The 72089-nt window shown below is 41.1% G+C and overlaps 2 long non-coding RNA genes across 3 annotated transcripts; both read right to left on the minus strand.

Annotated features, from left to right (window-relative positions):
• Positions 1–2746: 2746 nt before the first annotated feature.
• Positions 2747–11570, minus strand: LOC123353619. Its single transcript, XR_006574538.1, has 3 exons — positions 11437–11570; positions 8399–8467; positions 2747–4554 (listed from the first exon to the last, which is right to left on the minus strand). It is a non-coding gene; the product is annotated as an uncharacterized LOC123353619 (long non-coding RNA).
• A 6369-nt stretch (positions 11571–17939) lies between these two features.
• LOC123353624 lies at positions 17940–58898 on the minus strand. 2 transcript variants are annotated; one of them, XR_006574540.1, is made up of 6 exons: positions 58770–58898; positions 49944–50028; positions 49327–49438; positions 41506–41641; positions 18881–18960; positions 17940–18049 (listed from the first exon to the last, which is right to left on the minus strand). It is a non-coding gene; the product is annotated as an uncharacterized LOC123353624 (long non-coding RNA). The 2 variants fall into 2 exon arrangements; XR_006574542.1 differs by lacking the exons at positions 17940–18049; positions 18881–18960 and adding an exon at positions 34033–34167.
• Positions 58899–72089: the final 13191 nt, after the last annotated feature.

A 72089-nucleotide genomic window follows, 5' to 3' on the forward strand; every position in this document is an offset into this window, starting at 1 on the left:
AATATTGCCAGTCCCAAGTGTTCGGATATCATGAGTCAGGCCCTCCAAATATCATGAGATGGGCTTAAAAATCATAAATAAAAAAAACAATAAAGTGTGTTCTTTTTATTTGCCTTCTGGTATGGCTGCCTTTATGAATCATATTTTCAAGATTTTCTCCACAATCATAAGGGTTAGAAACTTTTGTTGTTGTTTTTAAAAAATAGCTGAGATTCTCACATAATTATATAACTCCAGGAGTTGGAGCTTTAAGAAGAACATGAAATATCATGAGATTCATGATAAAATCTGGCAATACTGATCATTTTAGTTCCATGTCAGGTAAATAATGCAGATGTCCAGCATTAAAATAAACCCCCAAACCTAATGTTCTATGAAGTGAAATGTAAGTAAAAGTGCCAAAGCATAGCTCCCACAATCACCTCTATATAAAACTAACAGACAGGGCTGGCGCAACCCATTAGGCAACTTAGGCGGTCGGCTAAGGTGCTAACATTTGGGGGGGTGGCGTCTGCGGCAGCCGGATCTTCAGCCGCTGTGGTCGTCGGTGGTATTTTGGGAGTGCGACCTTCCACCGCCTCTGTCGGGGGCGCCATTTTGGGGGCGGGACCTTCCGCCACCTAGGGTGCCAAAAAAGCTGGCAGCGCTCCTGCTAACAGAAGTTGAGATCTATAGACTTAACTTATTGACATAAAATGAAAAGTGGGTTTTGTGCACCCTATGATGGTAGCTTACCACCACAGGAAGCTACATGTTTAATTATTCTAATCCTTGGTAGTGTGGTCCCCAGGTGCATGGAATTGCTCAGCCTCAACAAATTTTAAAGCATGGTAGAATTTGCCCTAGTGAGTTGCTACAGCTGAAAATAGTGTTCAGATTAGCATACCATGTTTTGTTGTTTTCTTGTGCAAAGCTATGATTTCTGCATTCTTATCAAACTTCACGTAGGACATCACATTTGCATTTAGCGTTACATGTTTTTAATTTGCTTTTCATTCTCTTAGCGAACTTCTCAACTAATACATGTCTAATTGAGCTGTTCCATGCTATCAGTTTCTGAGGCACTATTCAAGCTTCTGCCACATGCCAAAGCACCGGTCACTTGCAAAGCCATGGCTGGTCCAGCCCTGGGAATTTCCTCAGCAGAAAATTTTAACTGTGATTTTCTGTTTTAAATAATGCAGTTATGTGGTGTCTACAATAATATGTCTCTTGTTACATGTGTAGAATTTGAACCCAAGCTCACTCATTTTAATGTTTAACACATCAATGCATTATTTTAGAAGTTATTTGTTATAGCTGCAGCTCTGTTGTTTCCATTTCAGGAATAGAACATTATTCAAAATGTAGATGGCTAGTTTCTATTCTGCATCTCCTGCTTATGGGTGATCACTATAATGGCCCCGGTCAGAGCCAGCTCTGCTGTTTTTGCTGCCCCAAGCAGCGCGCCAAATTGCCGCCGCTGACTGTAGGGGCAGTCCGTGTGCCGTTAGGGCAGCATGCGCATTTCCACAGTGGCGGCAATTGGGTGGCAACGTCTGTCTTCAGCTGGAAGACAGAAGCTGCGCCGCCGCAGACAGCTGAACATAGAAGCTGCTGCCGAATTGCCGCCGCCGCGGAAACGCGCGTGCCGCCCTAATGGCACATGGACTGCCCCCACCATCCACGCTGCTTGGGGGCAAAAACACACGGACTGCCGCCCCTTGCAGATTGCCGCCCCAAGCACCTGCTTGGAATGCTGGTGCCTGGAGCCGGCCCTGCCCCTGGTGCAACCTGGAGCAGTCTCCAGCTGCCAATGCACTGCTCTGCAGCCAAGAATCCCTGAAAAGCTGAATACTATGAGAACACCCATTTCCTACCCTGATTCACCTGCTCAGGTTGGGGCCTGGAGTTCAGGGCAGTGTAAAGCCCCTTATATCAACCACATAATTCTTCTTTGTCAAGAATTCTCCCCTAGACAACTGTGGCCATTATTTATCCCATACATTGCTGGGGTGTTGTGTCATTGCTAGAGTGTGGGCTACAATCTAGCTCAGATTCTGTAGACAATTTCACATTAGGTACAAATATTAAATAAACATTCTTTTTACATTGGTTCTGCACCAAACTCTATTGGCTTCAATGGAATTATTCCTGATTTTATTTACACCAGTGTGAGGGGGAAAATCAGGCTTCCTATACTTATATGTAGTTACTGTGGAAGCACTTAGATCAAGAAAACAATGGACCAGATTCTGCCCTTAGATACATTGATATAAAGCTGTAATAATTCCATTGACTTCAGAGGAGTAACTCTGTGTTAACACCAATAAAGGGAAGATCAGAATTTGGCCAAATAGTCTCAGAAGTGCATCCTGTACATTGGTGTCATCTTTAATTCCAAATTTTACCTGGTAACTGAAAAAATAAATGCTAAATTAAGTTGATCAAAATTGCTGGCAAATCATTCAGAAAGAGAAGCAGTAAGGTTTAGATGAGTTCGGTTTTGACTCTCATGCCCTCTTGTACCAATTTATGGCCAGACAAGGGAACAGACATGATGCATTAGTAGAATCCTCTACCAGGTACCTGGACTTACTAAGGATCCAATCCAATACCCATTAAAGTCAATGGAAAAACTGCCATTGATTTCAGTGGGTGTTGTATTATGCATGAAGACCCAACCCTAGAACTCCCTCAGATGAACTTTAAATTACTTCAGTGGGAATTCAGTCGGCGCAAGGGAAGGCTGCAAGATGGTGTTCTATGTATGATTATGGTATGCCATCAAAATCAAGATTAAAATGAGGATGCTCCTGGTCCATATACGAAAGAGTTCTATTTTCAATTAGGGTCAATCCAGGAGTTTTGACTATATAACCACAAAATTGGGAGGAATTCGACAGTATTTGGATCAGAAGTAGCTATTTCTTTGCTGGTTTTATTTTAAGAATTATGTGATCTCAGATAAAATACTGTTGACAAGGTCTAATCAATAAACAAAGGAAATAAACATTTAAAGAAACGGATAGCTTCAGTCTACAACATGTAATGGAATAGACTTGCTATATAAAAACACAGACTCTCATAAAATATTGTTTATTACTTCCTGATTTTGGTGGGGTTTGAAATGTCACCAGAATAGCTCCTCTTGATGCATTTCCACTTCTGTTCCCAACTGAAATCACTAAGGAGGAGCACCAAATAAAATACATAGTGCTGTAAAAGTTTCCTAAATTGTCCAGACCATAGGAAAGGATTGAGCCTGTTACACACACAAAAAATCCTGGACCAGTAATAATTTATGTGCTCCTCATTTTATCTGGAGTTTTACATCTCTGTTCATTTAATCTACTGTTCATGAAAAAACCAAACTTATGCTATGTATGAAAACACTGAGAAGACAGATAGGATTTTAGCGTAAGGTTTTTTGAGCTACTTTAAGAGAAAAGTTTGATGTAACAATCATGTTTTTCCAAAATTTAATCACAAATGGATTTGTGAAGTTCTAAGAAGTTTTTAGAATTTTAAAATATTATTTAAAACACTTTTTTAAAAGAAAAAGTAAAAAAAAATACTATTGTGTCTGTGGAGGGGACCTCATGCAGCAGGTGTCTGATGGACTATTTTTTAATCTTTGCTTTGGGAAAGAGCAATCAAATGGTAGCTGTTGGTATTTGTTTAATAAAAACTCCAGATGTTGACAATGTTTCCCTATGGCTATTGCTAGCTAGATAATAATTTGCACACAGCTGCTGAACCCCACCAACATGATTCATATTTGCAGTACACAATAGGATTCTCTTTTTGTGAACAAGACTCAAAGATTTTTCAAGTATTAAACTGAGCCAGCCGCATACTATTTGTTCAAGAGCCACTGGCTGCATAATCCTTTTAAAGAGCTCTAATGTGTTAATGGGCGTATTTTCAGCTAAAAGTGCAGTGCCATTATTTCAAATCTTCAGTTAACCTGAAAATGGAGCCTTATGTAAAATTTCATTTGTGAATTTGTGGTATCAAGATTGCTTGTATCAAAGTTGATAAAAAATATGAACTTAAAAATACAGTGAGGTAGGAAGTATAGCTGTGCTAATTCAATTTCTGATTCATTTTTGCTTTCTATTTTAGCTGATTTTCTGTGCAGTATGATGGTTGCTGGCTCTGGGGAGGTCAGCATAAAGAACATCTTTGGGTCATGTCTCAGTGAAAATTCTTATTAGTAACAAAAAGCCTCTTTTATTGATCATCTCATGTATCTATGCAAGTCCTAACACAGAAGGCACATTTTGTTTTATACTCCATGTACTGATGTTTTGGCAAGTAAGTATTAAAGCATTTCTGATTCCTGAAGTTCTTCTATATCCTTATCCTCTCCTGTCACTTCTTCTGTATACTCTTGGGTGACAAGCAGACTCTTCCGGGGCAGATCAAATCAAGATAATTGGGCTTTGTGCCACATAGTCACAGGGGGCCCAGATGGAGTAGTGAGTCTGTGGTAGAGTAGCAGGTGGTTGCATGAGGTACAGCTGATTGATGTTGGCCAGCTGCCTGCTTGGGTGAGCCAAGCTGTCTAACCTGGAAGAAAAATCAAGAACTTGAGAGCAGAAGGCAGACAAGAGTCTTCCTGGGAGTCATGGGAAAGAGTTTATCGTAGGGAAGGTGACGTGGACAGGGGAGAGATTCTGTTTGGGGGAAATGTTTTTGGCACAGCCTGACATTTTGATGGATCCAAGCACCATTAACCATAATCACCGACCAGTTTCAGTATGGATGCGTTTTGTCAAACCTTTCCAACAGATTCAGTTTGCACAGTACTGCATTTCCTTTTCCACCAGTTTCACTTTCAGTTCTGGGATTTATGGAAAACTAAGACAAAAATCAGCAATTTTTGTCATACAAATCAGTGAATTTCATTAGTTTTATATTTAAACCCTTTGACTGAAATTCATAGGTTTGGAGCAAATCTTTTTTACTATGTCTGGAAAATAATGACAGCAAATATGATGAAAACATTTTGTCACTTTAATTGGTGGACCCACAATCAGGCAACTTTCTGTTATTTGGAGGGTTCATCAGAAATATTTTGCAGAGGTCCACTGACAAGATATACAGTAAATATCATGACATGCTGTCAGTCTGCATGTGCAATAACACCAATTGATATCAATGGGTGTTGAGTATGCAGATTGAGGGAGCAGTACTATATATTGGCAAAAAAACTGAACCCATTTATCCAACCCTCCTCACATTTTGGGAGTACACATAATGGAGTGCAGATCTGCACCACTGGCTCTCATTTTGATTTGGCTATCACTGGAAAATGGAGACAGAAAAACCTGGATTTGGATTTGATTTTGCAAACCAAGAAACAAAACCACTCCTTCTTTGGCTTTTTCTCCTGCCTATTTCTTCTCGATAGAGGGATGGATTTTAAGATGACAAGAAAAGGAAACCCAATCTTGGTGCCTCAAAGGTTACTAATGAGTGCAATATCTTCTATAAGTGAGAAGTCTGAAGGAGAACCTTATTAAAAGACCTAAATAAGTTTATATTGTAATTTACATTAGGAAATATTGAGTGACTATACAGTAAGATAGATGGAAAAGATGCATTGTAAATTGTGCCAAGTTTGGTTTCATTTGGAATATAAATCCCTTCCTAATATGTAGATTAATTTTAAATTAGTTAATATGCAATTACAGTCTAATTTCCAGGCAAATCAAAAGTCAAAGACGACCAGATGAGTCTCATAAGAATGACCATACTAGGTCAAACCAATGGTCCATCTAGTCCAGTATCCTGTCTAACAGTGGCCAGAACCAGATACTTCAGAAGGAATGAACAGAACTAAGCAAGTATTGAGTAATCCATCCTCTGTTGTCCAGTCCAAGCTTCTGGCAGACAGAGGTTTAGGGACACACAGAAAATATAGTTGTATCCCTAACCAGCTTGGCTACTAGCCATTGAGAGACCTATCTTCCATTATAGCTTTTTTGATCAATACTAGGGCTTGCACTTCAAAGTAGAGCTTCAAATGAAAAAAAAATCCCTGCAATTAAACAATTCTGTGGATCCTAAAATATCAAAATATTCCTGAATAACACTTGAAGTATTTTAAAATAATCTTTACATATAAGACATCTATATTTGGCTAATTAAACTATAATAGCTGCTACTAATTACCTCATTAGAATATGAACATTAGAATGTCAATACAATTCAATTAAACTGCTTTGAGCTTAATTATTGTGGGTCTTCATTATATATTTTCATATACTTCACATAGCACAGATTTTATGTGATTTTTTTTTCCTTCAAAGACACACTAAAAGGACAAATTCAACAGTCATGTCAATGATGGAGTAAATTCCACCTTGGATGGAAAGGAGCTAGAAAATAGGTGCAAGGTGAAACTTGCATCAATTTGGCATTCTGTAGATATAGCAGGAATGTAATTTACATGCTGCTGCTGTATTGGGAAAAGCAGCCAAAAGAAGGTATAGGGTAAAACATCTTCCCCTATTTGTTTTCACTCCTCACTGCTTTTCCTTTTACAACACCTCTTCTCTTGTAAGTTACACTTGTTTGCATACATTAAATGCCAAATCAATGTAAGCTACACTACTTTAGCTCTAACACCAATGTACCCCTTTTTACCTGATTTGTTTTTATCCAAGGTGCAATTCTATTTATTTCCTTAACCATTTGTACCTGATGTTAGACAATTGTTGCCTGAAATGTTCTTAGATATGGGGGATATTATTACTATTTTATATTACAGTAACACTTGGAAGCCTCATTGTGCTACATGCTCGTAACAAGAAACTGTTTATTCCCTGAAGGATAAATAACACAAGTTAGACAAAGTAATTGTTATTATGCCCATTTTACAGTTGAGCTTAAGACACTCACCAAAGTTCACACACAAAGTCTGTCTGAATCCAGAGTGCCTGAATACTAGTCCAGCATCTGAACACAAGACCATTTTTCCTTTCTGAGAGAACAATCACAGGTATTGAAGTAAGCAGCAAGTAAAGGCAGATCGGCTGGCAAAATACTCTAAGTTAAGTGAAAGAGGAATGCTAGCTTTGTGGGAAAAGTAAGATAGACTCCTTCATAAATTATAGTTTATGTCTTTCAGACAAAGCATACACAGTCAGAAGTTTTTCCAAGGGAAGAAACTAAATAGCACCAGTTCACTCTCCATAGTGATTGGCAAGAGGTGTCGATTGTACAGCTGGAAAGAGCCAGACTGGCAGCAGTGATGGGAAGGTCCAACAAATGCTTTCAAAAAAACTAAATATCCTTGGCAATAAAAATATGACTAACTATACCAGTTTTGATATGAAACTGGCAAGCAGTCTCAATATTTTTTTTAAAAGGCTTTATCAATTGAAAGCCTTCCAAATGGCAATAAGCAAGAGGAAAGCACCTGTTTCTCACTGATATCTCCATGCCACTGAAGATATGAGTCCCTGGGTAAAGATACACGTCTTGTCCTTCTGTAATAACTGCTGTTCAAGAAATGCATGGGAAAAGAATGCAAAGAGCCAGTGAGATCAACAGTGCCACATTAAAAAGAGGCTTTCACACTGGGGAGTATACTCAAATATATCAAGTTTAAGATAATAATTTCCCTTGCCATTTTTTGCTAATTATCGAAGATTGTTGTTTAAATACAAATTTCTCTCTCAACCCAACTGTTCCTCCTCCTTGATCATGCATAAAAATCAAAACGCTGGATTTGTAACATCACAATAATTTCCATGAAAACGACCTGTGATAATGCAAATACTAAAGAGGTTTGGTGTTTAGGAAACTGAGAACTGGAACCATATCCCCCATGCCTAGTGAAATCTTGCAGACACACACCAGGTGAGATTATGTGTATGCCTCTAAAAGCCTATGGGAGGAAGGCTAAGGTGGCTTTAAGTCACTTTTTCATTCTCTAGATCTTGGGCTAGTCCTGGGGCTGGAGAAGCCCCTGGCCTAACTTAGCACTGGGTTCCTGTCTAAATATTAACTCTTAGTGTTGACCTATAGGTCACAGTCCCGCTGAAATAATTACAGGTCTGACATTGCCGCCCCCCCATCTCAGACACACCCCTCCAGCCTCCCCCAGCATGCCCCCTCTAACTGTCTTCCTCAGATCCTGTGTCTGGAGAATCATTCTGCTTCTAAGGCCCCTTTACACCACTCTGGCCCTTCTGTCTAATGTAAAGGGACAGGAGTGGGTGGGGGGAGAGAGTGCTACGTTTCACAGCATGCAAACAAAGGAGTTAGCATAAATACTCTTGCAGGAAGGTTGCAGCGTAACACCACTGTATGTTATAATTCAGAACACCACCACAATAAGAACCCCATAACACAGAGACAGAGCTGTTGGCTTCCTAAAACAGAGAGATTCAACTCACCCTACCTTACTCTAAGCTGGCTTGCTGCTGAACTGATTGCTGGTAGGCCCAGATTGCATTCTTTCCTACAGAGCCTGCAAACAGGACCAGGACATTTTAACTGACAGTTTACAATTTCAATACATTCAAAACACCACAGTGAATGTCTCAATTATTGGGTACATCTTGGTAGAGATCTTCAGTGCCTGACTTTGAGAAGGCAGGAAGTCACTGGCTCTTGAAAGAGCATTCGTTAGTCCCAGCTCAAGAAGCCATCTCTTGATTTTGCTCACCATTTACCACCTATGTTGAATCTCTATTAGATTATAAGAAAAGTGTGGTCCTTTAGCACTCACAATATCCAGAGTCCTCAGATTTCCTTGATGATTATTTTGTTTTTAACCAGATTTTGTTTTTAACCTGACATGATTTGGAGCCTGCATAGGTCTCAATAGCCAATGACAACTTCTGGGATATTTACAAAGCTGAGGAGTCCATATTGATTTTGTTAGAGGTAAGCATTCATTGATATTGATGACAATGAGGTGTGGTTGACACGTTAATAGACCCTAACAGAGGTCAGTGGAGTCATCCTTGATTGGCTTCACTTTTCTTCTCTCAGACAGGATCTAGAGAACATGAGAACATAAGAACGGCCATACTGGGTCAGACCAAAGGTCCATCTAGCCCAGTATCCTGCCTTCCAACAGTGGCCAGTGCCAGGTGCCCAGAGGGAGTGAACAGAACAGGTAATCAACTGATACATCCCCTATCACTCATTCCCAGCTTCTGGCAAACAGAGGCTAGGGACACCATCCCTGCCAATCCTGGCTAATAGCCTTTTATGGACCTATCCTCCATGAATTTATCTAGGGTTTTTTTGGAACTGTTATAGTCTTGGCCTTCACAACATCCTCTGGCAAGGAGTTCCACAGGTTGACTGTGCATTGTGTGAAAAAATAGTTCCTTTTGTTTATTTTAAACCTGCTACCTATTAATTTAATTTGGTGGCCCCTAGTTCTTGTGTCATGAGAAGGAGTAAATAACACTTCCTTATTTACTTTCTCAACACCAGTCATGATTTTATAGACTTGTATCATATCCCCCCTTAGTCATCTTTTTTCCAAACTGAAGAGTCAGAGTTTTATTAATCTCTTCTCATATGGTGGCCATTCCATACCCCTAATAATTTTTGTTGCCTTTTTCCAACCTTTTCACAGAATTCAAGTTGTGGGTATACCATGGATTTATATAGAGACAATATGATATTTTGTGTCTTATTATTTATCCCCTTCTTAAGGATTCCCAACATCTGTTAGCTTTTTTGACTGCCGCTGCACATTGAGTGGATGTTTTCAGAAAACTATCCACAATGACTCCAAGATCTCTATCTTGAGTGTTAACAGCTAATTTAGACCCCATCATTTTATATGCATAGTTGGTTATGTTTTCCAATGTGCATTATTTTGCATTTATCAAGATTGAATTTCATCTGCCATTTTGTTGCCCAGTCACCCAGTTTTGAGAGATCCTTTTGTAGCTCTTCTCAGTCTGACTGGGACTTAACTATCTTGAGAAGTTTTGTATCATCTTCAAATTTTGCCACCTCACTGTTTACCCTTTTTCCAGATCATTTATGAATATATTGAATAGGACTGGGCCCAGTACAGACCCCAGGGGAACACCACTATTTACTTCTCTCCATTCTGAAAACTGACTATTCATTCCTACCCTTTGTTTCCTATCTTTTAACCAGTTACTGATCCATGAGAGGACTTTCCCTCTTATCCCATGACTGCTTACTTTGCTTAAGAGCCTTTGATGAGGGACCTTGTCAAAGACTTTCTGAAAATCTAAGTACAGTATATCCACTGTATCCTCCTTGTCCACACCCTCAAATAATTCTAGTAGATTGGCAAGGCATGATTTCCTTTTACAAAAACCATGTTGACTATTCCCCAACAAATTATGTTAATCTATGTGTCTGACAATTTTGTTCTTTGCTATAGTTTCAACCAGTTTGCCTGGTACTGAAGTCAGGCTTATCAGTCTGTAATTGCTGAGCTCTCCTCTGGAGAGTAGTATGTGGCAATGGGCTCATCTGCCAAAGGTTTCTCTTATGTGGAGGGAGGTCTGCAAACATCTATTCTGTCACCCCTTCAGTCCAAGATATTTGTGAGGCCATTGGAAAAGACAGTTTAGACTGCTTTGTCATTAGCAGAGCTGAATAAATAATTTGCATCTAATTATTTATGCAATTAATTGTGTGTCTTTTTTTTCTGTTTTGTGAGTTGTTCATGAACAGATCACAGTTTCCCCTCATTTATTCATCATTCAGATTATTTGCTGAACAACATCTGTAAATAATTCTTGATCTGAAGACTGCATTTGTCAATATTTCATATGCAAAATTTGAGAATGAACTCATACAGCACATGTAAATTTTTCTGTTCCCTGCCTGATTGGAAACCTGAATCTAAAGATTACACTCAGAGAGTATGCTCCTGGTTGCAAATTTGAAACACACATTTCATGAATTTTCTTCAATATTTACTTACATTTCACTCTCTAGTGATAAATCCTTTGTTAGAATATACAAGGAAAGTGATTGAGAAGATGCCATGACTGCACTTAAAATTGAAATTGACATTGAAATTTGCAGAAGTTTGTTTTTAATATTCACCCAGTTCCAGTATTAACTGTGAAACCAGTATAATAATTCTTAGTGCAGATAAAGAGTAAGCTATTCAGAGGAAATTTCCTCTGAGCAAACAAAGAAAAACATCACAGTCATACAGATGTCTGTTCATTAGGCTTCCAGTGACTTTGAAGATTATGACAGGTTTCAGAGTTGCAGCCGTGTTAGTCTGTATCCGCAAAAAGAACAGGAGTACTATTCTATTCTAGGCATCCGAAGAAGTGAGCTGTAACCCGTGAAAGCTTATGCTGAAATAAATTTGTTAGTCTAAGGTGCCACAAGTACTCCTGTTCTTTTTGAAGATTATGTCACATAGATGCCAAGCTGCCAGAATTTTTAAATGCCTTTAGCGAGGCAACAACTCACCAGTGGCGCCTCCTGCTGGTTATCCTGAGAATTACCTCTGTTTCCAGCTCTGGAGCACCCTCTGCAGGCCAGTGTCTCGCCTTTCACAGGCCCCATGTCACTCCCAGACCCTGGTGCCCTTTGCCCTGGGGTTCTGCCCCAGCAGTACCCCCACAGATGTCTGGGTCCCCCTTCCCCAGGGAACCCCCAACTCTCTACCCCCACCTCACCTCAGTCTATGGCCACTGCCAGTCATCAACTAGCCCTCATTCTCTGGGGCAGACTGCAGCGTAAACACCACTCATCATAGGCAAGAGGGGTTTGAACCTGCAGCCTTTGCCTACCCTAGGGCTGCCCCTTTGCAACCCAAGTACCTGCTTGGCCTTTGGCAAGGCCACAGCCTGGGGCTTTTCCAGGTGGGAGCTCCCCAACTCCCTTGCCCTATTCCCCAGCACTGCTCCACTCAGGAACCTTGCTCAGTTCCCCAGCAGTCAGGCCCTTCTCCCTCTATAGCTAGAGAGAGACTCTCTCACCTAGCTCCTGCCTAGCAATCCCTTTATAGGGCCAGCTGTGGCCTGATTGGGGCATGGCCCCAGCTGAGGCTGCTTCCCCAATCAGCCTAGCAACTGGCTCCCTGAGGCAGCCTTTTCCCCGAGCTCCTTTAAGCCATTTCAGGGCTGGAGCGGGGTAACCACACTGCCCCATAGAAATGAGAACACAAGTAATTTAAACCATCACATAACAGTTATCATAAGACGGGAGTATCAAGATTACAGATGTGTGAAATATTTGTTGCAAAAGTTGTGGGGCTGGAGAGTTTTTTGACAAAATTTGCCAATGGCCTTGTTTGTGAAACCTCTGCAAAAGTAGAGCAATTTTGAAAAAATATATATATATATATATTTCCAATATCTAGAGTTTTCCAAAACATATGGGAATTTGATTTTTGGATAAAAAAAATCTCTTGATAACTTTGAAAACAGTGTGAGACCCATAATGTCTAAAAAAATTAGTAAAGAGCTGGGAGCAAACAGAGTTGGGAATTTTATTTTCATTTATGCTAATGGCTGCCTTTAATAACACTTATTTATACAGTATTTTAAAAATATTATTTAATTGGTCTTCAAAATAAGCCTATGAGCTAGGTAACTATTCATTATCTCTAATTTACAGCTGAGAAAGGAGACAGGGCATAAGGTGATGCCTTGTCTCCAGCCCACAAAGATACTACTGCCACACCCCCAAGTCTCTTTCCAGGCACAATTTTATTCTACAAAGCTAGGCAAAAAACTCAGAAACAGTTCCTTAGACGACCCTGGGCTACAGCTCCCAGGAGATTTTCCCCTTTACCTCTTTTAGTCCCTTCTGCTTCAGGCCTACTGAAGGGTTGTTGTTTTTTTCTATTTCTTTTAGCTGAGCATCACTTCTCAAAGCTTCTCCTTGGAAGTTATTTTTCCCCAGTAGGTTGCATCACCTCGCCTTCCAGGAGATTCCAGCAGTCTCCCAAAGGGAACTACCTCCTCCCCTTCCTTACTCCCACACTCTTACTTGGCTAAACTGGGAGCACCTGTCCTAGCACAGAAGAGTTGGACCTGCTTCATTTCAAGGGGCCAACCACTCTGTGACACAGGGGCAGAGAGAGAAGTGAAAAGCTCATGGTCACATAGTTAGCTGGTGTCAGAACCAAGGATAGAAGTCATGTTTCTTGATTTGAATTACTAACATACACGTAATCCACTAGACCACAGCCTCCTTTGTGGTCCCAGACCCTGACCTGAGCAAGGACCAAATGGCTTGTCCTGAGGATGTAGCCCAATATATCTTTCAATTATAAATATATTGTGCACATATATTATATTGGAAAAGTCATACTAGATGGTCCAGTATTCTGTCCCTGGATTCTAGATCAGTGTTGAGACATTTTGCTGACATTGACCGTCCGCAGCCACGGCCCCCTGCAGCTCCCAGTGGCTGTGGTTCTCTGTTCCCGGCCACTGGGAGCTGCCGGAGGCTGTGCCTGCAGATGGTCAACATCAGCAAAATGTCTCGCAGCCCACAATCAGATTACCCCGAGGGGCCGCTTGCAGCCTGTGAACCGCAGGTTGCCCACCACTGTTCTAGATGATCCAGTATTCTGTCCCTGGATTGTAACCAGTATTAATATTGTTTAGGAAGGTGGCAACAAACAAACAAACAAACACCCTTTATAGTCAAGTATGGACTAACCAGTCCACAGTGAAATTTTTTATTCCTCACTCTCTTAGTTTGGCATATGTTCTGGAACTAGGGGTGCTGATGCACCCAGGGCCGGCTCCAGACCCCAGCGCACCAAGCGCGTGCTTGGGGCGGCATGCCGCGGGGGGCGCTCTGCCTGTCACCGGGAGGGCGGCAGGTGGCTCCGGTGGACCTCCCGCAGGCATGCCTGCGGAGGGTCTGCTGGTCCCACGGCTCCGGTGGACCTCCCGCAGGCATGCCTGCAGATGCTCCACCGGAGCCGCGGGACCAGCAGACCCTCTGCAGGCACGTCTGCAGGAGGTCCACTGGAGCCACGGGACTGGCGACCGCCAGAGCGCCCCCCGCAGCGTGCCGCCGTGCTTGGGGCAACGAAATTGCTAGAGCCACCTCTGGCTGCACCCCCTGGCTTGAAGTGGTTTCTATTATATTCAGGGTTTACAGCTTGATTCACTGGGTCTCAGCACCCGCACTATACACATTGTTCCAGCACCCCTGCACCCCTGCACTTTCACCCCGTGCCGCTTCCCACAGCCCCGTTGGCCTGGAGCGGCAAACCGCGGCCAGTGGGAGCCGCGATCAGCCAAAGCTGCAGACGTGGCAGGTAAACAAACTGGCCGGCCCACCATGGTCAGGGCCAGCTCCAGGCACCAACTCAGCAAGCAGGTGCTTGGGGCGGCCAAGGGGAAGGGGCAGCACATCGGGCTCTTCAGCGGCAATTCGGCGGCGGGTCCCCCGGTCCCTCTCGGAGGGAAGGATCTGCCACAGAATTGACGCCGAAGAAGAAAGTGGTGCGGTGGAGCTGCTGCCGAAATGCCACCGATTGCAATTGAGGCTTTTTTTTTTTTTGGCCCCTTGTAGCGGCAAAAACCCTGGAGCTGGCCCTGGCCAGAGTGCTTACCCTGGCAAGCTGCGTGCCAGAGGTTGCCGACCCCTGGTGTATATCTAGGAACAAAGACTCTAGGCCATACTTACAGGATGGGGAACTCTATCCTGGGAAGCAGTGACTGATAAAGGTGTGTGTGTGTGTGTGTGTGTGTGTGTGTGCACGCACGCAAATAATCAGCTCAACACGAGCTCCCAGTGTGACGCTGTGCCCAAAAGGACTAATCCAATCCTTGGATCCATAAACAGGGGACTTCCGAGAAGGAGTATAGAGTTTATCCCACTTGATGTAATTGTGAATGTTCTCATATGTTTGTCTGTCTTCCTGTATTTACCTGTTACTAATCTCTTGGGCTCAAAGATCTTGAGTGAATGAGTTCTGCATGTTAATTAAGTATTCTGTCAAACATTATATCCTCTTATCAGTTATAATTGTTTACCTTTCAATACCAATGACTTTCCATTAGTTTCTATATTATAAGAAAAGGTAAGAAGGAGATACTGATTTACCTTCTCTAAATCCTATGCCCTTCACTATTTTGTATATCTCTTTCATGTCCCCTCTTATTACTCTCCTCTCCAAAGTAATACTAGTGTTTTCAATCTCTCCTTGTATTGAAGTTTTCCTTTGCCTCTATCTTTTTTGTCATCTCTCTCTGAACTGCTAATTTTGTGAGATCTGTTTTGAAATAGGGCAATCAGAACTGAACTCACTATTCAAATTAAGGGCATATTATTGATGTATATAATGGTATTATAATATTTTCATTATTCTGTTCTTTTACATTCTTGATGCATCCTAATTTTGTTTGATTGTGGGGTTTTTTTGTTTTGTTTTTTCCCCTGAGAGTTAGTCACAATGATGCTTGAGTCTTTTTCTGGCTGGTCACAGTTAATTTAAACCTAGCAATGTGCATGAATAGGTCACACTGTCAGCATTAAACTTCATCTGTATGGTGCAGTTCAATCACATAATTTATTTAAGTCCTTCCAAGGCTCCTCCCAGTCTTCTCTAATCCTAACTAACCTAAATTAATTTTGTGTCATTTGCAAATGTTGCCATCTTAGTGCTCATTTCATTTTCCAAATCATTAATACTCATTCAGACCATTACTTTATAAGATAGTAAAGTCCCCTAACCCCACCAATACTAACTTTATAAAACAAGGATGCAAACCCTAAAGACATCAGCAGTCTCCAGGCACAAACCTCAGATATCATGTGCCCTCCTTACATGACACATTCCTTGTACTACAAATGTAGCTCTGCAATTTAGCTACAAACAGAAATTGCATTGCATGGATACCAAGACCCCAGTCTTCCAGTCAGATCTAGGCAAGCTGATCTCTGCATCTCACTGACTTTGTGTCCTGACTTCACTGGGGCTCCACATGAACTGAAGGGATCTGACTGCAGTATGGAGGGCACAGTTTTCTTAACAGATTCTTGGGATAGGGCTTGTTGAAGATGAAAGTCTAAAGAAATTATATCAACCATTTCTCCTTTATCCACTATTTTGCTGACACACACAGAGGAGATTCACCGTAGTAATGTAGCTGGTTGGAACGTTGTTGATTAAATACGGTGTTTCGTTGAAAATGAAACGTTTCATGCAGACATATTGGTTTCAGCATTTTGAATGGGAAGGTTTCTGAAGCCAGGTCTACACTACAAACGTACGTTGGTATAACTATGTCGCTCAGGGAGTGTGAAAAATCCACTCCCCGGAGCAACATAGTTATACTGACTTAACCCCCAATGTAGAAAGTGCTATATCAATGTTAGAGCTTCTCCCATTGACATAGCTACCATCTCTCATGTAGGTGGCTTCACTACACTGATGGGAGCTTTCCTGGCAGCAGAGTAGCATGTTCACTAAAGTGCTACAGCAGCACTGGTGCAGCTATTTAAGTGTACACCTGCCCTGGGTTCCAGGGCTCTCTGGTCACTTCTGATGAGAGACCGACCCGAATCAAAAACCCGCCCTTTTAATTTTGAAAACAGACATGTTTTGAAACCTTGAAAGGTGTGAAAACAGAATTGTTGTCCTCCAGCCAGCACTATCTGAAGCAGTGCTGGTTTGTCCCTAAACATTTGTGCTCCCCTGATTTCCAAGGCTCCTGAGGCCAGTTTGCCCCACAACATAATTTAAAACAGACTCCAGACTGACCTAAGTAGTAGGGGACCATTCCACCACCTGGTAATTGCCAGAATACAGCACATTGTGCCTACACCCCCCAGATAGTCAAACATTGATGAGGCTGAAAAGGGGTGGCAAACAGCCATCTATGCTGGCTTGACACCACTCAGGATTTCCCTATTCATGTAAAATCCTTTGCCACTTGGAACCATTGCATAGTCAGGAATTGTCCCCACAGTCTTTAACTATATGATCACATGCTATTTTTCAAGTAACACAATAAAATATCATTAGAGATGAAAGACATTTTTCAACCTAAATCTTTTGGTGCTGAAAAATGCATATTTGGGTCAACTGAAATATTTTGTGTATTTGTGTCTAATTTGCTGAATTATTTAAAAAAAAATAGAAAACATCTAAACATTTTATTTTTTCAATTCAAACTGACTTTTTAAATTTTACTTTCACTTAATTAAAAAAATACTGGAAAATGTGACAAAACATTTCCTTTTGGCTCAAACAAAATGTTTTGTTGTACTCAAAACTTTATTTGTCCTTCAATTTTTCCATTTGGCCACTGAACCGAAAAAATCAGTTTAGATGAATGTACGCAATTTTTTTGTGTACTACTCTGCGTATGCTAGACAAAGTTCAAGAAAGCTTTTTGTAAGAAAAGAATACACTTCCTTTCTTTCCATATACATTTTATTAAAGATTATAACACAGAAAAAAATGAAAAATTGCCCTGCCAGTGTCTAGGTTAAAGACTCATATTTTCTTTTGGGAATTTGAAGAAGGAGGTGGGCTGGAGAATGGAATGGAATTGTTATTATTCAAACATGAATGGGTGGGGAAGTGGCTAGCTATGATCTTTTCAATCCAACCCATTAAAGAAAATCAGCAATTCAGACTCCAAAGTTTGTCATACCAGTTTATGCTAGCCTGAGCTTACTTAACCATTAAATAACATATAAGAAAGTTAAACTGCAGCTACCAAATAGGAGAACATAATATCCTCTGAGCTTCTCATTTAATTTCATCTTCTGTGTCAGGATGCCAGTCTACCTCAAGTATTATTCTATTGATTATTATTTCACTTTTCTAAGCAATCTCCTGGTTTGTTCATTCTTGACAAGTAAATTGAGAGTTTCTGGTATAAAAAAAAAGAAAGCAAAACAGCATGTATTTTCATTCTAACTCAGACATGTGGAATATATTTATAAAGTTACTGGGTTAGGCAGTTCTAGGTAGACTCAGATTTTTCTCACCATAATGGATGAATATTTCCAAGGAATAGGGAAAGTGCCTGGTTCTGTTCTCACTGGTTTTATAACAGGGTAATTTCAATGGAATTGCTTCTCATTTAAACTGCTGTAACTGAGAAGAGAATATAGCCCAATATTTTTAACAGATAAGGGATAAAACATGGTCATTTTATATGTCCTGAATTGGGACTATTGGATTTGAATGCAGGTATAACTCTCTAAAGGCCTTGCTCTCGCTATTTATTGTATAGGGAGCCTAGAGCCCTAACTCAGGCTTTGTGAATCACAGTGTTGTTCCTGTGATGTTTTACCTAAAAGGTAGGCATTGTGTTGCTCAGCATCACACTGCCTAAGTTTCTTAGTGAAGCAAGCCACACATGGTCATCCTAATGCATCTAGCAGTGGTGTTAGACCAAATATCATCTGTTAACATTCAGGATCACTGACACAACAAGGCATACAAACATGGACATATGAATGGAAGGAGAATAGTGAGACAAAGATATACCTATCTCATAGAACTGGAAGGGACCTCAAAAGGTCATTGAGTCTAGCCCCCTGCCTTCACTAGCAGGACCAAGTACTGATTTTTGCCCAAGATCCCTAAGTGGTCTTCCTCAAGGATTGAATTCACAACCCTGGGTTTAGTAGGCCAATACTCAAACCACTGAGCTATCAATGAGTCTGATTTGCTAGTTTTTTTGCTATGCATCTCATTTCACCATATATCAATTAATTGACATCTGCTATGTTCTGTAAATGGATTATCAGCAAATGTGTAGCTTCCCATAGCTTACATATATGAATTTCTTACTAAATTAGTCAGCTGAGATTCAGACTCCTTGCAGTAGGAGGAAATCAGAATCAACACGCTTGATTCAAGAAAGAGATTGAGAAGTGCAGGAAGGAAAAAATCCAGGCCATTCAAAGCTGTATTACATACCATACATGCACACTAGTTTGGGGCACTGTAACAGCATGCTGTTCTTTGGAGCTTCTGTGTATGTCTCAACCCACTTGGCCCTATAAGGAAAGAGAAGAAAATGTATTTTCCTAGCAGGGACTGATGCCATCTGTAGTCACAAAGGGGTCACTTGACTATCAAAGTTAGCTGCCTATCTGCACTTCTGATCCCTCCTGGTCTCTTTGAATGCAGCCCCCATCTCTGGTCTTAGGCTTTGAGCTGTTACTTTTCTTGGGGTGGAGTCATGTGATTATCCCACTCTTATACCAGGTCCTGGGCTACTGTCCCCAGGTACTAGCCATGATTACCTCAGCAGGTCTGATCTAGGTTCAGTACCTGTAGTTCTCGTCTCTCCAGGAGCTGTGACAGTAGTACTCAATGACCAGAGAGCCTTCTTAAAGCAAAGTATTATTTATTTGGGTACTTTGAATGATTGATCTCAGGCATGAGTCAGCTTCCTTTAACTAGTAACCTTCCTCCCCCCCCACCCCTGCGGCAGAATGTGACACTGTCAAGACAGCAGAGTTCTGCTTGTGAGTAGAAGAAGTTGTTCATACTCTGCGTGAGCCTGAAAGACTCAGACATTCAGTTTAGGACAAATGATGTTTCAATATTTAACAAAAAGGGGAAACAGTATCATCTGGCCACATGAGTTCTAACATATTTCTGAGCTAAATCAGAACTGGAAATGCAAAATATATTGTTTGGGGACATTGTTTAGATATTTGAAACTCCCTAAAGAACTTTAAGACCATAAAGCAAGAAATAGATTACAGTGATGTGAAATGTAAGCTCCTCTGTGACCAGTATAATTCAACTAATAATTTTAATTATTTAGTTATTTTTAGAATACCAACTGTGAGAAGATCCAACAGAATGAGAAACTGATCTGTCTTAATCTTGCGAACTTCTGAGGTGCTATTATCAGGAACCCAGTACAATGTGGAGCACAACAGATGACAGAAGCCTCAGCAATACAACTGAATTGAATGCATGAGTTAGTAATGACTGTCAGAAAGACACTGCCCTACCAGACCTGTTATGGCCTCCTTAATGAAGAAAAGCTAAGAAGGTTCCTGGAGAGAAAGGAAAAGAGACTCTTCTTCATGTTGGAGAGAGACGGAGGGACAACATAAATAACTTTAGAACAGAGTCCTTAATAGCAGTGTACAAGGTTCAGGTCCATAAACCTCCTTAGTCTCAGCCATATTTTCTTTTATTTGCCTACAGGAAGAAAATAAAATGTGGCTTTTAAACAAGAACACTTGAAAGTGTCTGATTGATTGAGGCTTCTGCAAAGAATTGGATTTTAAAAGTGCACTTCCCACAATAACTCAGAGGGTCAAAGGAGAGCACTAATCCTTGTTACTGTCTTACATCCAAGTTCCATACTACCATGCCAACTACATCTCAAAAAGGAAATGTGAAACTTAGGCAGCAAGTCTAAACAAGCAGTGAAATAAGCCTTGGATCAGGAGAACTTCTTGCAGAACTGTGGGATTCACTGTGGGCTGGATAAAGGTGATTGCCGTTATCTGACTAGCTGTCCTTGAATTTCTTATGGAAACCATCTTGTAGAAGGTTGATAGGCCCCAAAGACAACATTTTTTTTAAATGGAGAGATGAAATTAGGATTCTAAAAATCAGTCAAATTAAATGGACTGATTTTTGAAAGTGTGGAGCACCCAAAAGCTCCCATTTACTTCAGAAGGACTTCAGCATTTTCAAAAATTGATCCATTTAATTAGAAGCTAAATATGGATTAAGTGGGCCAATTTAATGGCCCCATTTTTCACAAAAGTAACTCTGACCATATATTAAGCATTCTTAGGTCACTTGCGCTTATACTGCCTACCACTGAAATCTTATCACCTCACACATGGGTCTGTGCGATTTGACTCAGCCACCACTTTTCTATCCTCCCAGAAAAACAAACAACAACAACAACAACAGGTGTGCTGTTACAGCTACCCGAATTATTTGTTGCTGTAGTGGGGCATCTGCCCCACTCCTGGAGAACAGGGGTTAAAAGCTGCCGAGCTAAGCTGATTGGGGGAGCTCAATTAGGGCCCAGCTGGCCCTGATAACAGGGCTGGGGGCCAGGAGCCAGAGGAGTCTCACTCCAGCCCTGGAGGGAGAAGGGCTAGCTGCCTGAGAGGAAGGTACCTAAACTGGAGCAGTGCTGGGGAATAGGGCAAGGGAGCTGGGGAGCTCCAGCCTGGTAAAACCTCAGGCTGCAGGCCTTGTTGAAGGCCTACAGAGGTTCTGGGGCTGCAGAGATACAGCCTGGGAATAAGCAAAGGTCGCAGGTCCTAACTCCTTGCCAATGATGAGTGGCCATTACAGACTGCAGTCTGCCCCAGTGAGCAGGGGCTAGATGATGACTGGCAGTAGCCACTGAGGTAAAGTGGGTGAGAGGGTTGGGGGTTCCCCTGGGAGGGGAGACCCAGTGTGTGGGGGTACTGCAGTGGGCAGAACCCTGAGGTGAGGGACATGGGGGGCCTGAAACAGGCAAGATACCCTCCTGTAGGAGGTACTCCATATGCTGGAGAGCTAATTCCCAAGATGACCAGCAGGAGGCACTGCACCAGTGAGTCTTCTACCTTGCTACAGTTGCTAAGACTTTATTTGGTGAATTTAGCATTTTTCTTTAAATTAATTTTTTCTGGAATGTAGTTTTTTATTCAACTAGCACTGTAGATGTTTGAATGGTATTTGGCAAATGTTTTCAATTAGTTTTCTTCTGTTAATCACTGTCATAGTATGAAGCACTTTTTTTCCCCTCTCTTTCTCCAGCATCAGAGAGAACTTTAAATGCCATCTTTTGGATGAGAACAAACATAAGTTCAGGTCTTGATTACCTGTGGTTTTTTTTTTTCTTTAAAAAGAAGAGACTTTCTGTCAGAGGTGGAGGATTAGCACCAACATCCTTGATGAATTCCATTTTGGGGAAAATATATTTCTGAGGATCTCCCTGCAGTTTCTCTTGGATATAGTATTCTTTACTTCTCATTATAAGTGTTCTCTAGGGCTTCTTTTTCACAACTATAGATGTTCTGTTGCTCTGTCCCATTAAAGAGAAGGCACATTCCCCCTCAGCTGTGGGTGCATTTCAGGAATAGGTGAAGTGATCGTTCTATTCCAGTTTGTAAAATGTTCTGGGATCCTTCTGGAGAAGGCATTATAGAAATGTACAATTATCTCACCTGTCCTTAATTGTATATTCTGAGACTGTGCATAATATTGATAGAGGCATTGCTGCAGATGGAAGCATTGCTTATCTACAGTACCACAAATATGGTATAATTGGCATTCATAAAACAAAAAGCAAAGAATTCCAAACTCTGCCTTACAGATGAGGTAATCAAAGGGATAAGTGAGGAAGAAAGCTAACACAGAAAGATTGGTTTTGTCACAAATAGATAATAGAATAGATGGTGGTTTTTTAAAAGTTCACCTAAGCATGTTTTTACTAATTTCAGGAGGTAGTTGTTTAGCTCAGTGAAATACTTCACTTTTATTTAACTTTCATATTTATAAACTATTTTTCATGTAGGCATCATCACCTTAGCACACACCAAGTTGAAACTTTATAAACATTTTAGTTATTTTATAGCTACATATTGACAGATTGAATGAATCCAATTAGCCCTTTCCTGGTTTATTTCTTTTTTAATTAAAAAAAAAAGGCAAGGAAACAAAAATATCTTTGTTGCATGCAACAAAGTTACAACTTACAAAAGTGATACCAGTATTTTAAAAACTGTGGTAGGCTGAAAGGGAATTCTATTTGTCATACCTATCTTTGGTTAGTATTCACTTTCTTCTTTAGCTGTTGTAGGACACTTCTTACACATCCCACCTGAGAAAGGAGTGAAGATGTTTCTACAAAAGACCTCCAACCCTCAAAGATCTGTTGGACAAAACTAACACACTCAATTGCCTCAAAAAACACATCTCTGGCACTATGGCAGTCACAATGGGTCTTGCTGCCGTGTCTGAATTTAAGAATGCCTGGAAAGTTGTTTGTGCTAGGAAGTGGTCTTCAGAGATGACTGACCTAAATTGCTGCTGCTTGACTTCCAGTATAAAGTTAATAAATTCAGACCATTTAGAGTAATTGATGTGGTTGTATTTCGCCATCAAGGCCTCATAGTTGGTGATTCTGAACTGTAATGTTCAAACTTTCCCACTCTTTATCATAGAGGGTAGTCCTCAAACAGTGTTGCCTGCCTTGTTTGTTGTCTGCCTCTATCACTAATGAGTTTGGCTGGGGGTAGGAAAATAAAAATTCTAGTCCCTTTGATGAGACATAATACTATTTATCTGCCCTTACAATTCCTCCTACAATTAAAATGGGGGGTCTGCAAGATGGTCTTGGCAGGTTCCATGAGTGCTTCATTTATGGGAAGAGCAATTTTGGATGAGGCTGACATGTGCAATATGTCCAACAATGTGTGTTGGACTCAGCAACCTCCTCCAGGGGGATTTGGAGCATGTCTGATTCTTTTAAATAGCTCCTGAAATTGTTTAAAATGGTCTCCTGTTGCAGGCGGCAGAGGCATAATGGTCTTGTCTGGAGAGGATGAGGTGTTAGTTGGAGGAATGGCTTCCTGATCTAGAGCCTCTTCTATTTCCTCAAAAGTCTCTTCAGTGGGCTCGCGAGGTCCCATCTCTGACATTGATGGGGAACGTCTCTGTCTTTCCCTGAAGGTACTGGAGCGCTTGGAGTAATGTTGCCTATATACTGCCCACAGGTCCCAGTATGGCCATTGTTGCAGGAATAGCATTGATAGTGGCATCCATGGATGTCCATACCACCCCTGATGTCAGTTCTGGAACAGTATCCAGGCTGTTCCTGTAGCTCTGATCTGATGCTTCCCTGCATGGGTGAAGAGTGTTGGGATGAAAAACCTCTCAGTCCTCATCGTCTTCCTCCTCCCTAGAAAAAGGAGGGGAAGATCTGTTTGCTGGTGCGTGAAATGGTTCTGATGGTACCTATATAGCATCAGTGCAGAGAAGGGATGGCTCTGGTGCCACAGCAACTGTTAAATCCTTATGCCAGAGGAATTGTTGCTTTCTAACAGGTCTTGGTACTGATGGTGGCATCTGTAGTTGTTGCAGTACTGGGAATTGTTGTGGTGCTGGAAGAGTCGGTGTCCATGGTGTCTTTATTGAAGGAGGTAAATTAGTCTTCAGTGCTGGTGTCTCTGCACTATGTGTCACAGGACCAGAAGATGGTGCTGTAAGTTGAGGTGCTCGGTACTGTGATAGAAGAGGCAGTCTTGTCTCTACTGTCCCTCTGAGAACCTGCCCACTTAGGGTCTTTGGCTTTACTGGTACCAGCGGTAGCAGAAAATCCTGCTGACTTATAGGTACTTAGCTGTGGAGTGGTCAGTACTGATGATGTGGAGTGAGTTGAAGAACGTTCCTTGTTTAAGGCTGTCTTTGAAGGAAAAGTGGTAGCTCTTGTCTTCACTCTTCTTTTAGGATACAGGTCCCCCTCCCATGCAGAGTTGGCAAGGGAGGTCTGTCAAAAGCTGAGGAAGGTGACCAATGACCAGCAGGAGTTTGCAGTTCCAGGTCTGAGGCTGGGTGGAGAGATTTCTTCATAAGGATAAGTTTGAAGTTTAAGGTCCCTCACTTTCCTGTCACAGGCCTTAAGGTTCTGGCAATGGGTGCACTTCTGGGGAAGGTGCACGTCCCCCAAACAATGGACACACTGGAAATATCTGTCCAAAACTGGAATTGGTTCTCGGCAGGACAGGCAATGTTTAGAACCTGGGCATTCTCAGGTGAAATTATCCCTGAAAGTGATAACAAAAAGGTGTGTGTGTGTGTGTGTGTGTGTGTGTGTGTGTGTGTGTGTGTGTGTGTGTGTGTGTGTACATATATATAAATTTGGTAGGGGAAAGAAAGGAGATATGAAAACAAGTTCTAGCTCTTCTTCTGCTACTACTACTACTACTATACAGTTAATCCTAAATCTAGATCTGAGGTAAATCATGTAGAGCTCTGACTCAGACCAAGAGCAGTTGAAAAGGAACTGAGGTGGGGTTGGTCACACAGTGCTAGTTAACCGCCACTACAGATGTGAGATGGGGACAGGCATGTATGGCTCAGCCGGGTACTGCTGTCAAAATTCTCCAACTAAAGGCTCAGGAATGCACAATCACCTGAAGTGAAGCATCCATAGGGACATCCCTTGAAGAAGAATCAATTATTTCCATAATGCGTTCTTTGGCATCTGTCAATCATCCCCTCATTGTAAATTCCATTAACATGATTGGGGATATGCATGAGCACATCGGCAATTCAAGAGGAAAACAGAGGAGAGATGTGGCATTTGTCATAATATCTTTTGCTAAGAAGCCGAGCTGAAGATATCCAAAGAGAATCTCCAACTCTCCTAGGCCAGTAGTTATATCACAATTACATAGGACCTTGGGGGTGATGGTCAGGGACTGTAAATAAGGAGAAATTCTCAGGACTCCAGAAGTAGACATTTCTTTTCCTAGCATATCCTGTACCTATGTTCACATGTATTCAAGTTTTAAAAGCATCTGGCAGAGTGCTGTTTCCCCACCACTGCTACATGCTTTGAACTCCCTCTGGCTTGCTCATGCTTAACCAAGTCATGCCTTATCAAAATAAAACTAAAGATAATAATTCTTGGAAGGCAGTATGGCCCAAAACAGATCCTAGAAGTAGTGTATGTAATGATAATACATAAATACATAATTCCCACCAGGCAGAAATGTGCAATTAAGAAAATAACAGCAACAAAACCTTAATACTAACCACATATACCACATATACCCTTCTCAAATAAATAAATAAAGCAAAATTTCTTCTGATATTCTTTCTTCTCTGACAGTGACATTGATTATGAAATTAATCATATAGGATATTGCCTTAGCACTGGCTTCCATGAGTGAAGATGGGCAAGGATGCTATAAACTTGTTTGTAACTAGGGGTTCAGAGAGATGGGTGCTTCAGGCATTGAACACCTCTGAAGATCAGGCCATGTACTTCAGATGTGGTCTGCCTAGTACTTTGCAAGTTTCCTAGCACAATGGAACACTGATCCATTTGGGCCATAAGTGCTACTGCAACACAAATAACATACTCTTGCCCATGCAGAGATACAGGCCTCTTCAGACACTGCCTGAAGACTGTGCACACTACTTCTAGTCACCTAACACTACTCACCCACAAAGTGACATTCATCCCTGTGCAGTGGCCTTGCACAAGACTTAAGCTCCACTTAAATCCTGAAAACAGTGCTTAAGTGAATAGGTTTTTTTGCACAGGGGTGAAGTGGGTGGTGGAATAGGGCAGGGGGAGGGAAATCTGTGAGTGACGGGAAGGGGATGGGGCGGTGTGGGCGGGGGATGGGAAGGGGATAGGGGAATCACAGGGGGAAGTGGGAGCCCAGCATGTGATGTCCCCTCAGCAGCAGCTGGAGCTCCACCGTTAAGCAGGCCCATCGAACCCTCATCTTGACAAGTCCAGGTGAAGGGGGGGTAGGGCCCCTCCAACAAGCCCCCCACACCCAGACCCACATCCCACTGAGCCCCAACAATCTACACCTGGAGTCCCACCCCATCAAGCCCCATTCCCCCAGCAAACAACCCCCCCCATGAACCCCCACACCCAGACCCCCCAACCAAGCCCCATCTCCCCACCTCCAAGAGCCCCCGCTGAGCCCATCCACCATCACCTGGATCCATTTGTAAGTTGCAATTTCATGCATTTTTTTGTTTTGTTTTTGAGTGCAGTTATGAAAACCTTCAGAGCCTACATGTCCACTCAGTCCTACTTCTTGTTCAGCCAATCGCTAAGACAAACAGGTTTGTTTACATTTACAGGAAATAATGCTTCCCCCTTCTTATTTACAGTGTCACCAGAAATTGAGAACAGGCATTTGCATGGCACTTTTGTAGCCGACATTGTAAGTTATTTACATGCCAGATATGCTAAACATTCTTATGCCCCTTCATGATTCGGCCACCTTTCCAGATGATATGCTTCCATGCTGATGACACTCATTAAAAAAAATAATGCATTAATTAAATTTGTGACTGAACTCCTTGGGAGAGAATTGTATGTCCCCTGCTCTGTTTTACCCGCATTATGCAATATCTCACATGTTATAGCAGTCTCGGATGATGACCCAGCACGTGTTGTTCATTTTAAGAATGTAGATTTGACAAAACACAAAGAAGGCACCAATGTGAGATTTCTAAAGATAGCTACAGCAGTGGTTCTCAAACTAGGGCCACTGCTTGTTCAGGGAAAGCCTCCGGTGGGCTGGGCTGGTTTGTTTACCTGCCGCCTTTGCAGGTTCCTGGCTGTGGTTCGTGGCTCCAGGCCAATGCGGGCTGCAGAAAGTGGTGTGGGCCGAGGGCCCAAGGTTTAAGAATCTGAAGTGCCTTCCAAAATCTGAGAAGTACAAAGTGTGGAGCATGCTTTCAGAGGTGTTAAAAGAGGGGGAGTGATAGCTCAGTGGTTTGAGCATTAGCCTGCTAAACCCAGGATTGTGAATTCAATCCTTGAGGGGGCCACTTAGGAATGGGGGGCAAAATCAGTACTTGGTCCCGCTAGTGAAGGCAGGGGGCTGGACACAATGACTTTTCAGGGTCCCTTCCAGTTCTATGAGATAGGCATATCTCCATTTTTTTTTCACTCTGATGTGGAAACTACAGAACCCAAACCACCAAAAAAGAAAATCAACCTTCTGCTGGTGGCATGTGACTCAGATAATAAAAATGAACATGCATCGGTCCACACTGCTTTGGATTGTAATCGAGCAGAGCCTGTCATCAGCATGGATGCATGTCCCCTAGAATGGTAGCTGAAGCATGAAGGGACAGATGAATCTTTAGCGCATCTGGCACATAAATATCTTGCAACACTGGCTACAACAGTGCCATGCAAATGCCTGTTCTCACTTTCTGGAGACATTGTAAACAAGAAGTGGGCAGCATTATCTCCTGCAAAGGAATCAATTCTGAAGCACTTAGAGGAGAGGAAAGTGATCAGGAACAGTCAGCATGGATTCACCAAGGGCAAGTCATGCCTTACTAACCTAATTGCCTTCTATGAGGAGATAACTGGGTCTGTGGGTGAGGGGAAAGCAGTGGATGTGTTATTCCTTGACTTTAGCAAGCTTTTGATACGGTCTCCCACAGTATTCTTGCCAGCAAGTTAAAAAACTATGGGCTGGATGATTGGACTATACGGTGGATAGAAAGCTGGCTAGATTGTCGGGCTCAACGGGTAGTGATCAACGACTCCATGTCTAGTTGGCAGCTGGTTTAAAGTGGAGTGCCCCAAGGGTTGGTCCTGGGGCCGGTTTTGTTCAATATCTTCATTAATGATCTGGAGGATGGCGTGGACTGCACTCTCAGCAAATTTGCAGATGACACTAAACTTGGAGGAGTGGTAGATATGCTGGAGGGTAGGGATAGAATACAGAGGGACCTAGACAAATTAGAGGATTGGGCCAAAAGAAACCTGATGAGGTTCAACAAGGACAAGTGCAGAATCCTGCACTTAGGACGGAAGAATCCCATTCACTATTACAGACTAGGGACCGAATGTCTAGGAAGCAGTTCTGCAGAAAAGGACCTAGGGGTTACAATGGACGAGAAGCTGGATATGAGTCAACAGTGTGCCCTTGTTGCCAAGAAGGCTAATGGCATTTTGGGCTTTATAAGTAGGGGCATTGCCAGCAGATCGAGGGACGTGATCATTCCCTTCTATTCGATATTGGTGAGGCCTCATCTGGAGTGTTATCTTCAGTTGTGGGCCCCACACTACAAGAATGATGTGGAAAACTTGGAAAGGGTCCAGCGGAGGGCAACAAAAATGATTAGGGGGCTGGAGCACATGACTTATGAGGCGAGGCTGAAGGAACTGGGATTGTTTAGTCTGCGGAAGAGAAGAATGAGGGGGGATTTGATAGCTGCTTTCAACTACCTGAAAAGGGGTTCCAAAGACGATGGATCTAGACTGTTCTCAGTGGTACCTGATGATAGAACAAGGAGTAATGGTCTCAAGTTGCAGTGGGGGAGGTTTAGGTTGGATATTAGGAAAAACTTTTTCACTCAGAGAGTGGTGAAGCACTGGAATGGGTTACCTAGAGAGGTGGTGGAATCTCCTTCCTTAGAGGTTTTTAAGGTCAGGCTTGACAAAGTCCTGGCTGGGATGATTTAGTTGGGAATTGGTTCTGCTTTGAGCAGGGGGTTGGACTAGATGACCTCCTGAGGTCCCTTTCAACCCTGATATTCTATGATTCTATGAAATGTAATGTTACCAGATTTCCTAATTACTTTGGGGTATGCTCCTTTATTAGGGTTACTCTTCTGGGGGAGGAGGGGATTCTGTAATTCTATCAATGTACTGCTTGTGTCATACAGAGCTCTACTTCTTCCTGCTGCAAATTCCCTCCTGCAGGACCTAGGTTCCCCAGGGCTGGGTTCTTCCAGCCCCAGAATCAGATGAGCACGCGCGCGCGCACGCGCACACACACACACACACAAACACACACATATATTAAGAAAGTGCATCTGAGAGGACTGGGTTAATCCGCACTCCAAGCTGACCCGTTATATGTCCTTGGACTCAGTAGGCTGGGTTGAACATCATTTCCAAGCTGTCACCCTCATAGGCCCTTGGATTCAACGGGCTGGGTCGAACAGCACCTCCAAGTTGTCACCCTCATATGCGAGGGGCACTGCATCGGAATAGAGTATGCCTGAGCACGCTAGATCAAGCAGCACTTTCAATCTGCCACCCTTATATGCACCTGGACTCAGCAGGCTGGGTCGAGCAGCACTTCTAAGCTGTCACCCTCATATGTCCCAGGTTCAGCACATCCCTATCACCACTTTCATTTGTTCCAATTGTTCTGGTAGTAACTCACTTGATGAGCAAACCCCACAGGATTTTTGGGCACTGCAGGGATCTCTTAGCTTAGGTACAAGGATCGTTGCTGCAGAGTGAATGAGAGAGACAAAAAACACTCACCAGGGGAGGGAGGGAGAGAGAGAGAGAGAGAAGCAACCAGCTTATCTATGAAAGTTATTTTTTGCCAGGTAATAACCATAGGGGAGCCAAACAAACAAAACAGTTATAATCAAATTTAAGTTAGATTTAATATTATAAAAGTTTTACAGTTTTAGAAAACTATAACTGATCACACAAGTCAGGGTCTGAAGGCTACACCTAGGGTGAGAGAGAGAGCTGGGTTCTCATCACTCCATGAAGCTTGAATCGATCAGGGTTCCCAGGTGGTGGTGGTAGCTGATGGTCCAGAGTGTTGGAGACAGGAAGAGCCCCCAGCACAATCAGTCAGGAGAAGACGACCACCCAATAGAACTGATGCAGATTTTGGATCCAGGCGTCAGAGCACTTACTTGAGCATGGGTAGGGTTTTTTGTAGGGAAACAACAATGGTTCAAGGAAGAACACTAGATTTGTTTATGGATAAACTGATGGCTCAATGGAGTATACCAAAGTAGTTTTGTTCAGGGTAGACAATAGGAACTGATCATTCCTGGCTATGGGTGGTGTTCCTTGGCAGGAGCTCACAATGCAATTAGGGAGCTTCACTATTTTGGATACCAATAAAGGATTTATTACTAGAATTGGTCTGATAACTGCTGAGCGGGCATGTGCAGGCGGGTTCATTAAATCTGGAGCAGAGATCCCCCATCATGCAGTGCTTCCCTGCTTTTCTGGTCCCAGAGTTCAGTGCAGTTCTTGCCTTTGAATCTCTATTCTACATGCTGTATGCTAATGGAGAGGCATCTCTGTCTCATCTTTGATTCAAATGAGGCTAGGGGAATTTCCTTAATCCTGTCACCCTTATCCCAGGGGGTTAGGTATGTCTTCCACTGCCTTTTCATTACTTTTTGTAAGTCTTTCTTCTGATCGGTTTTGGTTCAAGCAGAGGCTTGAGCCCGGGAGAAGGTCTTTCGTGAGTCAGACAGGCTGGGTACTGCACCCTGATTCCCCAAGAACACAGAGCTGCTAGGTAACAGTGAATAAACTTGCTTGTCTGAGTGATTGGCTTAACAAGAAGTAGGACTGAGCAGACTTGCAGGCTCTAAAATTTTACAGTATTATTTTTAATTGTACATAATTCTACATTTGTACATTCAACTTTCATAATAAAGAGATTACATTACAGTACTTGTATTACGTGAATTGAAAAAATACTATTTCTTGTTTTTTACAGTGCAAGTACTTATAATAAAAAATAAATATCAAGTGAGCACTGTACACTTTGAATTCTATTTTGTAATTGAAATCAATATATTTGAAAATGTCATTCAAAATATTGAAATAAATGGTATTGTGTTATTGTTTAAGAGTGCGATTAATCGCGTGATTAATCACGATTAATTTTTTTAATCACTTGACAGTCCTAGTCATAACGCAAAACAACTTTATTTTGTAGAACATCTTTCATAAAACCTATAGTACAGAATTATTTACAGAGTCAGATAGTGAACTAGAGCAGGGGGAAAGAGAGAGAGTTTAGTAGCGCTAAGCAAAGGGTGAGGAGGCGTATGGGTGAGGAGGTGTGTTTTGAGCTGAGATTTGCAGCAAGAGCCTTTGATGCAAAGAGGTACAGGAAGTGGTTAATGTGCAAGCTCCCCTCTCCCCCATGCGACACTGAAAACGGAGCCTTCAGTGAATGTGAAGGGAGAACCTATCCAGGAAATCTGAAGCATCAGATTGGCAGGTGGTGAGTCCATAACCTGGGCCAGGAACTGTGGGAGGAGGGGTGGCAGGGGAGAAAATAAACTTCTAATTATTTTGTGATTTGCTTTAATTTAAATCAGAGTCTAATTTGTTGTCACATGGGATTAAGAATGGCTGCACAAACAATTGTAATGAATTCAGGGTGTTTCAAAGCCAAAGGCTAAACCTGGATTTATCATTGGCATGTGCTTTATTAAGCTTTCTAGCCGATGCGGGGCTTTTTTCTTTTCTTTTTTTTCACCCAGAAAATTCCCTGCTTTACAGTAAGCTAATGAGAAATAAATAAAAATGAAGCAAGTCTCAACTTAAATTGAGGTACTATATTTGGATGGGTATTTCAAAGTCATGCCAAACTCATATAGTCATGCCATAAGCAGCTGTACCTTACTCCATGTCATTTCGTATTTTTCTGTCTGAGCAAAGAGAAAAACTGTTCTCCACTATAACATTGATTTGGACCTAATCTGGAATAGCCTTTTTTATTAATATTATACTAAACCTCAGGAAATGATGTCATAGGGCACATATTAGTGCCAAAATACATATGAAGTCAGTTGATTCCATTTATTAAGACCATACAAGGCCTTTGACCCTTTTACAGTGCACAGGAATTGGGCCAGCTGGCTTACAGATATTCTTTTCTACTAAATCTGCTCACTCATATCTGTTAGCAACTTTTCATTTCATCAGGGCACAGGGAGTACCAGAATCATAGCAGAGTTTAGCCTGATTATACTTAGACGGCAGGGCTGGCCAGTAGAAATGCATATTGCGTTGTCATAATGACATGTTCATTATAGGTGACTGCTAACAAACTCTCTGCTTTTTTAAGGTAGGTCAATCTTATACAGCTGAGAACCTGGAAATAATCAAAACAGGAGTCAGTTCTGCAAACCCACATTCCTTTATAGGCCAGAAAACTTTATTTGGCAGGAGCTTGTCACTGGCAAACATCACCTGAGTACAAAACCATTTATGTATGAAATTTCAAAAACTTGTATAGGCACAAATCCCTTTATGTGGTGCAAATGGGAGACAGGGGTGTAAATGATTTTCAGAGAGGTTGTCTGGATGCTTGCACAGCATATGCATGACAAAAGATAAGAGGGTGCATATGGACTGTTTTAGTGGACTGAACCCCACACTTCCTGAAGCCTATATACATACATAGCAGACATATTCCATACAAACAAACACAATCTACGTGTTGCATGAATGGGTTGGCTGTTTGCAGCTCCAAGAAGAACTTTATTGGTAGTGGCACTACTCAGGGCTCTTGTCAGGATTCCTTCCTTCTAAGGAACTGCAGCTCACCAAGCTGAGGGCTGTGATGCTGGTAAACCAAGTGCCAGTTCTGGCGAAGGCCATACGTGTTAGCCAAGAACTGACAAACTCATAGCTGGAAACCAAATCAGCTCACCTGTTAGTTCTATTCACAATAGGTACTAGTCTTATAAGAATGTATCAAGTGTTTAGACACTTGTAAGTTGCTGCATGCATTAATCTCACTTGCAATGTCTATACTCCAGGCTATTAGGAAATATGTAAGTTTTGCTTTTAATTTTGAAATATTTTGCTCTGAATTTGTGAATCCAGGCATGGGAATCATCCCCCTTCTGCCCATTCAGGAAGCCTATCAAGATTAAAGAGGCCATTAAGAAACACTGGGACACAAAAGATTGGCGAGTGGTCCTATCCCATCTTGGAAATGCTAAGTACAAGAGAGGTCACTTCATAGACTGGAAATGTAAGGTCATGGTTACAGTACAGAATTATATTGACCTAAGTTATGTCAGCATATAGCCACCACAGTAACTAAACCGCTTCTTGTGTGTCCACACTAAGCTCCTTGTGTCAGCGGTGTGCATCCTCTCTAGAAGCGCTTGTACCGACTGTAGTGTCAGTGTGGGGCATTGTGGAATGGCTTCATAAGCAGTGCAGTGTCTACATTGACACCACGGTTGACCTAACTACATCGACAGTGACTGTACGCCTCTCGGGGAGATGCAGTAATTAAGTTGGCATAGTGGCACAGTTATGTGATTTTTAAAGTAAGTGACCATTTACCACTAAGTCCAACTTGCCTCGATGGCAAAATAGATTGGAAAACCTAAGGAGACTATCTGTAACTCCATGGTAAAACTGATATATTGATCCAAGAGTTCACATTTGCTAGTTAGATGGTGAAATCTAATTATAGAACATACTAATAATTTGGGGTGTCTGCCCTGTTTTTGATAGTCTGCCCTAAGGTAAGCACTCATGGTCATGAGCCACTCCAGACAGCGTGATAAGGGCATCATGATCCAGGGAAGATAGTTACTAGGTAAGTATTGATACAACATTGTACTTACTCATTTATACAATTCTCTAATGGCTTATTACGTTAAAATTTCCTTTACGGGAGACAGATGCTTCCCTCTTCACTTCTGGTTTATGTTGTCAGTACATCACCCCCATACTCTTGCAGAAGAGAAATTCATCTCAGCTTTTAAGGACCACCAGATATGAGAGAGAGACAGAGAGAGGGAAAGAGAGGGAGAGAGATTGAACTAGTTAGTTTATGGTGTTCTCAAGATTCTGTTCAGATGTCTTGACTAGTCAGGTAAGAGACCCTTATATAGACCTGAGAGGGCCAATATATGATATTCCTGGACTATTCTGCACTTTACACCATTGCCATGAATGTGGGGGCTGGGAGAGACACCCTTGACTGATGAGTGTGATTTTGCTAGGTTCAACTCTGATAAAACCAAGAAGTAAGAAGAAGAGTTGTGCAGGAGTCCTGAATGCACTGATGTCAAGGGCTCTGATCCTTTGAGGAAAATATCTGAGATAAGCTGCAAATTAAATAACACATAAAAAGAAATAAACATCTAGAATCATCATCAGCGACAAGCTGGAACCTAGGACAATACCTAGATTTCCAATCACATTGCGAAATCACCCAGACAATAGTCACTGACTTCTTTTCACCCTGAATAGCTTCACTTTTTGTTCTTAACATCCTGCCACTGCCTGGCTTGCCTGCCTCTTCACTGCTCAGCTTCATTCACACCCGCCCACCATGCATCTCACCTGTCTCATTCCTCTTGCTACTTCTATCTCATCATCCTCTCTCTTCCCTCCTTCCCCTTCACTTTGTCTCCATCTCACCTTCTCTCCTTACTCTTGACAGCTTTCCTCCCATGAACACTGCTTCTTTCTCACTTGCCCAGTTTTCCTTCCACTATCTCTAGCCTGCTGTCACCAAACACTCTGAAATCACTGGGTAATACTTAGTGTCTGAGGGATTTTTGTGGTTGTTGAGGAAATAGAATCTTTAAGAAACATGCCAGATTAAACCAAATAACTACAGGCCCTTTTTGTTTGAACCTCAACCTTCCTTCTAGTATCACCCCCACCCTTCTCTTGTTGTCTTCCTTGTTCTGTTTTGTCTAATCTTAGTCCTGTTCTTCAAAGTAGGAGCCACTTACCTGTGTAAAGTTATATGTGTAAGTGCTTCCAGGATTTGGGACTTAGATTGTAAAAATAATCAGGCTGTGGCCAACATTTCTTTGTTTTATAAAGTTCCTAGCATCAATATTAATAATATTAATAGTTGCAAAAAAGTGCTACTCTGAGATGCAGCTATTCAGACATACAAAGGCTCTACACTGTGCATGCACTCAAGTTCATAGCACACCCAGGTATTAGTCAGACTATTGCCAGAGCTATTTTTTTTAGCAAACCTAAGCACTCATATAAATCTTTTCTAAAGAGATAAATGTCTGTTTCTTTGAAACGTTGTTTTTTTTTTGCTTTATAGGCTGGAATGAATAAATAAGAAGGCCAACAAAAATAAAAATGGATACTTATAAATGACATGTGAATAGAATGCCAGATCTCCACCCCATGTTAAATAGCTGTTATACAGACAAGTGAGTTCACCAACCCACACAGTGAAGGGGATTAGATGATGAATTTTGTTGTTTACATACACAGAGATTTGGGATCCCCAGTGGAATTCACAAACTACATTTTAAATCCTTTAAATCTTTGTCACTGCTGCTTACTTTCATCTCATCTCCTAAATGGAATGTTAAAACAATGAATATCAAGGGAGATTTTAAAATTCACTGTAGAAAAATAGGGCACTCAGCAGTTTTCAAAACCAGGTATAGAAGAGCTGGTGTTACTAACAATGCCTCCTAGATTAAATTTTAAATGTGCTCTGAATAAAGAGTTTATAGCAGGTGGCTCAGGCTTAGAACAGCAAGTTTTACTTAAAGTTGGCTTATAGATGCTATCTTTCTTAGTAAGTCAATGGTTTCTTGAGCCTTCTGACTCATCATCGGGTAGTTGTACACTTTCACAATAGCTTGAAGCTTTACTCAGCCTTAATAACACTGTTCCATTCAGTACAGTTAAAAAGATCCTTACGCTAGCATGAGATTTATTGTTCTTGCAATAAGTGACTTTACAGGATTCGCTTTCACTTACACTAGTGTAACTCCTTTGAGTTCAATGGGGTTACTCCTGATTTTACACTAGTGTAAATAAGAAGAGAATCAAGCTCAGAATATGTAAAATTGATCTTTCAGTGGCAAAGATTTTGTCTTCAGGTACTTCTGTAGTAGTTTCCTTAACCTAAAGGTGTACTGCCAATGGTGAAACTGCTGAAATGCCATAAAAGCTAGCCTGGTAAGTAGTAGGAATCAGAAAATTTTCAAAACAGTGCTACCAAAAACCATATTTAAGACTGCAATGTTTGTTTTTCCACTTTAAATATCAGAAACTTTCACCCAAGTCAGTGAGTCATTGTGTGTGTTAGGTCTGTCCCAATGGGATTTAAACTTATGCTTTCATTCTATACCAGGGGTCGGCAACCTTTCAGAAGTGGTGTGCCAAGTCTTCATTTATTCACTCTAATTTAAGGTTTCGCGTGCCGGTCATACATTTTAATGTTTTTTAGAAGGTCTCTCACTACAAGTCTATATATTATATAACTAAACTACTGTTGTATTGTAAAATTAAACAAGGTTTTCAAAATGTTTAAGAAGCTTCATTTAAAATTAAATTAAAATGTTGATCTTACGCCGCCGGTCCGCTCAGCCCACTGCTGGTCTGGGGTTCTGTTCACCTAGGCCGGCAGTGGGCTGAGCGGGGCCTGCAGCTGGGACCCCAGGTGGGAAGGATCTGGCAGCCAGAACCCCAGACCGGCAGCAGGCTGTGCGGGGCTGGCAGCCGGGACCACAGACCAGCAGTGGGCTGAGCGGTTCAGCCCACAGCTGCTCAGGGGTTCCATCCACCGGCTCCTGCCAGCTGGGATCCCGGCTGCCGGACCCGCTCACTCCGCTGCCGGTCTGGGGTCCTGGCCCTGCCCACATACAGTGGGTACCTACCTTCTCCCTGGTTCTGTCCCATTCTCTTCCTCTCTCTTCACTGAGCTGAGGGTGGGAGTGCACTTAGCACAGGGCTGGGAGTGAAGGGTCTGGCTAGGAGCTAGAATGAGGGAGGGAGCCCGGGGGGGGCACTTACCTGGGCACTTACCTGGGCAGCTCCCATTTGGTGTGAGGGGTACAGGTGGGAATGTGAGGGGGGATACAGGAGCTCCCTTTTTGTGCTCAGGGTGTGGGTGGGGACGGGGATGTGCGGGGTGCATGGGATGTGGGGGGTGCAAGAGTCAGGGCAGAGGGCTACAGGCATGTGAGGGGGGTGCAGATGTCAGGGTAGAGGGACTGGGTATGTGTGGGGGTACCAGAGTCAGGGCTGGGGTCATGGAGGGGGTGAAGGAGTAAACAGAGGACTGGGTGGTACAGGGCTCAGGGCAGGGGCCTGGGGTGTGTCTGGGGATGCAGGGCTCAGGGCAGAGGGGTGTGTGTGTATGGGGGGGTCAGGGCTGGGTGACTGCCCCCCTCAAACCCCCAACTCCCCTGCTCCTTGTCCCAACTACCCCCTCCTGGGACCCCTGCCCCTAACTGCCCCGCAGGACCCCACCTCCTATCTAAGCCTCCCTGCTCCTTGTCCCCGACTGCCCCCCTAGGACCCTACCCCCTACTTGTCCCCTGATTGCCCCAACCCTTATCCACACCCCCGCATCCAGACAGAGCCCCCTGGACTCCCATGCCTATCCAACCGCTCCCCACCACCTGACAGAACCCCCAGAAGCCCCGACCCATACAACCCCCCACCCGCTCCCTGCCTGCTCCAACCCCTCTCCACACCCCTACCTCCTGACAGCCCCCCCGAACTTCCGACTCATGCAACCTCCCCAGCTCCTTGTCCCCTGATCACCGCCTCCAGAGACCCCCCACCCTAACTGCCCCCCCAGATCCCTCCTTGCTCCCTGTCCTCTGTCTCCCTGTCCCCTATCCACCTCCAAACAGGCCCCGGGACTCCCATGCCCCATCCAACCCCCCCTGACTGCCCCCTCCAGAGACCCCCACACCCCTGGGATCTCACCCACCCTGCTCCCTGTCCCCTGACTGCCCCCACCCCTTATCCAACACTCCCCTCCCCCAGCCTCGGACCTCTTACCATGAGGCTCCCCGCTCATCCGGAGCCCTGCCGCCGCGCATGCAGCCCTGCCCCTCAGAACGCTGTGCGCGCGGCTGCAGGGCTCCAGGTGAGCGGGGAGCATCTTTCCCTCCCCACGGAGCCAAACGCTGCCCCGTGGGAGCGCGCAGCTCCAGCCCCCAGAACGCTGCGCGTGCGGCGGCAGGGCTCCAGGGGAACTGGAGGAAGGCAGGGGAGGGCCGATGGCTTGCTGCGCTCAGCCAGACGCTCTGGCCCGGGAGCATGGACCCTGCGGCTTGCCGTGCCGGCAGGATTTTTAATGGCACACTGGAGTCCCAGCAGGCCCCAGCGTGCCATTAAAAATTGGCTTGCGTGCTGTCTTTGGCACGCGTGCCATAGGTTGCCGACCCCTGTTCTAGACTGTTATTTTTTTCTTCTTCCATTGACCCACCCTGACAACCGAAGCATATACTGCCTACCCATGCCAGTGTTGTGCTGTATGTAGCTTCTGTATGTCACTCCCATAGGTCCAATTTAATGGCCACACTAGTTCTCAAGAGCAATGCAATCCTCTACCTGCCCACTGAGTCTGTGGTTATGCACTCCTTCCCCTTCACACCTCCTTCCTTTGCATGAAAGTGCAAAGATCCTGGACTTGCTCCTGAACTCACGCCTCCTGCATTTTTGCTACCAAATGGTTTTGGTTTCGGTGAAGAAGACAGCATTGTATCATTACAGTCACTGGTCACAGCCTAGAAATACTTCCACCCTTAATGGAATCCCTAACCAAAATAGCATCCCAATCTAGTAATTTAATCATGAGCAACCAAACCTACAGATTGTACCCAAAACAAGTTCTGAAGCTCCTTTCCTTTGTTATGAAGAAATCTTCTCTTACTGTGATGACTTGAGAGAAGCAAATGTGAGTAGAACTGAGGTAGGGAATGCAGAAGGGAGAAGGAAAATTAATGACTCGGTAAGTTCCCTCACTCCCATTAGACTCTGGAGCCTGTCAACAGATATTCCAAAAGGTGGTAGCATGCAGCTAGGGAGGCTGTGTAAGGATTTTTATCTCTCTAGGCTGATCTGATCAGAAGACCTCGGGGAGCCTTACAGTTTACCTCCCGCTGAGTCCCCCTTTTAAGCCTATCTATCAGAGCTGACCCCAGATGAATAACAGACGAACAAATGTAAAACAACCAACAACACTTTATTTGCTAAGGGGAGAGGAAGGAAGGAAAAGGGGAATGGATTAATGATTCTGGAGATTCGGAATAACACACAGGCACTTATAATTCAAGATGTTCTTCTACCTTTACAGACGTTGAAGGGACTGCAGGATCCAGATAACAGAAGCCAGCAATGAACACTGACCATGGACGACAGATTAAATAGACAGGTACATATCCTTATCTTAATGCTCACCCTAACCCACTTTGCGTCGTCCTGAGTGCACGATTGATCTAACTAATCGGACCATGTCCGTGTATGCAAGTTTGCTTTCCCAAAACAACAAACAAACAACCCCAACTTAATTAGTAAGTAACTATTGCAGGCCAGTAGCCAGTGCCAAGATTGTACCGCACTACGAGAGAGAGCTAGACACCTGAACCTCTGACAGCTCAAAAGCTCAAGAGCCAGTATCCCTGGCCCCTCCCCTCATTGGTCTTTATAGGGAGCTGTTGCTGGACAAGGTCAGATTCCTGCTCTTTCCATTTTCCTGTCTTTGCTAGGTACTGAGGAACAAGAACCTGACCCAAAATGGAGGTCTCCTTGTTCTTTTACCAAAACAAAAAGGCCTTTTGATTTACAGAACTTATTTTAACCTTTATACATAATAATTTGGCAAACATGTAAACTGAAATTAACTGATGGTTGAGAGTAAGGATGGAACCAGCTATTTTTTACACATGCTTCCCTAAGGGGAGTCAGTATTTTCCTCAGGAATTCATGTGACAACTAGAGAATCACATTACACTCTCGCCATAGTTCATGATCTCTTTAGAGTCGGGAGTGGTGTGTGTGTGTGTGTGTGTTTGTAGGTTTTGCTATTGGCAGAAAAGCTCCTAAGAGACTCTTGTTGACATGGTAGAGCAGAGGTGGGCAAACTATGGCCCATGGGCCATATCCAGCCCCGGGACCCTCCTGCCCAGCCCCTGAGCTCCTGGCCTGAGAGGCTAGCCCCCGGAGCCCTCCCCTGTTGCTCCCCCTCCCCCGCAGTCTCAGCGTGACACGCCACCAGCGCAATGCTCTGTGCGACCGGCAGTACAGCTGCAGATCCATGGCCTGACCCGGTGCTCTGTGCTGCGCGATAAGGGGGTGGGGAGAAGGGGAGGGCAGGGGAATTTTGGGTGGTGGTCAGGGGGTGGAGGTGTGGATAGGGGGCAGGGCAGTCAGAGGGCGGGGAACAGGAGGGTTGAATGTGTGCAGGGGTCTTGGGGGGGAAGCCAGGAAGGACGGGGGGGTGGATGGGGCAGTGGGGGGCAGTCGGGGCAGTCAGGGGCAGGGGTGCCAGGGGCGGTAAGGGAGAAGGTTGGATGGGGCAGGGGTACTGGGCAGGGGCAGGCATGAATGAGAGGAGGGGTTGGATGGGGTGGCGGGGGCAGGCAGAGGTGGCCCTGGGGACAATCAGGGGACAGGGAGCAGGGGTGTGTAGGTGGAACAGAGGTCCCGGGGGGCCATGAGGGAACGGGGGGGTTGGATGGGGCAGGAGTCCTGGGAGGGGCATCAGGGAGTGAGAAGCAGGGGGAGGGGATAGGGGGCGGGGACCAGGCCATGCCTGTCTGTTTGGTGAGGCACAACCTCCCCTGACGGCCCTCCACACAATTTCTGAAACCTGATGTGGCCCTCAGGCCAAAAAGTTTGCCCACCCCTGTGGTAGAGTGTGCAAAAAGCAGATATGGCCCAGGAAGTGTGATGCTTTCCTTTCCTTTGGGGATCCTGTTGATTGACAGTTTTGCTGGCCATGCCCAACCTGTGAGGGTATATACCGCTCCCCTGGAAGGGAAGAACATGTACAAGTCTGAAGTGAAACTTGCAAAACAATTTCAAGTGGCTGTTTTGTTTTTTCCAATTTTTCCTACCATCTGTATTTTTGGGGGTTTTGTGTACATCAGGAGGAGAATGTAGGAGCCATAACTTATCTATTCAAAGCTAAAGTCCCTTAACAGAGAGTGAGGGTGCATGTGTGTGAGGACAAGATGGTAGTAGCTTACATTTTCTTAAACTTTCATGATGAATTTCATGTATTTTGTCAAGTAAACAAAATAGACAAAAGAAACATGAAATAAACAGTCACAAATAAAGCTGTTTATCCTTCCTAACTCACCAGCCAATTTTCTTCAGATGTCCTAGGGGGCTGCATCTCTGCTTTCTATTAGTATTCAGAATCTGTCTTCTTATCATAAACTGTAGGTGTTAGATGTTCAGGAGAGAAGCCAGTGGAGATCCATCTCTAAGGAACCCTGTTGTAAAGGGTGCAGGGGAAGATGTGAGCCTGTGTACTGTTCCTTTAAAAAGGAAAAATGTGCAAGAAGCCAAGCCAAAAGGGAGAGGAGGGCCAAGGGAGATTCTGTTGGAAGCTCTGCAGTAAAGCAGACAGGACAGCTTTGGGCATTTTGTCTTCCTTATTCTAATGGAGCGCCTTGTTTAAAATCCTAACTACTGAACAACCTCTCATGGTTTTCTTTACTGATCCAAAGGTTATAATGCTCTGATAATAGCTTCCATGCTTTCTCTGAGCCTCTGCTTGTGACAAAAGCATGCCTATTTATGTGTTACTTTTTAAAAAAATTAATACTCATCAATATTTTTAAGATCAAATGTTATAGTTACTTTTATTGCCTTCCTCATTTATAAGTACTATTTCAGCTTTACTCCCTACTGCATACATTAATAATCTGATTTATTGTTGGCTCCTCTTTGCATTAAGCTTCATCTGAGGTTTGGAATCTGGTAAAGCATTCCGTCTGGTCAGTCTACTTAATGGACTCATTAAATTGAAAGTCTGATAAAGAGCTGAAGTTTGAACTATTTTTTTTCTTGCCACTTATTTATGCTGGCTTAGGAATGAGGCAATTGAAGACACATTGTCATGTGACAAAAAAAAAAAAACCAAAAGCAAGGAGTCCTTGTGGCACCTTAGAGACTAACAATTATTTTTTTGCTGATTCAGACTAACACGGCTACCATTGAAACCTCTCATGTGACAGTGGCAAAGAATTTCAGAGTCACTTTCTTCTAATACTGAACATGGAACTTGATTTAAATAAGAGAAGTGGTGCTATCCCTAAAGCTAATCTCTGTGTGTGTCTATATGTACTTCATTTTACAGCTTCTCTTAGAGCTTTCCCAACCACCTTCCTGCCACAGTTTTAAAGAAACAGCCCACATACCTTCACATGATGCAAACACCATAATTTAATTGAATACAATTTTATATACGTGCAAACAGAAAATTCAAAATGTGGGGTACTTCATTTGCATGGATTGCGTATTCAGTTTCCATTTCTTTATGCTGTATTTTTTGCTTAATCTGTATTTTTTTAAAATAAATGAAATATTTGTTGAAAATATTTAAAGCACTAGTTATTAGGGTAAAGTGGAATAATACCACCATGCAAGCCTCCATTAATACTATGCTAATACATGATGCATATGCCAGTCCACCTTTATGCCCTACAAAACTCAGACTGTTTTGACCCTATCCCTATCCTGGATATTAACCGCCAACGTTGTCAAAATGTGTAGAGTTTTGGGGGATTTTTTTTGGAGGGGAGAGGGCGTGGTATGTTGACTAGAGTTGCCAAGGAAATAAAACTCAATCACCTATTGTCTCAAGGCTCCCAATCTAGTTTCAACCCTAGCACCATTTACAGGCCAAATCCTGTTCACCTTCTGCATGCAAGTAACCCTAATGAAATCAAAGTGCAGAGTATTATTGCTACAGAGAAGTAAGTAAGGAGAGCAGTACTTGTCCCTACCTTGTTATCCATATTTTATAAAGTTTACACTTGACATAAACACTTGTGTTGCCTAGCAATTTTATTAAAGAGCTCTGAATAATGCATGTTTGTGTACAACTAACAAACTCAGGAGTTTGTATTATGTTAACAGATGCACTGCAAATCTTTCCAGTTCAAAAACAGTTTGATTACCAAATCGCTAGACTGATCCAATATGTATGCAGTCAGATTGAGTAATAGTCTTCTGCATATGAAATAATGATAATACTTTGCATCTGAAGCACCTTCCGTCTGTGCACCTCAAAGTGCTTTGCACCTATAAATAATTTAGATCGCACAGTACCTCTGTTCTTCAGGGGACCTAATCCAATATTTTCATCACCTGTATGCATGCATGTTGCAATATACATGCCCAAATAGACAATGTAATAATGTTACCACTAGCTCTTCTCACATGTAATAGCACTGCTGGACCATATTATCATAACTTGAATTCCTCAGTGGTTTATCTCATCGCAGGATAATCTTGTTACAGATGATCTTGTTTACTGAATAGTTTCAGTGCAAGACATTCTCATTCATGACTAATCCTGGGGATTTGTCACCTGGGATCTAAACTGTAACTGAATCTCAGTAAAAGAAAAAGAGCCCATATGTAGCTCCCTTCATTAGGCTACTAATCATGACACCCTCTTCTAAAGTCTGACTCTGTATCTTGGAGAAAAATATAATTCCTCATGACACAGTAGGGCTTCTATCAAAACAATCAGTCTGAAATTGACTTTTATAATAGTATTATCATAAAATGCTGTAAAAATTAGTGTAGGAAATTGAAATGCAGAGGAAAAACGGTTGTTTGCTGGTCTATTATTTTAATACTTTAGGAAGCAGCATGATTGTGTATTGTTTATTCTGATGATCTTATTAACTGGGCAACTTGTTTAAGTTATTTTTTTCTCTATAGCCAAGAACAAATAAACATTTGTAAATTGTTGTATTAAGATCACATCTGTGGAGCAGGGAAAAATAATACTATTTTTGCTAATCTGAATTGCACAAATTTAAAATCTAATATTGCTTAGGCTTGTATAAGTAATTGCACAGTGTAGGGAGCACAAAAGCATCAAAAGGATTTAAACTTTATAAGAGCTACAGTGTTGACAGAGGTAATATAAACAAGATTAGGTGTGATGATGCACAGCTGTGTGCAGAGGGACAGATTTAAATAGATTGCAAATTGATCTCTTAATGTATTAAACAACCAAAAGCAATGCAGGATGGTGATGCAGAAATTGAGTCTTTTACAGCCTAATTTTTTGGTAGGAAGAAGGAACATTTAGTAAAATGGGGTTCTCTAATTCTGAGGCACTTCAGCTAGTTCCCATCCATGGGAAAGTATACACAAGGACATAGTCACGTCAATGACCTCAGCAACAAAGTCTGCTATAAAAAGAAACAATTATTTCGTACTGTTGTGCAAATGACTTTATGAAAGTATATGGACATCAGAAAATGGTGGACATTCACCATTCAGATTTTGTAAAATACAGAATCAGATTTCTAAACAGTTTATGCAAGTTAATATTTGTAAATGTAACTCCACTGTCAAAATGTGAACTTCGCTTTGAAGTGCTGTCTCATAAGGAAAAAAAGACAACATGATGCAGAACTCAGCATTGCTAGATTTGCTGTCAGTATATATTTCTTGTTGATATTTAACATTTCCTAGTTAAAAATACTTTAAGCTGCTAAAGCTGTAAATATTTATTTATTAAGCATTAAAAATCCATAAGAGAATTTTGTAATTTACTGGAGAAAATCTGTGTTAGAAAGCCTAGCTATTCATAATTAAAATTAAGCTTACATTAAAAAACAAAGCCAAATATTGGAAAATATCAGAATGCACCACTAAGGTCACCCTAATAACCTTAACTTTTCCCCATCAATCACTCACTTTGTCACATAGTTAAAATCTCTTTAACTAAAATGTCTCGTAAGCTTCGGGAGTGTTCAGTCTGTGGCTATGGATATCTGAAATCCATTAAATCCACTTCATTTACATAGTTTGGCAGTGGGATTGAGGGCTCTAGAGTAAATTATTTTGGTTTTGTAAATATTTGTCTAAGATACAAAAATGTGATTTTCCCACCAACCTACTTTACCAGTATATAAACTATCTATTTCTGATCCAGCTCTTTACATGGAGAGAGAGTGTCAAATGGAATAATCCTCATTGAAAATAACAGATTAATATAAATCTGAAGTTTCTAGATCAAGTCATTTAGGAATGATGACAAATTATGTGAGCCTGTGTACTGTTCCTTTAAAAAGGAAAAATGTGCAAGAAGCCAAGCCAAAAGGGAGAGGAGGGCCAAGGGAGATTCTGTTGGAAGCTCTGCAGTAAAGCAGACAGGACAGCTTTGGGCATTTTGTCTTCCTTATTCTAATGGAGCGCCTTGTTTAAAATCCTAACTACTGAACAACCTCTCATGGTTTTCTTTACTGATCCAAAGGTTATAATGCTCTGATAATAGCTTCCATGCTTTCTCTGAGCCTCTGCTTGTGACAAAAGCATGCCTATTTATGTGTTACTTTTTAAAAAAATTAATACTCATCAATATTTTTAAGATCAAATGTTATAGTTACTTTTATTGCCTTCCTCATTTATAAGTACTATTTCAGCTTTACTCCCTACTGCATACATTAATAATCTGATTTATTGTTGGCTCCTCTTTGCATTAAGCTTCATCTGAGGTTTGGAATCTGGTAAAGCATTCCGTCTGGTCAGTCTACTTAATGGACTCATTAAATTGAAAGTCTGATAAAGAGCTGAAGTTTGAACTATTTTTTTTCTTGCCACTTATTTATGCTGGCTTAGGAATGAGGCAATTGAAGACACATTGTCATGTGACAAAAAAAAAAAAACCAAAAGCAAGGAGTCCTTGTGGCACCTTAGAGACTAACAATTATTTTTTTGCTGATTCAGACTAACACGGCTACCATTGAAACCTCTCATGTGACAGTGGCAAAGAATTTCAGAGTCACTTTCTTCTAATACTGAACATGGAACTTGATTTAAATAAGAGAAGTGGTGCTATCCCTAAAGCTAATCTCTGTGTGTGTCTATATGTACTTCATTTTACAGCTTCTCTTAGAGCTTTCCCAACCACCTTCCTGCCACAGTTTTAAAGAAACAGCCCACATACCTTCACATGATGCAAACACCATAATTTAATTGAATACAATTTTATATACGTGCAAACAGAAAATTCAAAATGTGGGGTACTTCATTTGCATGGATTGCGTATTCAGTTTCCATTTCTTTATGCTGTATTTTTTGCTTAATCTGTATTTTTTTAAAATAAATGAAATATTTGTTGAAAATATTTAAAGCACTAGTTATTAGGGTAAAGTGGAATAATACCACCATGCAAGCCTCCATTAATACTATGCTAATACATGATGCATATGCCAGTCCACCTTTATGCCCTACAAAACTCAGACTGTTTTGACCCTATCCCTATCCTGGATATTAACCGCCAACGTTGTCAAAATGTGTAGAGTTTTGGGGGATTTTTTTTGGAGGGGAGAGGGCGTGGTATGTTGACTAGAGTTGCCAAGGAAATAAAACTCAATCACCTATTGTCTCAAGGCTCCCAATCTAGTTTCAACCCTAGCACCATTTACAGGCCAAATCCTGTTCACCTTCTGCATGCAAGTAACCCTAATGAAATCAAAGTGCAGAGTATTATTGCTACAGAGAAGTAAGTAAGGAGAGCAGTACTTGTCCCTACCTTGTTATCCATATTTTATAAAGTTTACACTTGACATAAACACTTGTGTTGCCTAGCAATTTTATTAAAGAGCTCTGAATAATGCATGTTTGTGTACAACTAACAAACTCAGGAGTTTGTATTATGTTAACAGATGCACTGCAAATCTTTCCAGTTCAAAAACAGTTTGATTACCAAATCGCTAGACTGATCCAATATGTATGCAGTCAGATTGAGTAATAGTCTTCTGCATATGAAATAATGATAATACTTTGCATCTGAAGCACCTTCCGTCTGTGCACCTCAAAGTGCTTTGCACCTATAAATAATTTAGATCGCACAGTACCTCTGTTCTTCAGGGGACCTAATCCAATATTTTCATCACCTGTATGCATGCATGTTGCAATATACATGCCCAAATAGACAATGTAATAATGTTACCACTAGCTCTTCTCACATGTAATAGCACTGCTGGACCATATTATCATAACTTGAATTCCTCAGTGGTTTATCTCATCGCAGGATAATCTTGTTACAGATGATCTTGTTTACTGAATAGTTTCAGTGCAAGACATTCTCATTCATGACTAATCCTGGGGATTTGTCACCTGGGATCTAAACTGTAACTGAATCTCAGTAAAAGAAAAAGAGCCCATATGTAGCTCCCTTCATTAGGCTACTAATCATGACACCCTCTTCTAAAGTCTGACTCTGTATCTTGGAGAAAAATATAATTCCTCATGACACAGTAGGGCTTCTATCAAAACAATCAGTCTGAAATTGACTTTTATAATAGTATTATCATAAAATGCTGTAAAAATTAGTGTAGGAAATTGAAATGCAGAGGAAAAAACGGTTGTTTGCTGGTCTATTATTTTAATACTTTAGGAAGCAGCATGATTGTGTATTGTTTATTCTGATGATCTTATTAACTGGGCAACTTGTTTAAGTTATTTTTTTCTCTATAGCCAAGAACAAATAAACATTTGTAAATTGTTGTATTAAGATCACATCTGTGGAGCAGGGAAAAATAATACTATTTTTGCTAATCTGAATTGCACAAATTTAAAATCTAATATTGCTTAGGCTTGTATAAGTAATTGCACAGTGTAGGGAGCACAAAAGCATCAAAAGGATTTAAACTTTATAAGAGCTACAGTGTTGACAGAGGTAATATAAACAAGATTAGGTGTGATGATGCACAGCTGTGTGCAGAGGGACAGATTTAAATAGATTGCAAATTGATCTCTTAATGTATTAAACAACCAAAAGCAATGCAGGATGGTGATGCAGAAATTGAGTCTTTTACAGCCTAATTTTTTGGTAGGAAGAAGGAACATTTAGTAAAATGGGGTTCTCTAATTCTGAGGCACTTCAGCTAGTTCCCATCCATGGGAAAGTATACACAAGGACATAGTCACGTCAATGACCTCAGCAACAAAGTCTGCTATAAAAAGAAACAATTATTTCGTACTGTTGTGCAAATGACTTTATGAAAGTATATGGACATCAGAAAATGGTGGACATTCACCATTCAGATTTTGTAAAATACAGAATCAGATTTCTAAACAGTTTATGCAAGTTAATATTTGTAAATGTAACTCCACTGTCAAAATGTGAACTTCGCTTTGAAGTGCTGTCTCATAAGGAAAAAAAGACAACATGATGCAGAACTCAGCATTGCTAGATTTGCTGTCAGTATATATTTCTTGTTGATATTTAACATTTCCTAGTTAAAAATACTTTAAGCTGCTAAAGCTGTAAATATTTATTTATTAAGCATTAAAAATCCATAAGAGAATTTTGTAATTTACTGGAGAAAATCTGTGTTAGAAAGCCTAGCTATTCATAATTAAAATTAAGCTTACATTAAAAAACAAAGCCAAATATTGGAAAATATCAGAATGCACCACTAAGGTCACCCTAATAACCTTAACTTTTCCCCATCAATCACTCACTTTGTCACATAGTTAAAATCTCTTTAACTAAAATGTCTCGTAAGCTTCGGGAGTGTTCAGTCTGTGGCTATGGATATCTGAAATCCATTAAATCCACTTCATTTACATAGTTTGGCAGTGGGATTGAGGGCTCTAGAGTAAATTATTTTGGTTTTGTAAATATTTGTCTAAGATACAAAAATGTGATTTTCCCACCAACCTACTTTACCAGTATATAAACTATCTATTTCTGATCCAGCTCTTTACATGGAGAGAGAGAGTGTCAAATGGAATAATCCTCATTGAAAATAACAGATTAATATAAATCTGAAGTTTCTAGATCAAGTCATTTAGGAATGATGACAAATTAAAAAAATGAGTAATTTTCAAAAATAATCTCACATTTTGCATAAACTGCATTTATTCCCAAATAGAATGATCAATTTGCATCAGAATTTCTAGAAATAAAAAGTACCTCTGCATAAGATCGAAAGTATATGAAGTTCAAAGTAGACTGCTCTAATTTTGGTGAAGTGTAGCGGCAGCTGTTAAGATCTGCTTCACAATAGCACTGGCTTTAGCATCAACTATAAAAAAAAATTGTGCTTAGCATTAGATAATGCACGACATCTTCAATGCATTTACAAACATTAATTAAGTAATTAATAATATGTAATGTCAGATTGTGTCTAAATTGCAGTGCTCTCTGGTATGTGAATAGAGAAGCTATATTACAGCCTGAGCTCCCTCAGAGAATTCTGACTAATTTGGCTGGAATTCTTCCTAGAGAGAGGCTCCTACACAGTCTGTGCTACAGATACAGCTTCACCAAACTTGCAACAGGTGCAATCTGTGCTTCCATCTGTGCTCATCCAGCTCTATTGGCTAATGAGGAGAGGAAGGCTGGGCTTTGGCCTTCTCTTTCTCCTGTCCCCTCTGCCAGTGATTCCCGATATACTATCACAAGCATCCACAGAGCAGAATTCTTAAGGGCTTTTGAAAAGCTGAATTTGAAAATGATACCAAATGTATTCTTTGTCTGAAATGATAAAGCATTTAGTAGAACGGTGAAGGTTCAGGAGAGTTGTTTACCAGATATTCGAATTATGGCAAAAAGGTTGTCTCATTTCTCCCACACCTCTTAACTTGCAAACTCCATAGTATTTTCCAACTTCACCTGGAAGACAAATAAAATTACACCACTAAAGTCCTCTCAAATTCCCTGATCTGATTCAGGCATCAGGTGATATTTATGCATAGAAATGGCAGTTTGCAGGCTTTTCAAATAAAATATTTTTGTGTACTGTAGAAAATAATGAGAATCAGGGTGATGAGCTGCATTAGGGAAAGCAAAGACAAAGGAAATTCACTGTGTTTAGCTTGAATAAATCAATACCAGTATGTAGATCAGGGATAATATTGGGATTTTAAGCTTGAGAAGGAGAGGACAGATGGAGAATGCTTTTATAGACCCAACATTGCTAGTAGCACAGTTTAAATTATTAACAGCCAACTCTTTTAATAAAACCCTCCCTGCACTCACAAGAGAGCTATTTTTTTTAAAGGCATCTTCTCACTAGGCAGGTTTTTTCCCCGCTCCAACAGCTCTCTGTAAAACTCATTCTATAAAGTAACCCAAGTGCTTCTGAGAACTGAATTAAGTTTCTTGAGCTTGCTTTGAAAACTTTGATACAATTTGTGAGTGTACAAGCTTTTATTTATCATGTGGCAATCTTGTCCAAGACAACGTGATGTCTGAGCTACTTAGTTTGTGTGAAATTATGGGGTGAGTGAGGGGAGACAAATAAGGAGCAGAAGGCACATAGAAGAAATATGCTTCATGTTAATAAACCACATGTTTAAAAAATAAAGACCAAATAAAAATGGAAGTAGCATAGGTAAATATGAACAGTTTAAAATAAGATCTTAATAAAATTTATTTTTAAAGTGTGACAAACACTAATAACCATGAATAGTTCTTGGTTTTGTTTTCTTGGTAAGAAATATGTCAAATATGCTGAGAAATTCTAGCACACATTACAGTCCAGCTATTGCTGCTAATATTCAGGAGGAATTGCCACTCCTTTGGGGGTAATTATTAGAGCTGGGAAATTTGTGGAAACAAGTATTCCTGGATGTGTTTGAGAATTTTGAATCGCAGTGCAATGCAATGCAACCTTTTGGTTAGCTTTTCCACAAACGTTTGTACAGCTGTTGTTTATTGTTATTTGCATGAATGCCTAAGGAAGGACATCTTATTCATGTCAATACAGATATGTATGCTTGAAGAAACTTATTTATTTGTGAATGAGTGGAAGCAGGAAGAACTCGCCTAGCTCATGCTGGCTTTGTGTGTTGTAAGGGAGGCAAGAGAGAATAAGAGAGTGAGAGGGCCAATGATTTTTGAAAAAGTAGCCATGTGATTCAACTCTATGCCCCCATCCCCAAGATGAGCAAAAAATGTTCCAGAAGGCCTGGGGCTGTCTTCCTTGGTGCTAAACTCCTATTGCCTCATAGCAGAGCATTGACAGGAATAGACACTTTCTAAAATCTGGATTTGCAGTGTGAAAGGTTCAAGCCCTCATAGCTGTGTAGACATTTTGAGCTCTGAAACCTGGAAAGGGGGTGGGTTTCAGAGACCAAGCTCCAGCCTGAGCAGAAATGTCTACCTGGCTAGTTTTCATGCTGTTGCGCGAGCCTGAGTCAGTAAACCTGGGCTCTGAGACTCACTGCTGCAGGTGTTTCTCTAGTTACTTCCTAATGCCGAGGGAAATAGCAGTTGCATGGAGCTTCCTCACCTCTGTACTCCCCCACCCCACCCTTAGTCTCCCATTATACCTGGATGCTCACACTTGATCCCACACTTGACACAAAATGGTGGAAGGAGGCAGGCAGAGCCGGATTAAGGTTATGAGAGTCCTAAGTATGAATTACATATTGCAGAAAAAAATATGAAGTCCAACTTTTATTTACATTATATTTACATATTACCTATGTAAAATTAACAAATTTATTCTACTGTCACTACACTCAATTCTTCAAACAAACATTTTTTTTCCCTAGCTTTATCTGTGGCAATGTCATGAATGATGTCATTGTATTTCAAAGACCTGACGATTTCATTCTCAATGTTCAAGAGGGACAAAACACTGAGATGCTCTTGAGTCAGAGTGGATCGGAGGACATTTTTGACTCTGTTTAGAAGAGAGAAGGAATGTTCTCCACTACAGTTAGTAATCATTAGTGACAAATGCAGCTGTAATGCATTGTCAACATTTGGGAAACGTTCTGTCACATTGGATTCAGTGATAACTTGGTACATCCAAATAGATTTGTTTTCATCATCTTTTCTCTCTATATCTGAGTGATGTGAATTCAACAAATTGAACACATTCTTAAGTAAAAGCTATTGGGAGATCATCTGGGTACCTCTGACACAGATGTTTGATACCTTCACTGACTTCAGAACTTGAAATGTTAGGCGAAAAATTTGTCAGTACACTAAATGTTTTGTCAATATTTTTCTAAGCCTTGATCCGATGTTCTAATGAACTCTTCAGTTTGTTGATGAGTATTAACTCTGAAGGCTTCCTTGTCACTGAATGGGCAGTTGCATCGTCACATGTCTTCTTTCTTTTGTGGCGTTTGGCTGACTTATCTTCGTGGTTAGCAGTCCTTGCAGCCCCCTGAATTTCATACTCTTCAAAACTATCCCGCATTTGTTGAAGAACAGTTCCAAGACTCCTCATCAGGTTTACAGCAGTGGAAAGGTCAATTTGAGGACTTTGCAAGCTTAAACTGCACCTGATGTATGGCTGAAGTATATCATTCCAAACCTCACATAAAATACCAGTTTCCAAAGTGTGCATTACATCACTCAGGATCTTCGCATCTTTTCTTGTTGCTGATTTTTTGAGATTCATGATCCTTGATGCTCTCTGGTGATTCAAGGATGTTGGGGGTATCCCAGAACAACTGCATTCACAACTTCAGCATTGACACTCCACCGTCCCCCTGATAGTGATTTGGGCACTGGGCATCCCTTTGGTAGTGAATCACTAAGAATCATTCAATGACTGGTTGATGCAGAGAAAAAACTGTACGATTCTTGGACAAACCCAGAAAAAGAAAGTGCTTCAACACAACTATCCACAGTAGACAGGCCAACAAGGTTGAGTGAGTGTGCAGCACATGGTATGTAATCAACCAAAGCATTGTGCTCTTTTATCTTTGGCAAATATTCAGGGATGCAGACAATCATATTATTATTTGGATTGTCATAGCTTTGGCCATGACGAAGACGGATGCCAATCCCATTTTCGGTGAGGAAGTCAAGTAGATACGAGGCAAGTTTCTCCCCAGTGGCTGGGGATGTTTAGGAAGGTCAGGAAATGCTCAGCTTGGCCTCTGGGTAGCACATAACACAAGCTGATTTACATGTGACATATCCAATGTTAAGTTGATGGACACTGAAAAATATCCCATATCTTTGATCTCATCTACAATGACTGATAGTGTCTTCTTTGCTAGCAGTGCAATGAATTAATCACAAATAGTCTTTGATAGATATGATGTATGGCCTTTTCCACAATTTGTGCGTTCACTGATGTGCTGAGCTAAGAAAGGGTCAACTTAGCGATTAGCTCTAGAACGCCAAGGTAATTGCCATTGTGTTTCAATCCCACAGTCTCATCTGAGCCATGGAATGGCAGACCACACTCAGCAAAAAAAGCTATGGTTTCAACTACACATTGGAGAACGTTCTTCCAATAAGCACGAGCTTCCAGAAACTGGTTTTCCATTTGGGTATCAGTTCTGCTACTCATTTTCTTTTGGGCACAGTAACTGCTAACTGACAATGTATGCTGGTCACTCATTGTATAATTGGTAATGTATGCAGTATTCTTCCAATCATTGAAGCCTTCACAGAACATTCCCCACTTTTTGATATCAGAAAACAAGCAGCAATAAAAATAGTACACTTTCTTCTTAGAAGGCAAATAGATGAGCCATTCTCATTTGCCAATCTGTTTGTTAGACTGCATATATTCAAACATAGATAACTATTCTGATAGGTATACTCTCGCTTTGTCAATGAAAAGTCAGCATCTAGATTCTGGCATTTCTGTGGGCCCTTCTCAGTCCAATATGCAATGAGCTCTTGAGAAGTCATGTCCCACTCGCCTTGATCATTAGAGAAGGATATTTTTGTATTACTATAACTGGGAAAGTCTTCAGAGGAGTGGGGTGACACTGCAGCTAGAGAAGTCACAGGAGGCTGCTCCTTTTCATCAGGCACAGCTGGTTCACTTGGGCTGGTATTCGCCTGGACTTCTTCATCACCAGACTTAGTAGGAGGAACAAATGTTAGGAGAGGAGGAGTACCTTTCAGCACTACATCTTGTCTTTGCCATCTTTCTTTGGGCTCCTTCAATTTCTGTCATCCTCCTTTCTTCAACATGGTTTCTATTGTCCAGTGTAGGCCTACTGTGTACAAAGTTCAGTATTGCTTGGGGCCACAAACACTTAGCCCACAAAGACAAAATTACAACCACCATAAATTCACAATCTTGATGGATTCGTTTGTACAAAGCAATATCTAATGAGACAAAACTTTTCCGATGGCCCCGCTACTGTCACTCAGTTGTTACTTCAGTATGGAATGGACAGCCTACAGTAGGGCCTAAAAATAGGAGGGCCTAAGGTTATAGCATTATTAGCCTATGGATCAATCCGGCCCTGGAGGCAGGGGAATTTTAGTCCCTCATATTCTTTCATGTGGCTGAATAGCTCTGAGCAATCTGCTAGCCTTAAGTAAATATCATTATATTTGAGAAACTAGCTCCCAAATGAAAAGTGTTTTTACTTGGAGATTGAGCTATACACTTGTTACTATGTTAGTTTGCCTTGCACATTCTTCGTACCTTTAGATCTTTTAAAATCCATTATAATTAATTATTTGCCAAATAACATATCAGAAAATCATACTTCATTATACCCTTTTTGTGACCAAACTTTTGTTGTTGTTGTTGTTGTTGTTGTTTTTGTTTCTAAAAAGTAAATGTATTTATTTGGTGTATGCAATCTGGTCAAGCCAAACCACAGCGTTCTTATCAAGAATGGTCAAGGCACAAAAACCTCCAGGAAGTTGAGTCATTCTGCAGTCCTCAACAATGTGTGTCATGGTTTGTGGCTGCTCACACTGACATAGTGGACTGTCTCTAAAACATTCTAAATGATCTATACAGGATATACATGAAAGTTATAAAACAAGGCTATAGAACAGTGGTTCTCAAAGCTGGTCCACCGCTTGCTCAGGGAAAGCCCCTGACGGGCTGGGCCAGTTTGTTTACCTGCCACATCCACAGGTTCGGCCGATCACGGCTCCCACTGGCCGCGGTTCACTGCTCCAGGCTAATGGGGGCTATGGGAAGCGGCTTGGGCCGAGGGATGTGCTGCCTGCCCTTCCTGCAGCCGCATTGGCCTGGAGAAGCAAACCGCAGCCAATGAGAGCCGTGATTGGCCAAACCTGCGGACACAGCAGATAAACAGCCCAGTCTGCAAGCAGCTTTCCCTGAACAAGTGGTGGACCAGCTTTGAGAACCACTGCTATAGAACACACACATGCTGCAAAATAAGAATACTGCAGAAAAGTGTGTGTGTGTGTGTGTGTGTGCGTGCGATTGCATGTGCTTTCCAGATTTAAAGGCCCAGCCCTCTCTGGCAAAACAGTAGAATATTTGCTGAACTGGAGTCTAGGATTTGGCCTTAAATAAGTAAATGCATGGAACTTACCTTAAAATCTAAGGTCCAGATTGTGCCCTCATCTGAACTTTAAGGTTGTATATCCACTTGCAACTTTAGTTGATTCTAAAGGTTGGAACTGAGCTTAATGCATGTACTATTATGAGAAAAATGGGGGCTGGAAATCAATTTTAAAAGACCAGTCAAATGCATACATCCATTATTAAAAAAATATTGAAGAAATAAAAATATCTGACTCCAGAGTTCTCCCTCCAATGAGCTTATCTATATGAAGGATGCAGTTAATTAATATTTGTTTAATAAAATTGTATTGTGGATGCTCTTTCTTAGACCAATATTCTCAAATGAACATTAAAATGTATTTAAGAAACTATCCTAATACCATACAGTTAATTTATTGATGCTGGAATATATACAGGTTACATGTATTAAATTATTGACGAATTGCTAAATTCTTTATATTGGGAATCCATATCTGTTCACCTCTTTGGAGTGATGTATTTAGAGCTTTCTAGCTCTGAAGTGCTTTTTAACATAACTAGTACTTCAATGGAAAACGTCTGGCAATTACAATGCAATACATCTGCAAACAGAATGGATTCTGTTCTAATCTTAACTCCAAAAATGGGAACTTCAAAAGATTTAGAAAAAGATGTATAACATATGAAAATACATATCTGTCATATATAAGGACTAGTTAACTAATTTGCTCTCTTGGTTTTTTTTTTTTAAATAAATATTACATATAATTCTTTGAATTCAAACTCATAAAAACTGTTGATGAGATTCAGCTTCAGAAGAATGTTTCCTGACCCATAATATTTCAAAAAACACATTTCTGGAAACTTTGCTATATTAAATCTTAATAATATAGGGGTCTGGAGCAATCATTATTGAGTTGTCATCAAAGTCTACAGGATATAAATCTAAACAAATGCCTCTAGTATAAAAAGAATTCCTTATTAAAACCACCTTTCTTTTAAGGCTATATTACCTCAATATGTTATTTTTGTGTGTTTTTAGCAGGGCTTCTTCTTATGTCCCCATAACTAGTCAACTGCCAGCTTGAGTTGCATCAAAACTAGAGCTATTATGTCTGTGAAAAGCTGCATGACAAGAAATGTTACATTTTAAAGAAAAGCTTGTCAATTTGCTGATTACATGGAAACATTAATTAAAGCCACCGGAGTCTCTCTGTTTTTCTCAGGCTCAAGAAGTGAAAGCAATTAAAGTTAATATTGGGTGGTTCAGTCCACACATATTCTTTTTTCACATCATATTGTCTTTGATGATCCTTTAAATAAAAACCCAATTTTTTACTCCATCTGTGTCCCATGTCCAGTGATGCTAACAAGCACTTGTGGTTCCAGGTCTGATCTTGACTTTGACATTTGATGTCAATGTGGTGAAATTTACTGCAGTTTTTAAAATATGCTTTTGTGGGGGGTCTAAGAACACCATATTTTGTGGGGGGTGGAGCAGTAGTGAAGCCATACTCAAAGTTGTTTCAGAAAATTGTGGTTAATGGGCTATATATACATACAGTTATGAGCTGCCAAAATCTTAATAACCGGTTCTCTATAAAAAGTTCTGATTTAAGGGGGGGAGAGGGGGAGGGGCCGAGGTGGGGGGAGACATACTCATGGGGCCAGGGGCCCTGCAGGGCCTGGGGCAAATTGCCCCACTTGCCCCCTGGCAACCCTACAACTTGCACCTCTCCCCCCTTACCTTGCCGGCAGCTCAAAGCAGCAGGACAACTCAGGAGCTCAGCTGAGCTGCCCAGCTGCTGGCCATGCTGTAGTTCTGTGGGGGGCGGGGGAGAGACATCCTCGTGGGGTCAGGGGCCCCTGCAGGACCCGGGCCAGTTGCCCCACTTGCCCCCTCCCCTCCCCTCTGGCCAGCCCTGGAGCTTGCAGCAGGACCCCCCCCACACACACACCTTGCTGGGACTCTCAAAAAGTGGCAGCAGGACGACTCCAGAGCTCAGCTGAGCTGCCCAGCTGGTGCCGGCGGCTGGCCACGCTGCAGCTGAGGGGAAGCAGGGGAAGGGCCGGGGGAGCCTCAGCCTCCCCAGCTGGGAATCCTGGGAGCAACAGGATGGTCCGGCCCACGGACCAGAGTTCTTTGCCCACTCCCTGGCCCTTTAACAACCGGTTCTCCACGGAGGTCTAATTTTAGCAACTGGTTCTTGGGAACCAGTGGGAACCAGCTCCAGCTCACCACTGTATATATATATATTACCCCCTTATAAGCCGAGCAGCTAGTCAAAGTTCAGGACCTTGGGAAGGTGACAGTTGGGAGGAGAAAGTGGTGAGAGTCAGGTATTTCTTTGGTGTAGTTTTGTTTATGTACAAAGAATGTACAAAGTTCTATGTCTCTGGACACAGAAGGAATCAAATAGCAGGAAACAGCTTCTTTTGCCCACAAACAAAAACAACAACAAAGGGGGGTGAGTTTCATATGCCTGGGCAGCAGCCAAAGCACAAATGTCTACACTGACTGATTTTTAGCCCCAGAGTCCAAGCCCAGTCAACCCAAGTCCATTTACCTGGGCTTTGAGACTCAGTTTCTTTCTTTCATAGAATGTCAGGGTTGGAAGGGACCTCAGGAGGTCATCTAGTCCAACCCCCCTGCTCAAAGCAGGGCCAATCCCCAGACACCTAAATGGCCCCTTTAAGGATTGAATTTACAACCCTGGGTTTAGCAGGCCAATGCTCAAACCACTAGAGCTACCTCACCCCCTTCTTTCTTTCTTTCTTCTTTTTGTTTTCTTCTTATTGAAGTGTGGACATACCTACTAGGCCTTGTTTTAGCATGACTTCTTAAGTGTTCTTGACAAGGATCTGAAGTGAAGGATTTGTTCACACCCAATTTCAAAGAGGCTTCACTATCACACCATAGTCAGAGATCTGAATTTATTTCATGTGATTTATTTCAGATCATGTTGCCACTAAATAGAAAAAATGCTGGCAGGCCAAAGTTAATTTTCAGTGATACCCCATATGGCTGGTAAGTTACCAGCTAATAATGCTTCCATGAATGTGTGTTACCACCATTACCTAAATCCCTTAAGTATAAAGCTCTTCTTTTAAACAAGGCAGTTTCCCGCATGTCCAATCATTCTAGGCTGACAATCCAACATGGAATTCTTACCATTGGCCTATTAGCATCTATTCATGAATTTTCAAAGCCTTAGCAGGTGTGTAAGGAATTTCTGACGCTATCTTATTTCAAAACAAGAAAGTTGCCATCTGTTTCTGTCATGCAGGAGGAAAGTTCAGTTAGTGGCAGCTGACATGTAAATTCCAGAGCTGTTGAGCCAGCAGTTCCAAAAACTGGTTTTGTCAGTTATCAGATAGTTAGGAACAGCCATTTGGTATAATGAAGCCAATTATCAGGAAGTTGTTGTGTATTGGCTTTTGTCAGGTAACTCAGCACATTTGAAAAGTTTACAAAACCACAAGGATTATCAATTATTGTAAAACTGCCAAATAGTTTAAAACCTGACACTTACTTTTTTGTTAATAATTGTTTCCAGTGTGCAAATTGACTTAGACCTTGTGATAGTGATTATTACCCCTGAATTTGATTATAAAGTTTTTGGGCTGTGACACACTAGCCAACATTAGCTTCAAACGTGACAAGAAAGTTACTGATTATTTACAAATAAATGGAAAAGAGACTTAATAACTTATTGGCAACCTGATTCCATATATGTAAATTGACCTGTCAGAGTTGGGTTATTGTGTTATAATTTGAAATACATCTGAGGGTCACCTCATCCAAAAGCCACTGACTAAGCTGTAGTAATGGTCCATCACAGTGGTGGTATAATTTATTTGTCAGGTGAGAGCTGGGGTCAGAATTACATTGTGATAGAAGGTTATTTCATGGTAGACAAGATAATATAACTGGTTGTGGAAAAAAAAATCACAGGGATTTTATTTAAACCAGAAGAAATGGAACTGGATTCCACCTATCTATAGTAACATTAAATACATGAAGAATACATGTTATAAAAAATAGCAATTTGGACACACACACACACACACACACACACATTATAACTTACTACTAAGTGTACTTAACTAAATACAATGCTCTAAATAAAAAAAATCTATATCTATTTCTATATGCAAAGGCTATTATCTTAGGTTGTTATATTATTATAATTATTTTATTTATAATTTACTAGTTCAAAGTTCCCCTTTCCCCAGATATCTCACTGGGTGTTGTCTAATGCCCAAGTCAGTCTTTGAGCGGCAAGCGTCTCTCGTGACTTTCTGAAGAGATTGATTTAACTCTAGCCTGTGGGGGTGCACGTTAGACCAGACCCACTAGATCTGAAGGATGATCACATTTGATGCTCGGGAACATGCCATCAAACATGGACTGACCTGACCAACCAGCTTTAAACCGACAGGACCCTCTCCTGAACATCTGTCTGTCGTGCCGAATCTCAGCCTCTTCACTCACTCTTGGTTTCTTTCAGTTCTGGTTTCTCCCCGTCCCCCTGGTTGCCCTTTGCTCTGTCACCCTTTTTCTTTCCAGTTAATCCTGACTCTCTGTTGCTGCCTCTGTCCCTCCTCTTCCGTCCCCCTCTTCTCACTGTCATTTCACCTCCCCTTGAAAGGAGGGCCACCTCCACCCACTTTCTCCAGAGAATAATGACAGGGCATTCACCCTGAACACACCTTAAATCACATATCCCCATACAGGCTCAAGTCCCTTTATCATATTTACATATAGCAGAGTTCTCCAACTTCTTGCTCACAATGGATTCTGGAGACATTACAATGTCATTCTATATGCAGAGTGTGTGAGATATGTACTGCAGTTTGAGCATCACCCATGGCACATTTTTGAATATTTCCATTGATGTCAGTCTTGCAAAGAGCAACAAATCCAGCTTTCTGATAGGGCACCAGAGTGACCGTGGTGTGAACAGACTCCTATACAAGATCTGGCACTAATGGCATAAAACTCTGTTCCTCTCCCTTTCTGAACAACCAGACACTCCTGTTAAAGAAGCCAGAATTGCAATGGAATGGAGCCACTTGGCTACTTGCAGTTTATTGATGTGGATCATCATCATTTCCAGGAAGCAAAGCAACTAACTCCCTTCTTCATAAATGGTGTAATTGCCCTTAAATATCCAGAGAGAAAGAGACTGAGAGTACAGCTGCTAGAGTGTCTTGTAGGGGACAGTCAAGTTTTCCATCTTGCTCCCAATGGGTCTATGGCTGAAGACAACACATTTCCTTTGTGTGTTCAATGCTACCTGAGAAAAGATTATTTTTACTTGTTGTGGTTTGAACTGATATCTTAAGAGTGCAGCACATTTTTAATGCATAAAGGAAGGATGGTCCTTTATTTTAAGGCACAGGTCTGAGGTTTAGTATAAATGTGTTCTAATCCTGTGTCTGCCACAGACTTCCTGTGTTATTAAGGAGAAGCTTCCATGATGGAAAGACAGCTGGGTCAAATTTCAGAGAATGGTGTTGGTCTCTATCATTTTGGAGGGGGGGGCACTGGGCCAAACCTAAATGATGCTATAATCCAGTGTGGCAGGTCACAATGCCACTTGGTTTGGGGGGGCATTTCAAATCTGGATTAATTTCACACTTACGAATTATATCTAGACTGTAAGGCATAAAACAGGATATTTCTGGAGGACTATCATGACCGGTACACAACAGGGCACTAGCTTGAAGTGGAATTACAGTGATTCTATTTTCGTAAACACATTTAAAGCAAACACTTGGGAAATATATCCAGCTATAGACATCAGCAAATCTTACATGACAGATTTAGACTGTGAGTGACTCAGAACAGAGACCATCTCTGATTATATAATTGTACAGAACCTAGCATGATAGGGTCCTGATCTCAGTTTGTACCTTTAGTCACTATCATATTACAAATAATATAAAAGCCATGTAGTAGGTTGATAAATGTTGTGACCCTAAGCTGCATGTTTTTTTTATAAAAAAAAAATAAAAATCTAAAACTATAGCTCATTTCAAGGACACAGGCATTTAAAATTAATGTCTGTTCTCTCTATAGCTAGTTTCAAAGAGGCTTTGTTTAATGATCAGTTTATGGCTGTGGAAATGTATTAGCCACACTATAGCTTTAGCTCTATATACAAAAAAAGAAAATTTCAGGATGAGAATAAGGAGATACCAGCTGCTGTCCTGTGCAACTTCAGTGCTTAGGAAGAATGTATTAGTGCCACAGAAACCAGGGTTTATACACCTTTGGAAAACAGGAGTCTACCACAAACATCTGCTTAATATAAAAGGAACCCTACCAGTTCCATGGCACAGAATGTCCTCTTCATGATTTACAGGCTCAGGCTTCAGCCCATTGATTCCAAAAGGACATCAGAATAAAATCAGAATAAATCCTCATTATGCAAAGCATTTAACAAACCAACTAAAATGCTAAGCTATCAAAAACACAGCGTTATTTTGAGCCATAGAAATTTGGTATCAGGCAACTATCCACAGAATGATAATGACAGGTGGTGTTTTTAAGAAAAATTCTTACCTTTTTAAACTTCCAAAAAAGTATACATTTAATTTTTTTCAGTTGTTGAAAACTTTTGACCAGCTCCATAGCTGCTATTTTTTTGGGTGTAGTTTTTGTTGGTGGTCGTGTTTGGTTTTGGGGTTTGGGTTTTGGTTTTGATTTTTTGGTGGGTGGGAACAGATGTCGTTTTTGGGGAAAAAAATCAACTGATAATAAGAAATTATGCCCTTAAAATACACAGCGTTCATGTGCTATTCTAGTAGGAAGCTGGCTTGATTGTGTAATTTCTTGAATAGTCCTTGATTTGCCCCAGCAAGGCAACAACTGTTGCACTGAAAAATGTGCCTAATCTAAAACTGTGCTGTGCTAATTTGCATTTCTCATTACAGCAGGTAAAGAGGAAAAGATCATTTCCAGCTATTAGTGCTCCAGTAATGAGCAATATGTCTATTTCACTGATGGTACCTATCCATGACCATGTGTGCCTTGAATAAATGTGCAGAGCGTGTCTTGCTGCTACATCCCTCATAGTCAAATCACAATTACACAAGACCCTTGGATAGAAAGCCACAGGTGGCAGAAAGCCAAACATTTTCACATGTTGAACACATCAGAGAAAAAGAGTAGCTATTTTGGGGGAACAAATACATAAATGCTTATAAGAAAAAAAACAGTTCAGCATTTCTAAAATAAATGCAATTGGGAGACATAATAGTGAGGAATGAGCAATTATAAGCTGGTAGCAAGCTTGAGAAAGAACAACAAAAAAATGAAAATAAAGTCACAAATCCACAGAGAGCCTTGAAAACTCTCCTCTCACACTTCAAGAGCCAAAAGTAGCCCTAGCTTTTCCATCAGAGATGATCTTTTGGGTTTGGCAGAGAAAGCATTATAATGGGAGCTAGAGGAGCAATGTATCTCTTTAATACCCATTCACCATGGAATCTTGAATTCCTTGGAGAACTTGGCTTATTTTTATTATAGGTGGATCATATGACAATACCTGTAGCTAATCTATGTTACTTATGTGTTTCCATTATAAAGGATCTTTTTCAGTTGCTATAACTTTCTCAGACTTGTATTTTGGGGGCTAAAGTTTGGCTGCAGCTGGGTGATCTTTTTTCTTTAAAGTTTTGAGCAAAATATTTTAAATAGTGTCAATTATTGTATGAAGAGAATTAAAATTTTTGTCATTAAATAAAAATATTGTTATGACCTTTATTTACCAGTTCTATTGTCTCAGCAGCTTGGGGTAGACATTTGCATTTTGGCACTGAGATGGAAACCATCTCTGACTTAAGTCAGAGATGTGCCTATATGATTTGGCTAAAATCTATTTTAGGTTTAGCAAAATTGCAAGAGTTTAAAAATCAGATGTTGTGCACATGCATTCATTTTTAACACATGATAATGGTTACTATTTTTTTTAACTAATGATCTCCCAACATTCCATTAAGGAAGCACATGCATTTTTCTGTATGTGCTCTGCAAGGAATTTCCCATTCTGTCTGTGATCTCCCAACATTCCATTGGCCCTGTCTATGTGTGAGAAAATTGAGTGGAATTTCTGATTTAATGAGCAGGTGTGTGTGGAGTAGGCTCTGTGAGCATGGGCGTGTTGCTCATGGAGCTCTATCTAATTCCATCCCAGTATGTGTAAATGTGTATGGCATGAGGCATGATTGCTTTGCATTCCATATATCTGTGGGTGCATTCCATATATTCAAACTAGTGGGGATGAGGAGGGGTAAGGGAAGAGGGTTTTAGTATCATTATCTAAAGGGTACTGTCTTATTCGCTGTGCAGAGGGCCATCCCAAGGCCTCTGCAACACAGCATAAATAGGTCTGGTGCTGCCCCTCAGAAGTGAGTGAACTTTCATCCCTGATAAGTAGTCAGAAAGGTTCATTAGAAAGCCACAATCACATAAGATATAAATCAAAGCTCAAAGCCACTAGTATCAAAGCCTCTAGTATAACTCTGAGCAGCCTCAGAATTCTGGGTTCAACAGCAAGTCAGGGAAGCAAGGACACCATCAAATTTATGAAAGTGTTAATACCTAAACTGATGGAATCATAATGATATAATATTGTTAGGTATTCAAAAGAATCTCATCAAAATAGACCTTTGGTGGAAGGCACCAAAATAGACCTTTGGTGGAAGGCACCTGATTACCACTGTGACACTGCACCACATATTCTTCATAATGATATTATGATGATATTATTCTGCCAGTTATGATGTATTTTATGCAAAATAAGTCATGTGCGATATCATTGGAAAGGTTATGATTTGCTGAATATGACTATCCTATTTGTATACATGTAGCATTTTGGTATCTGAAGTTATGAATATTGACTATGTATCTGCATTTCACATGTAGTCACACCTGTGTAATGCCCACTAGACAAGATGTTTTCATTCTAGACAGTGGGTGGGGAATGTGTTGTACCAATATAATAAAAACCAGCAGGATCTTATTAAGAGGGATAAGGCAAAGATGCCACATTTATTGTAAATACCATAACAAAACAAAATACAATGTTTTCCTACTTGTTTCTATTACTACTTATTCCTTATATACACACACACACACATATATTCATCCACACAATCATTCATTTAGGTTCTGTATAGATGTTATAGTTACCAGCCTAGATGTTGCTCATGCCAAGTTACTGGCCAGGTATCTTGGTCATGAGGATGGAGCCGAGTCTGTGTCAGATGCATCTGATGCTCCTGGAGGCTGGCAGCAGAACCATAGACTCAAAGTCCTTATTCTTTAGAGTCCAGTTTTATAGGGATTTTTCCCTATGTTAGTTCATAGGAGTTGCTTCATTCTGCTGTTGCTAAATCAATCAGCAGATGGCTGGCTCCATGTTATTAGATGTTTTGTTTTTCCTTCCTTTGAGGTGTGGTGGGTGGATTCCAGTTTGCCCTCCGGGGGTCATCTGGTTGATCCCACTTGACACCTTCTTCAGCCGACACTGAATTCTTCAGGCTGGTGACTCCCTAACCATTCAGTCACATACATTCTCTATCTTAATTACATCTATTTCACTGTTTCTTTACTTTTTGGGGTGTTACCAATTTATGTGAGACTCCCTGTCTTTTAACAATCAAAGATAAAGTGAGATGAAAACTTACAGAGTGTGGGGGTCTCTATTTATACACTATAACAGCTACTGTTTTGGCTTACTTAGAGTTAATTAATGTTTAACAAGTTTTATACAAAGTATTTCTTTGAGCAGGCTTCACACAGACACAGCTGGTGGCTTGCAGGTTAGAATCACAAATTTACTTTTAACATAAACCTTTAGTTATGAGGCATCAATTAACAATAAGTCATTTTTCATATAAACCATGTCTAATATAAACCTTCTTTAATATCCCTACAAATGGTCCATTAGGAAAACAATAGGCCTCAGAAGTTGTTTATCTCCCAGCTGGGGAGCCTTTCTGAGGATGCCACAGACAGCCTGTGAGTGATGACTGCTATGACTCTACAAGGACATGTGATGAGATCACATGTCTCCAGACTCCATCTTGGGATGTTAGTTTTTCCACAGACCAGTCTGGGAATTAAGCATTGAAACAAAGGGTTGCTGCCATATACAAAAGCTACATAAGGCAGGGAGTGACATTGTCTGTGGTTCTGCACTCCCCACACAAGAAGACTCCTAGAAACACCTGAGGAACAAAGACTGAACTGGGGGAAATGCTGGACCCAGGCTAAAGGGATTTCTAGGCTGTGAATAGAATAGCTGGGGATTCCAAGCTGCAAGCAAGTGCAGGTTGCCCCTGAAGAATCTGCAGCCTGCTTGTATCATAACTTAGGGTGAGGATCTTCTATTCATATCCAATCTCTTTAGTATATTAAGCTTAGATTGCATTTTTTTATTTGCTAGGTAATCTGCTTTGATCTGTTTGCTATCCCTTATAATCACTTAAAATCTATTTTTGTTGTTAATTAATTTGTTTTTGCATTATCTAAACCAGTGTGTGGGAATCCTAACTCAGTGGCAGAAGGTTGTTGCATATTCCTCTCCACATTAAGGGAGGGAGCTAATTATAGGATCTTATGCTGTACTGTTCCCTGTGCAGTGCAAGATGGTATAATTTTGGATTATACTCCAGAGGAGGTGCATGCCTGAGAATCTGGTTGTTACCCTAGCTGTCGCCTTCCTATGCAGGGGCTGGTCAGAGAGCCTGCCTGCATGTAACTCCAGCTGGGTGTGTCCCCATCCCTACCTGTACGTATCCTGGTGAAAATGCAAGCTAAACCCTGCAGGACTTGGCAGCTTGTCACAGCAATACAGCATAAAAGGGAGCCCAGGCTGGTGGATCAGGGGGGCTCAGTGGTACCCCGGTTCCAGGTGGCATCCTGGGGGTTACGTCAAAGTGTTAATAACTAAACTGATGGAATCATCCAATGGAATGGTACAATATTGTAAGGTATTCAAAGGAATCTCATTAAAGCTGACTTTTGGTGGAGGGCACCAGATATATCCTGACCATCACCACCACCAACAACAAATGCAAATACTGCCAATTTACCACTTTGCAATTAAAAAAAACCCAACAAAACAAAACAAAAACAAAACAACAACAACAAAAAAAACAGTTCAAGCTTCATTTTTCTCTGGATTGTGAAGCTTTGGGATTTTGTCCAATGTTGTGGATATCAATGTGCAAAAAGTTTATAGAGTAAGTTAGTATCTGATTAAAACATTGGAAGCTGGGAGAACCTGCAGGTCTTGTAAACAGACAAGTTGTTGATCAAATGATATTGAACTGACATAAGCAACTAATTACTTACAGGCAGTTTCCCTACCACACCTTTTTGCCCAAGCAGTGACAAATTAGTTTTCCAAATGACTCCAATAACTGTATCACAGACACTGCCTTTTAAAATTTCTTTATTTATTGATATATTTAAATGGATGAACACAACTCGGTTACCCATTTTGGTTTTGTTCAACATGCAGGGTCCAGCTCTAAAAATATTTGTGAATGCATTATAAAGTGTACTCTCCCAAACCTCAAATACAGTCTGTCAGACTGAACCCCCTGTGCTGCTCAGGAGTTCAACTGATGTCAGTGGGAGAAATCCTGAGCCCACTGAAGTCAATGGGCATTTTACCATTACATAAATAGGACCTGGATTTCTCCCAGGTTTCCGAATGGGTGAAGTGGTCTGTGCTAACGGATTGCACTGCGGAAATAAGGTCCATAACTATTTTCTGTCTAAACCAGGACTAGAAAAAGAAGAAAATTGGAGCAGATTCTTATCTCACAGTGGTATAAAATAGGAAGAACTCCACTGAAGTCAGTGGAGCTAAAGCAATGGAAAACCAGAGTAAGATCAGAATCAGACCATTTATCCCTCCCTTCCCCCAACAACATAATTTTATAAGCCTACATAAACTCCTAATTTTTCATCTCCTTCCATGATTCAGGTAGGCAGATTTGATAGGTCCAGATTTGATCCCAGGTTTTGCAGTCCCCATAAAATAATCAAAATAAAAGCTGTGCTAGATCTTTGATTGTAATTTGCTTCTATTTAAAATAATAATTTATAATTGTAATAATCACACTGATGATGCTAGCAAATAATTATCCCCTTACATCACACTTCACCAGTCTTAGTAATTGGCCCGATAGTGAGTGGACCAAACTCCAGCAGAACTAGCCCAAAATATTTCAAAGTCTCCAAAGACTTTCCTGCTTTTTATTATAGAATTCAAAGGCACTGCACAGGATATTGTATCTTACTCGAAATAATTAATAGCTGCTAATCTTCCAGGTCAAAGCAACAAACGTTGTATGCGTTGTTTAAGAGTAGAGACTATTACATTAAATATGGAGGGCCAAATCTGGAGCTGCTGCAAACTGGCATAGCTCCATTGAGGTTTGGTGATTTACCCCAGATCTCACCATACAGTTTATTTTACTTGACAAATAGAGGCAAGAGATGAAAAAGTGTTATTAAGAGAATATTAAGTGTATATAAGAGATTGCTAATAATCAACAGAAAAAAGAAATAATAATGTAATAATTGTATTGTTTTATATAGAACAGATTCAGTGTTTATTATGGAAATCCTTTGATCTATGAGGCAGGTGGACATGCTTTGGAGCAAAATAAGGAAAGCTTCCCATTGCCACTTAGCCAATGAACCAAATTCTGTTTGATCTACTAAGCAACCCACAGAACCCCATCAAACTCAGTGGAGTTGCACAGAATGCAAATCCTCGAAGAGTTTGGCTCTTGGTGCCTTGATTCTTTTCTGGAAGGGCCACCTCTAAGTCTGTTTGAAGGCAATTCAGTCTCCATGCATGTCCATCCTTGGCTTTTTGGCTTCTGTTGTCAATAGGGATGACAGGTTATCCAGTCAATCTCCTAAAACCAATATAGAAGTGTTCTCTACAGTGTATTTCCTAGTTCTTTGTCCAGTCCTGTTTTAAATGTTTCAAGATTGGCTTCACCCTGGGAGACAATTCCACAATATTATAGATCACACTGCCAGAAAATATCCATTCTTATTGAGTCTAACGTTCCCTAAATTCATCCCATTGCTCCTATCTCCCTGCAACCCTTAAATAATTTCTCTCTCCTTGGTGCTTCCCTGTTGCATTTTTCCATATTAAATTGCACTGAGTGATATAAAATTCAGTTCAACTGCTAAAATTTGTATGAGATGATGGCCACTATGACCTTTTGTTTTAGGTACTTACTGCAGACATAGGAAACTCTCCTCCTCATCTCCTACCATTCCATCAGAAGAAAGAGAGAATTTTCGTTAAACCTGCAGAATAGGCCCCCAAATCAAAAGGTCTGCATGGGCACTGGGACATTTGGGAAAGGCCCAAGTGCCTCTGCATAGCTGTTGGTGCAAACCCCCTGTCAGCACAGTCTGCACAGGAGCTGGGCTACCATTAGCTGGCTCCTTCCCTTCACTGCACAGTTGCAGCTGCAGAAAGGAGTCTGCAAACGTTAATGTTCTTTGAAGCAATACTAATGTCAGAGTACACATCAGGGTCAGCAGCTGGGGAGCATGCCATGGAAAATGGCTGCTCCTCAGCTTCAGAGACCTTGCTTCTGCTCTCACAAATTGTAGCCGGGACCTAATTCTGTGGTGCTCCACTTGTGGGGCTTCCATGTGGTCTAACAGATGCTGTGGCGGGATAGATGCTGTGAAGCCAGTGCCCCTCCCGCACATTTCCCTTCCACACACAGTGATTTAATTCTGTCTGTGTAGGCCCTCCTTGGGTTGGAAAAGTAGAGGGGAGAATCTGGCCCAGGGATACAGTTCTGCCTTTAGATCACTGTTAAATATATTAAACTAGAATATCCTGCTGAAATAAAATGCCTTAAAAGTCCGGAGGCAAAACTCTGCATACCACAGCCAACCCCAGTTCTACCTGGTTAGAAAGTATTTGGACTTTCACCAAGCTTTCCTTCTGATTTTTACGACTCCTTCGTTCTGACTATTAAGTAAAAACAGGATTCTTTCAGATTCCTGGGCAGTTTGCCACACTTTGGGCCATGGGGCCAATAAAAATCATTAGCAATACATAAATTTTATCCACTGGGCTTTCCTGAACATGTGCAAGTGTTCATAAGGTTAGAGCACAGAAATCCACATGTGTCTTATATGCACAGAATACCTTTAGTCTAACCAGTTTAGAATACCTTCATATGGTTATAGCAACATTTTATATCAAATTAGGACAAGTATGTGGTTCAAGTACTAAAATAATAACTATGATTAGAAAGACCTATTGCTAATAAATTACAGTAGATAAAATAATCCATTTCAGAATGCACCAGATTTAAATCATTCAAAATGTTAAGTATACATTTTAGACATAAAGATTAAAATACTAATAATTATTGGAATTAAAATAAGCATATGCATGTGAAAAGACATCAAAGTGTTTTTTATGGGAAATTTGGACTGTTAACAAAAAAAAAGTTTACAGCTTTCAAGTTTTTTGATAAAGTTAATTTTTTATGCAGAGACCATTCCATAATTTTATAGCTTGCACTGCAAGAAAATGTCCATTCTTACTGCATCTAAAGTTCCCTACATTTCCTTTCCAATTTACTACAGTCTGTTAACAGCCTAGCACTGATGTACCATTCCAGTTACAGGCTAACACTAGTGACTATGTTCAGCAAGAACAGTGATATCTTGAGTGAGCAACAAATTGTAGCATAACTTATTCAATGAATAAAGCTCCTTAGCAGCAAAACACATTGATTTTTTTTAACAAATTTGTTCACTACTGATAATTGTTCCCTTACTGATATTTTTGGAGAGCAAATCTCCACAAACTCTGCATTACAACTATTCATTTGGCTATTATGATTGGTCACCGAAGATACATGGCATGGCCCTGACTGGATGACCTAAGTTTAATCAACAATTACAATGCCTTAAAAAATCATTGACTTTATGGAATTGTCCTGTAGAATTTATTAATTAAATCAAAATATTTAATATTTTTGAGGAAAAGTCTATAAAATGTGATGGAAAACTTTATTTGTTCTGTTAAATTCTAGTAGGATGGCTCAGAAACATAGCCAAATGTAATACATTTTAGAGTATTTTTTATAAAACCCTGCTGATTCTATCACTATTAAATTCTACAGGAATGGGATTTGATTCTCTCAGGAAGAGCATAGGGAGAAGACATAGCAGAAAGAATATAAGAGCAAATTAAACTTTGTGTTTCCTTTCCTCTTTTTCACTTGAGAGAGTCTAGAATTAAAAATACCTGGGTTTCTTCCTGACTGAAGAGTTGGGCAACGCTTGCTTATGGTGTGGCAGTCCCTCTGAAGTCACTAGGATTGCTTGTATCAGCACTCACCAATATGAATAATGGTTGGCTGCACAACTGGATGGTGAGGAAAAATGAAAGAGAGAAAAGTCGATTTTATTATTCTCCATTTACCAGGATTTACATTTAAATTTTTCTTATCACAGTCACACAGAGTAATTGCATTTGTTTGGATACTGGTGAATGTTCAGTCTTTTTTTCCATAGAGTACACTCATCTTTCTAAGCTCACTTGTTTATTTGCCTTAGTTTCCATGCTCTGGGCAGGTTATTTTTGTAGAGGGAAACTATTGTGTATTCTCCATCTCTCGTACAACTCTGTTTCAGGTAACTACCAGGTGCACAGATTAAATTCATTGTCACAATTTTCTAACACCTTCACAGCTCTGCCAGTGAGGCAGAACGTCAAACAGGCAATCACATGTGTGTGTGCTAATTGCACAATGTTCATTCTCACGTCTCTGTTTTAAATCTTCCTTTGAATCAATTGTGTTCATAATTATTTTTATCTTTGGGAAAATGGCCCCTTTTAAAGCATCACAATTTTGCTGGTCTGGACTATGTCAGGTCTATGTAACCCACTGGTGAGTGTGGGCTTCAGGTCCCCCTTTGTGCCAATCCACAGAGTAAAGCTAGCGAGGCATTGATCACCTGTACCTTGGTAAGTACTAATGTTTACTGCAGTGATAAATCCCTCAGAGGGAGGCCTAATAATTACCCTATGTTGGCAATACTTCAACTTAGAAAAATATCTACAACTTGTAGAAACTCCAAGGAATTTTTACCACTGGTAGCATGAGACCTCTACCATGCATTTCCCTTTGCACAGCTTGAATCAGACAAACCTGAACTTGTATTCAAGTTTGGATAAGTCCCTTATCCAATCCTGACCCTTCTGTTTAAATGGCACAGCATGCAAGATTTCTCTTTCAACAAAAGTGTTTTTTAGACTCTAGGACCAAGTTCTGAGCTAAATTTACCTGCATTAGAGCAAATATTCTGCACCTGCATAGGACAAAGTTTTGGGCGTGTGAATGTGAACAAGTACTAGGAGTGATGATAAAGGGAATCACTTTACACTAAGCCTCCATTCCT

This window comes from Mauremys mutica, chromosome 1, assembly GCF_020497125.1.
Source record: "Mauremys mutica isolate MM-2020 ecotype Southern chromosome 1, ASM2049712v1, whole genome shotgun sequence".
Lineage (NCBI taxonomy): Eukaryota > Metazoa > Chordata > Testudines > Geoemydidae > Mauremys > Mauremys mutica.